The sequence below is a fragment of the Caretta caretta genome, chromosome 7 (assembly GCF_965140235.1).
Source record: "Caretta caretta isolate rCarCar2 chromosome 7, rCarCar1.hap1, whole genome shotgun sequence".
NCBI lineage: Eukaryota > Metazoa > Chordata > Testudines > Cheloniidae > Caretta > Caretta caretta.
The window spans coordinates 39579227-39651315 of record NC_134212.1 but is presented as its reverse complement, the minus strand read 5'-3'; positions in this window follow the sequence as shown (position 1 = coordinate 39651315).

Sequence of the window (72089 nt, the reverse complement as noted above, 5' to 3'; positions counted from 1 at the left end):
CGGATACATAAGACGGGCACTATTTATGGGGTTACCTCCTCCTGAGCTCACAGTAACAGCATTTCATAAAAGGTGGCAGTGGTGGGGTATATTTGGTTACCCTCTTTCTGGTCAAAGTCCGTTAGCAGATTTTTCAGTTCTTGATCAGTGGCTTTCTTCTTAAAGGATAAAGTCCTTTGTGAGCACAAATCTTCCCGGGCTTGCAGCTGTGATTGTGGATCACTCATTCTGACTAACTTTAACCTTTAACACTCTCCGTATCAAATTTCAAATTTGGAAAAGCGTGGGGTTCTGATCCAAAAGCCAAATGATCTTGTTCTAGGATATAGAGATTCAGGCCTTTCTGTAAAGGCCTATACTCTAAGAATGTAGGTTTATGTTTATCATTTAGCTAGTAATAGAGGTATACAAGAAAGAATCCGGGTAAGGGCCTTCTCTCACTGTGACAGTCTGAGGCCCTGTTCTTAGGCCAATGCCTTTGGCTAAGCAGCAGAGGCAGCCATAAGCTGGGAAGCGTACGGTCACATCCTCACATTCCAAACTAGACAATCTGGGGCTGTTAGGAAGGTGATCTGATCTATCACCTCCAGAGAAAGGGAAGAGCCTAGAAGATGTAAAAGGAAATTTAGGTTGGTAGTTTTCTCTCAGGTAAGAACTCACTTATCAATAGACACAGTCTTTATAGATGTTGTTGTGAAATCCTCACTTCTGTATTGTTTTGTCATTATAGTTCCCACTTCGCTATTGTTTATTGGCACCGTCTCTCTCTCTCTGGTTCTGTGATTGTTTCTGTCTGCTGTATAATTAATTTTGCTGGGCGTAAACTGATTAAGGTGGTGGGATATAATTGGTTAGGTAATCATGTTACAGTATGTTCGGATCGGTTAGTTAAATTTCAGAAGACTGATTGGTTAAGCTATAGCTAAGAATATTACTATATAAACTAGGGGCAAACAGGAAGTGAGTTGGGATTCAAAAATAAGGAAAAAGGAACTTGGATTTAAGCTTGCTGGAAGTTCACCCCAATAAACATTGAATTGTTTGCACCTTCGGACTTTGGGTATTGTTGCTCCCTGTTCATGTGAGAAGGACCAGGGAAGTGAGAGAGTGAAGGAATAAGCTCTCGGAACATTGTGGATCCTGCTGACTGCACCAGTATGACCCAGTTTGCCTAGGGCATCCCGCACTGGAAATGCCCAGGGCAAGGCAGGCTGCAAAAGGGAGAGAAGATACTTCCAAGACTGGTGGGTAACATTGACGTTAAACTCCCCAACCACTCACAAACAGTTCTTCTCATCTCCCACACTGGTTATCAAGAAGCAGAAAAGAAATCACACAGCCCCCTTTTTTGCATTCCAGTTCTCTGGCTCCCAATCAGCACCTAGGTCCAGGACAGAGAAAACATAAGAACAGCCAGACTGGGTCAGACCAAAGGTCCATCTAGCCCAGTATCCTGTAACCTATTTTCTAGCCCAGTATCCTGTAACCTGTAACAAAATGTCCTAAGCAGGTGCTTTACTGAAAAAGACAAAGTAGATAATTGAAAAATCATCTGTGCTCTGTCCCTGGGGCACAGGGCACCGATGTTAAGTCATTTCAACGAGTCCCACTCAGTCGAAGCAGAACCATAAAAAGAACCCAGCTCTCCTGATTCTCCTGTTCTATCCTCCTCTCTAGAGCTACCTCTCATCCCTTATGGGATGAACTACTTCTACTGAGAAAAAGGGCTGACTGCAGACACACACCAGAGATGCCAGCTGTTAGCCAAGCAGGGGAAGCAGAACTCTGGATCTTCAGCTCCAAAAATAGGCCCCTGTCCCTTGAGCAAAAAGAGAATTACCACCAGTTCTCCCTAAAATTGGAGCTTTGATTTATCTTTTGGGGCTAGTCTCTAGAGAGGGCATATCATCACAAACAAATGGGCAGGGCAGGCAGGGATGCACACATACATAACAGCCACTACCTCACCCCCTTTTGGGGAGTTAACACCTGGTTGTCATAGCAATTGCGCCACAGCCTTCATTGTGACTTCCTCCAGCCCAAGCAAAGCTATTGAGGCAATGAACAAAAGTCAGTGCTCAACTTGGCCTCAGAAAGAGACAGTTGGTGCTGTGCTGTACTGCAGCAATTCTGACCATTTCTATTACTTTGGATTCAAGATTTGGCACTCAGACCTCAGAAGTAAGTGCATTTGTTCATGTACCCAACATAATAGAACTGTGTGAGTTTTTTATGACTGGAGTTGTGGGGCCACAGGGGTTTCAGCCTAGTTCTTCTTCGTGGGCATTAGAGAGATTATTCCTGTACCTTTGAACCGAGATGATTCCAAACAAAAACAAAGCTAACAAAGGAAAGCCTGGAAAGACTCTTAACCGAGTATGGCAGGAATTATAGATAGAATGTCAACTGAGATGCTGAATCAAACAGCAGCTTTGACTTTCCAGACATTTCAGGCATACCTGAACATTACTTGGGGTCTAACTTACACCTGTGATTTCAACTCCTTCCGTCATGGGGGTTTTAACATGGATCATTTGTTTTTTGGGTGGCTATTTTCATTGTAGTTAGTGCTGGGGCTTGAGAGCCAGACGTCTGAGATCTCGTCCCCACCTTTGCCACTGGCCTGCTTTCAATACTGATCTGGCCAATATAAAGAGCAGTGTTCTCGGGATCAATCCCCTAATCCACTCAGTTCCCTCAGTGCAGAGTACTCCACCGTCACATTAGCTCACTGGGTTTGTTTGCCGGGAAGAACCTTAAACATGACTTAATCAGTCCCTTAAACCACAGGGATATTGTAGGAGATACGGGAACAGTTTTCAGGCCATGGTCAGCTGCAGAGATCACCTCATGCCTCAAATGAATTCCTTTGCCCTGTCACTAATTAGATGAGTACCAACCTGAAAAACAGCCCTATCTTCAAAAGACAATACTAATCCTCTGTCTAGCCAGTGATCCTAAATATATATATATATAGCACCAATCACCACAACATCTCTCTAGCCATCTATCAAACTAGGGAAGTATTATATTCCTCTTCACATAACACAAGAAAAAGGAGTCACCCAATTAAATTAATAGGCAGTAGATCTAAAACAAAATGAAGTACTTCTTCAGACAATGCATAGTCAACCTGTGGAACTCATTGCGAAGGGATGTTGTGAAGGCCAACAGGACAACTGCGTTCAAAAAAAGAATTATATAAATTCATGGAGGATAAGTCCATCAATGGCTATTAGCCAAGATGGTCAGGGACTCAATCCCCATGCTCCGGGTATCCTAAACGTCAGGCTGCTTGCTAGAAGCTGGGACTGTAAACACTTGAAATTGCCCAGTAATGTGCATTCCTTCTGAAGCATCTGGCACTGGTCACTTTCAGAAGACAAGATACTCCCATTGTCAGATCATCTCTCTTTAACCGCATGGAAGATTTCCCTAACGTCTAATGTAAATGTCTCTATTTTTATTCAGTTAAGGTCTGAGGACCCATTAGTGGACGATGGACTACCTGAAGTCAATGCTGGATTCTTGGTAAGAAGATAAGAGAAGTTTTACATTGTACACGCTGTACAGCGTGACAGAGTGTATGCGGGGGTGGTGACGGTGGAAAAGGTCAGAGTTTGGGCCTCTTAGTGTAGCCAGAAAGCCTCCGAATATCATGTAGACCACTGACAGCTTCACACACAATCCTGCAGGCAACTTTGCTTAGTGTATAGTGTCGCATGTCTCCTACTGAACCCCGTTAACGGTTGAGTGGTTAAATGTCTGGGTTCCTCTCAGAGATCCCTTCCTCAAAGAATATTTGTAGGTGCCTCAAAAACTCATTAAGCCACTCTTTTAAATTACGTTTCCTGCTCAATGCTGGAGTCAGCAATTCTTTAGCTCCTCTACGGTTCACAGCATTCCTTAAACCCACTGTCCATAAATTGCCTTGGTTACGGGTAAAATACTCTTATTAGGAACTCCTTGGGATATTCTCTGTCATTTTACACAGAGGAACAGAATAATCAATATACTGTGTATTCCAACCCTAAACCGAGAGACAGTGCACGACCCATTTCTAACATTTTGTTCTTTCCCTTTCATTTAGGACGAAGGTTCCATCGGGGGCCAGACCACGTGTCCACACCCAATTTGCCGCTACTCTTTGGCCCCTCACATACTTTTTCTTCCCACTTGAAGCCTCCTCCCCTCTCATTAAGTCCCATCAATCCTCATTCATCAGGTAATTCTGGCAATGAGCATACTCCTTGCCCTAGGTGAGAGTACTTTGGGGACTGCAGGGTTTCAGGTACATGTGTGGAACAGGGCCCCCATCTTTCTGAAAATAAGATGGATGGATGCAGCGCTGTTCAAAAAACTCTTCCTTAGCCAGAGGTCTGTGTCCTGCCTGGACCCCTGCAAAGTCTGGGTCTAAGATACTCTGCGAATGTCCACGTCTGGAGCTTGGGACCCATTTTTCTAAGTTATGATGCTCTCAAGAGTGAGAAAATAAGGGAATTAGGAACAGAAAATGCAGCAGTCACATGTCTAGTGTGATCTCAACTTTGCTCTCTGTATTTCATTTGGACTGTTGGGTAGGCAGTGGGTGAGGAATAGCTCTACTAAGAGGACAAAGTACTTATCAAGGTATTTCTACAGTGCAGTGTGGGGAAGGGGCTCCTGAGAGCTTCACTTCTTTATCTGTGTGATTGTCATATTCTCCCGCATCACTGCACTTCAGTGGAAAGGAAAAGTCTTAACATATTTGCAGAGTGAGTCAAAGAGTCAGTTATTGCTTTGGCAAAGGAGTTTACTACTATTCCTATAGTGGGAACTCAGAACTGCCCAGTTACAGATTATCCTGAATTCCTTGGCCTACCATCTGCCATTCTGACAATTCTGCAGTTCCGAGTATGATATTTGAATTCCGCTACTTGTAGGAGAGATCGTGTTATCTCTGTAATACAGTAATAGTAACACTTGTTTGGGTAAAGCAGCTTTGCTTGGTCCCCTTCCCACAATTATTTAGCTGTGCATTAACAGGAGCCACTGTGGCATATTTAGGACAAGTAGGACATTGTTCAGCTGCTAATAATATTTTGCATCTATTTCTCTTATTTTAGGACACAGTATACATTAGCCGAGGGTTCAGACTCTCACATTCAGTGATCGGCCCCAAGAAGCTTGGGCGGGCCATGTAATTCCAGTCCCCTCTTCCCTCTTCAGTGAGTATTCAAGTTCTCCTTAATTCTAGCTTGTGCGTACATTAAGGGTGGTGTGGGAGGGGGTCCGTAAGGGCTCAGAGGCATGTAAGGAATAGTGCTGCCACCTTCCTGAAAATGCAGGACAGTTCTCTCCGTCTGGGCATTGTAAGAAAGCTCGACATTCTCTCTCTCACCTTGGGCATTGTCTAACCCCTGAACAGTCCCGGCCATGACTCCACCCCTTAACATCCATAACACTCCACACCCTAACATCCATAATTAGAGCTATTTGTCCCACCCTTTCCTTATTTATATCGTTCCAACACTGCTTTACAGAGAAGGATGAAGGCAAGGTCCCTGCTTGGAGACCCTACAGTCTCTCTTGACAAGGGAAAGGGAAAGACGTAAAACCCATTATTCCCCTTCCTTTAGTGTTTGGCTGTTGCTTCTTCATCCTCACCCAGAAGAAAGATGCTCGTATTGCCTCCTTTAAAGCAATACCCATTTTATTCGCGAAGGGAGGAGAATTGATACAGATATGAGTTAAATACAGATTAGCAGAGCGGAAAAAGGAGTTTGCTACACAGCAGCTGATCCTTCAACTCATTTCCTTTAAGGTTGAGCTCTCTACATCAGCCATTAAAGCATCACTGGCAACTGAAGACCCTTATTTTACCCCAGATCAACCTCATATTCTGGACTGGGGCTTTCCAGACAACTGAACTTCATTGTCTTCCCCGCAGTGAGTATTCAGAGTCTCAGCCATTCTTCCCTGAGTGTACCTTAGAAATGCTATTTACCTATTTGTACAGGGCTGAAAATGAAAATTTAGAACTACAGCCTACAACCATTCAGCCTACACCAAACTCTGACTCACTCAGAGCACTGTCTGATCTTTGGCCAGATCCTACCATTCTTGGAACTTGTCTTTTGCCAGCTTGCTAGCACTGACTTATTTATATGTATGCCGTGTTCATGCAGAGTTCCTTATTCCTTGACTATGGCAGGAGGAAGTACCTCCTTTCCTTTATTGTACACTTTGGAAATACTATACATGCTTTGGGGGTTGAGATTAGTATTGTTTTCCGCAATTCGCTACAACTATCTGCTCCAACTGCCCCAGAAGGAAGGACATGCATGACAGTCGCATTTGCCCCTCTCTGCCCTCCAATAATGCAAGTTCTCCGTAATATACTGGAGTTTGCTGGTGTCTACCGCAATCCTTTACTTGCTTCTTCTGCCCTCCATGGGCAGAGAAGCTTTGCATGTTCTCTTTGAAAACATGATGGAATTGATGAGTAGTCTGCGGGAAGGAGAGTGGATTCCTACCGCTGTGATGTGCATGTCAAATTTCAGGTCTATACAGGGTATGCAATGCGATTTCTCAGCTTTGGATGAACATTTAGTTTTCTAGTTCTGTCCTTTTAGGATGTGGACTCCAGCATCTGGCCATTGAACAGATCACAGTGTGTTCATCGCCCTGGGAGGCTTCAGTCCAACCATTCGACCCAGAAGGAGGTTTGCTTTAATTTAGAGCAGACCCTCTTCCATTCAGTGAGTACAGGAGATCTACTGTGCAGGTACATCTTTCTTTCTTTTGTGAGGAGAGGGGTCCATAAAGGCTCAGGTTAAAGCATGGAATAGAGTTGCCATCTACCCGAAAACGTAAATAGAAGATGATTATGTTGCTCCAGGCATTCTAAGGAGGCACCAAATTCCAGATTCCTCAGGACACTCATCAGATATTTTGTCCCTCCCAGAGGACAGGGACTCAGATTCCCCATCACAGTTACATCCAGTAACTCAGAGCTGAAAATGAAAGTTAAGTGAATTCAGGGTTTAGCAGGGAAGAGGATAAAAAGACAGAGGGATTAGTCCAGTTCCTTATTCTATGTATGGAGGGTGTTGCAACTGCACAACATACTGCATCAAGTGAAGGTGAAAATACATGAAAAAGACAAGTTACGTTTCTGGAGATTTATTCTCTCTCGATAAAGAGAGGTGTTTCTACCCCCATACGCAACAGATCATTCAAGGGAGGTTTATTCTCCCCCAGTGAACGCTGGGCAGAGGTTTAGACTCCCCAGCAAGGCACTGATCAGATATTTTGTCCCTCCCAGAGGACAGGGAATCAGATTCCCCATCACACAGATATGGCCACCACTGTTGAAGTTCCCACAATGTCTAGCAATGCAGCGTATGAGTTGCAAGAAAGCTTCAGTGCAGTTACGACTTTGAAGTCAGGACAGTCAGGACCCCAAGACCTCATCTATTGCGACAGCGTTACTTCAGAAGGGACAAAGGGAGAGCCTGGAAGTAGAAACACATCAAACAGACTGACCCTGGGCTTATTGTCCCCTGCAGGTGTGTGCACCAAAGAGAGACTTCAGGTGCTCCAAATGCATATCTGTGCTCTCTCTCTCAAGGAGCGACACTGCTGGCCATAATGAGGAGGAGAGAAAGACTCAGCAACTACCTGAGGCAATTCCAACAAAAACATTAGTATCAATGCAACATCTGTTCAGTCTGAACCTCTCAACTAATATCTCAGGTATCTCTGCTGGGGGAAATTACAGCATTGTCTGTGAACTTCTGCCCAAAGATCAGGGAGCGTGGAGGGGAACTGTGAACCCACTGAACTCACACGGGGACTATGGGTATCCCCAAAGGAAGATGAGGCAAGAGAGATCAGGAGGAGGAGGAGGAGAGAAGTGAAAAGTAAAAACACGTCAACTCTTAAATGAGTTTGGATTTTCGTTGTGGTTCTCAATAACCACACTGCAGTAAGTAGACAATCCTCTGGCACGCGCAGCTTATTGCGCTCCACTCTTATATAATAACCACCTGTGCAGCTTGCCCTGTGATCGTTACAAGTCTTGTAGTGGAGGTAAGCTATCTGGTCAAACTGTACACAGACACACACACTGCCGCATTGTCAGCTTAGGGCGTCCTATCTGATAGAAAAGGAGTACTTGTGGCACCTTACACGGCTGCTACTCTGAAACCTATCTGATAGAGATGTCAGCTGGCAGCCAGGCTCAGGGTACAGGCTGGCTAAACCTTGCAAATGGTTATTGAGCACCCAAGGTATGTTGTATCTTTTCCTCACGTTACCCCTTGTATTCCGTAATTGCAAAGAAATATTAAACAGTGCCTAGTTGCAAGAGTTCCACCAAACAGAGTTCTAGAATATTGTACATTCCTTTCCTTTTTTGCTTTGTACAGAACCACTGAGAAAGGCTGAATTTCCTCATCACCAGATGTATTGATCTAGGAAAAAACACCCGTGCTGATGTTAGAACAGCTGCTTCCCAGCTCACAGGTAAGAGTAAGATGGGTTTCAAAAACCTCTCTTTTTTGCTCACCACCTTCTGTTTTCTTCTATTTTAGCGATTAACCTCTCAGCCTCCATCACACAGACAACATCTCCCACATCCTCCCTGCACATTCTCCCCAGTCCCAGGGATGATCGTATGAGCATAATGATGTCCTTGATATTTTAAATGATATGTCAATATGAAAGAAATATGTCTTTAATATGAAAGAAATGAAATGAGAGCATATAAAGTGTCAAAGAGAAGATGGAAAAATAACTGGAAGTTTTGGGTTGCTTTCTAGGTTCCATGTTTGTCCAAAATAGAATATTTCTCAGGCTGGAAACAAACGTCTGGAAATGCATCCACGAGACCACATGCCATCAGGGTCCAGCGTCATCATTAGGAAACAACTCCTACGAGACCTCCTATTTGGCAAATATCCATGGGAAACATCTCCTATAAGACCACATACAATCAGCCGTAGCTGATAGATGTTTCATCTATTGGAAACATCTCCTGTGAGATCTTGCACCACTGGGCTATATTTCCATCAGGAGAAAGCTCTCCTGTGAGCCTCCATATCATCGACTGCAATATCATCCACTGAAAAGTTATATACGTTTCTTCTACTGTCAACTTCCTGGGATTAAGAACTGTCTCCTGTTTCGTACTGCACTGAGCACATCATTGAACAAAATAAAATAATCATTTTACTTCTTTCTTTGGTTTCTGTCTCTCTCTACTACGGGAGAATCAGCCTTCTCCATTATTTGCTCTCTCTCAGCATGATGGTGCGGAACCTGTAAGAATGCATGAGCGGACCCACCTTCTGCTCCTCCTCTTTCCGGTACGTCATACCAGCTCTAAATATCTTCCTGGTATAACGGACTGGACCATGCTGCCCTACTTGCGCTGCTGGACTGGAGGTACTTTCTCCTTCAGCAGGCCTGCTGCTATTTTTAAACAGGCAAACAATTTCAGATTTCCTTTCCCTTGTCCCATCACACATGGCTGTTCCCAGACAACTGCTTGCAGATTGGGGCAGCTCCCTCCCTGGGCAAGTCATTACTCCTAACAGACACAGGAACATTTCCTTTACTGCCACAATTGTCCACACTCGTTAACAGGTAAGGTAGAGGGATACTCGTGGTCAACTAAGCTTGCCTTCCCAAACTCCTGATCAGACAAAGCCATCAGCTCACAAGGCTGCCTAGGCTCATCTGAACTTTATTAGCCTTTCTCTTCCTTATCCCAGCACTCCTGGCTCTTTACAGACAAATAGTGGGAGACTGGGGCAGCCTCCTTAACAGGCACGTTGCCACTCCCAACAGACAAACAACTGGAGACATTTTCTCCCCCGGATAAACTGCTCTTTTTCGCAAACAGGGGCTCATCCTACTGGGCTACTTCAAGCAAATTACTTTTACCTTCTTCAGGTTCGCTTTTACAAACTTTACTTGCCAACAATCCATCACCCACCAAAAATCTACTCTTTCCTTCCTAAGTTAGGTCTTCGACCTGGTCATACACACACATACCCCTTCACAAAGCTCCCTGATACATACAGATAATACAGAGGATTCACATTCATACTTTTTCTGGGGCTGCGTTTTGACATTACCCTGATAAAACCTAGCTTTAATATCATTCCCAATCAAAGGATCTCTTGGCAATAACTTCCTTACACCTACTACAACTTCATGTTTCATACCATTCCATTCAGGGTGGATTTTGGTTAAAGGCACACTCACAGTAAACTCATAAAGGATTACAATATTCACACTCTTATCTGCTAAGTAATCTTCTTCTCTGACAAGATCTGCTTTAACTAGAGTGATGTTAGAAGCTGTAACTTGCCCATTGATTTTTACATTCTTTAGGAATTTCCTATTACCACACGGATACATAAGACGGGCACTATTTATGGGGTTACCTCCTCCTGAGCTCACAGTAACAGCATTTCATAAAAGGTGGCAGTGGTGGGGTATATTTGGTTACCCTCTTTCTGGTCAAAGTCCGTTAGCAGATTTTTCAGTTCTTGATCAGTGGCTTTCTTCTTAAAGGATAAAGTCCTTTGTGAGCACAAATCTTCCCGGGCTTGCAGCTGTGATTGTGGATCACTCATTCTGACTAACTTTAACCTTTAACACTCTCCGTATCAAATTTCAAATTTGGAAAAGCGTGGGGTTCTGATCCAAAAGCCAAATGATCTTGTTCTAGGATATAGAGATTCAGGCCTTTCTGTAAAGGCCTATACTCTAAGAATGTAGGTTTATGTTTATCATTTAGCTAGTAATAGAGGTATACAAGAAAGAATCCGGGTAAGGGCCTTCTCTCACTGTGACAGTCTGAGGCCCTGTTCTTAGGCCAATGCCTTTGGCTAAGCAGCAGAGGCAGCCATAAGCTGGGAAGCGTACGGTCACATCCTCACATTCCAAACTAGACAATCTGGGGCTGTTAGGAAGGTGATCTGATCTATCACCTCCAGAGAAAGGGAAGAGCCTAGAAGATGTAAAAGGAAATTTAGGTTGGTAGTTTTCTCTCAGGTAAGAACTCACTTATCAATAGACACAGTCTTTATAGATGTTGTTGTGAAATCCTCACTTCTGTATTGTTTTGTCATTATAGTTCCCACTTCGCTATTGTTTATTGGCACCGTCTCTCTCTCTCTGGTTCTGTGATTGTTTCTGTCTGCTGTATAATTAATTTTGCTGGGCGTAAACTGATTAAGGTGGTGGGATATAATTGGTTAGGTAATCATGTTACAGTATGTTCGGATCGGTTAGTTAAATTTCAGAAGACTGATTGGTTAAGCTATAGCTAAGAATATTACTATATAAACTAGGGGCAAACAGGAAGTGAGTTGGGATTCAAAAATAAGGAAAAAGGAACTTGGATTTAAGCTTGCTGGAAGTTCACCCCAATAAACATTGAATTGTTTGCACCTTCGGACTTTGGGTATTGTTGCTCCCTGTTCATGTGAGAAGGACCAGGGAAGTGAGAGAGTGAAGGAATAAGCTCTCGGAACATTGTGGATCCTGCTGACTGCACCAGTATGACCCAGTTTGCCTAGGGCATCCCGCACTGGAAATGCCCAGGGCAAGGCAGGCTGCAAAAGGGAGAGAAGATACTTCCAAGACTGGTGGGTAACATTGACGTTAAACTCCCCAACCACTCACAAACAGTTCTTCTCATCTCCCACACTGGTTATCAAGAAGCAGAAAAGAAATCACACAGCCCCCTTTTTTGCATTCCAGTTCTCTGGCTCCCAATCAGCACCTAGGTCCAGGACAGAGAAAACATAAGAACAGCCAGACTGGGTCAGACCAAAGGTCCATCTAGCCCAGTATCCTGTAACCTATTTTCTAGCCCAGTATCCTGTAACCTGTAACAAAATGTCCTAAGTAGGTGCTTTACTGAAAAAGACAAAGTAGATAATTGAAAAATCATCTGTGGTCTGTCCCTGGGGCACAGGGCACCGATGTTAAGTCATTTCAACGAGTCCCACTCAGTCGAAGCAGAACCATAAAAAGAACCCAGCTCTCCTGATTCTCCTGTTCTATCCTCCTCTCTAGAGCTACCTCTCATCCCTTATGGGATGAACTACTTCTACTGAGAAAAAGGGCTGACTGCAGACACACACCAGAGATGCCAGCTGTTAGCCAAGCAGGGGAAGCAGAACTCTGGATCTTCAGCTCCAAAAATAGGCCCCTGTCCCTTGAGCAAAAAGAGAATTACCACCAGTTCTCCCTAAAATTGGAGCTTTGATTTATCTTTTGGGGCTAGTCTCTAGAGAGGGCATATCATCACAAACAAATGGGCAGGGCAGGCAGGGATGCACACATACATAACAGCCACTACCTCACCCCCTTTTGGGGAGTTAACACCTGGTTGTCATAGCAATTGCGCCACAGCCTTCATTGTGACTTCCTCCAGCCCAAGCAAAGCTATTGAGGCAATGAACAAAAGTCAGTGCTCAACTTGGCCTCAGAGAGAGACAGTTGGTGCTGTGCTGTACTGCAGCAATTCTGACCATTTCTATTACTTTGGATTCAAGATTTGGCACTCAGACCTCAGAAGTAAGTGCATTTGTTCATGTACCCAACATAATAGAACTGTGTGAGTTTTTTATGACTGGAGTTGTGGGGCCACAGGGGTTTCAGCCTAGTTCTTCTTCGTGGGCATTAGAGAGATTATTCCTGTACCTTTGAACCGAGATGATTCCAAACAAAAACAAAGCTAACAAAGGAAAGCCTGGAAAGACTCTTAACCGAGTATGGCAGGAATTATAGATAGAATGTCAACTGAGATGCTGAATCAAACAGCAGCTTTGACTTTCCAGACATTTCAGGCATACCTGAACATTACTTGGGGTCTAACTTACACCTGTGATTTCAACTCCTTCCGTCATGGGGGTTTTAACATGGATCATTTGTTTTTTGGGTGGCTATTTTCATTGTAGTTAGTGCTGGGGCTTGAGAGCCAGACGTCTGAGATCTCGTCCCCACCTTTGCCACTGGCCTGCTTTCAATACTGATCTGGCCAATATAAAGAGCAGTGTTCTCGGGATCAATCCCCTAATCCACTCAGTTCCCTCAGTGCAGAGTACTCCACCGTCACATTAGCTCACTGGGTTTGTTTGCCGGGAAGAACCTTAAACATGACTTAATCAGTCCCTTAAACCACAGGGATATTGTAGGAGATACGGGAACAGTTTTCAGGCCATGGTCAGCTGCAGAGATCACCTCATGCCTCAAATGAATTCCTTTGCCCTGTCACTAATTAGATGAGTACCAACCTGAAAAACAGCCCTATCTTCAAAAGACAATACTAATCCTCTGTCTAGCCAGTGATCCTAAATATATATATATATAGCACCAATCACCACAACATCTCTCTAGCCATCTATCAAACTAGGGAAGTATTATATTCCTCTTCACATAACACAAGAAAAAGGAGTCACCCAATTAAATTAATAGGCAGTAGATCTAAAACAAAATGAAGTACTTCTTCAGACAATGCATAGTCAACCTGTGGAACTCATTGCGAAGGGATGTTGTGAAGGCCAACAGGACAACTGCGTTCAAAAAAAGAATTATATAAATTCATGGAGGATAAGTCCATCAATGGCTATTAGCCAAGATGGTCAGGGACTCAATCCCCATGCTCCGGGTATCCTAAACGTCAGGCTGCTTGCTAGAAGCTGGGACTGTAAACACTTGAAATTGCCCAGTAATGTGCATTCCTTCTGAAGCATCTGGCACTGGTCACTTTCAGAAGACAAGATACTCCCATTGTCAGATCATCTCTCTTTAACCGCATGGAAGATTTCCCTAACGTCTAATGTAAATGTCTCTATTTTTATTCAGTTAAGGTCTGAGGACCCATTAGTGGACGATGGACTACCTGAAGTCAATGCTGGATTCTTGGTAAGAAGATAAGAGAAGTTTTACATTGTACACGCTGTACAGCGTGACAGAGTGTATGCGGGGGTGGTGACGGTGGAAAAGGTCAGAGTTTGGGCCTCTTAGTGTAGCCAGAAAGCCTCCGAATATCATGTAGACCACTGACAGCTTCACACACAATCCTGCAGGCAACTTTGCTTAGTGTATAGTGTCGCATGTCTCCTACTGAACCCCGTTAACGGTTGAGTGGTTAAATGTCTGGGTTCCTCTCAGAGATCCCTTCCTCAAAGAATATTTGTAGGTGCCTCAAAAACTCATTAAGCCACTCTTTTAAATTACGTTTCCTGCTCAATGCTGGAGTCAGCAATTCTTTAGCTCCTCTACGGTTCACAGCATTCCTTAAACCCACTGTCCATAAATTGCCTTGGTTACGGGTAAAATACTCTTATTAGGAACTCCTTGGGATATTCTCTGTCATTTTACACAGAGGAACAGAATAATCAATATACTGTGTATTCCAACCCTAAACCGAGAGACAGTGCACGACCCATTTCTAACATTTTGTTCTTTCCCTTTCATTTAGGACAAAGGTTCCATCGGGGGCCAGACCACGTGTCCACACCCAATTTGCCGCTACTCTTTGGCCCCTCACATACTTTTTCTTCCCACTTGAAGCCTCCTCCCCTCTCATTAAGTCCCATCAATCCTCATTCATCAGGTAATTCTGGCAATGAGCATACTCCTTGCCCTAGGTGAGAGTACTTTGGGGACTGCAGGGTTTCAGGTACATGTGTGGAACAGGGCCCCCATCTTTCTGAAAATAAGATGGATGGATGCAGCGCTGTTCAAAAAACTCTTCCTTAGCCAGAGGTCTGTGTCCTGCCTGGACCCCTGCAAAGTCTGGGTCTAAGATACTCTGCGAATGTCCACGTCTGGAGCTTGGGACCCATTTTTCTAAGTTATGATGCTCTCAAGAGTGAGAAAATAAGGGAATTAGGAACAGAAAATGCAGCAGTCACATGTCTAGTGTGATCTCAACTTTGCTCTCTGTATTTCATTTGGACTGTTGGGTAGGCAGTGGGTGAGGAATAGCTCTACTAAGAGGACAAAGTACTTATCAAGGTATTTCTACAGTGCAGTGTGGGGAAGGGGCTCCTGAGAGCTTCACTTCTTTATCTGTGTGATTGTCATATTCTCCCGCATCACTGCACTTCAGTGGAAAGGAAAAGTCTTAACATATTTGCAGAGTGAGTCAAAGAGTCAGTTATTGCTTTGGCAAAGGAGTTTACTACTATTCCTATAGTGGGAACTCAGAACTGCCCAGTTACAGATTATCCTGAATTCCTTGGCCTACCATCTGCCATTCTGACAATTCTGCAGTTCCGAGTATGATATTTGAATTCCGCTACTTGTAGGAGAGATCGTGTTATCTCTGTAATACAGTAATAGTAACACTTGTTTGGGTAAAGCAGCTTTGCTTGGTCCCCTTCCCACAATTATTTAGCTGTGCATTAACAGGAGCCACTGTGGCATATTTAGGACAAGTAGGACATTGTTCAGCTGCTAATAATATTTTGCATCTATTTCTCTTATTTTAGGACACAGTATACATTAGCCGAGGGTTCAGACTCTCACATTCAGTGATCGGCCCCAAGAAGCTTGGGCGGGCCATGTAATTCCAGTCCCCTCTTCCCTCTTCAGTGAGTATTCAAGTTCTCCTTAATTCTAGCTTGTGCGTACATTAAGGGTGGTGTGGGAGGGGGTCCGTAAGGGCTCAGAGGCATGTAAGGAATAGTGCTGCCACCTTCCTGAAAATGCAGGACAGTTCTCTCCGTCTGGGCATTGTAAGAAAGCTCGACATTCTCTCTCTCACCTTGGGCATTGTCTAACCCCTGAACAGTCCCGGCCATGACTCCACCCCTTAACATCCATAACACTCCACACCCTAACATCCATAATTAGAGCTATTTGTCCCACCCTTTCCTTATTTATATCGTTCCAACACTGCTTTACAGAGAAGGATGAAGGCAAGGTCCCTGCTTGGAGACCCTACAGTCTCTCTTGACAAGGGAAAGGGAAAGACGTAAAACCCATTATTCCCCTTCCTTTAGTGTTTGGCTGTTGCTTCTTCATCCTCACCCAGAAGAAAGATGCTCGTATTGCCTCCTTTAAAGCAATACCCATTTTATTCGCGAAGGGAGGAGAATTGATACAGATATGAGTTAAATACAGATTAGCAGAGCGGAAAAAGGAGTTTGCTACACAGCAGCTGATCCTTCAACTCATTTCCTTTAAGGTTGAGCTCTCTACATCAGCCATTAAAGCATCACTGGCAACTGAAGACCCTTATTTTACCCCAGATCAACCTCATATTCTGGACTGGGGCTTTCCAGACAACTGAACTTCATTGTCTTCCCCGCAGTGAGTATTCAGAGTCTCAGCCATTCTTCCCTGAGTGTACCTTAGAAATGCTATTTACCTATTTGTACAGGGCTGAAAATGAAAATTTAGAACTACAGCCTACAACCATTCAGCCTACACCAAACTCTGACTCACTCAGAGCACTGTCTGATCTTTGGCCAGATCCTACCATTCTTGGAACTTGTCTTTTGCCAGCTTGCTAGCACTGACTTATTTATATGTATGCCGTGTTCATGCAGAGTTCCTTATTCCTTGACTATGGCAGGAGGAAGTACCTCCTTTCCTTTATTGTACACTTTGGAAATACTATACATGCTTTGGGGGTTGAGATTAGTATTGTTTTCCGCAATTCGCTACAACTATCTGCTCCAACTGCCCCAGAAGGAAGGACATGCATGACAGTCGCATTTGCCCCTCTCTGCCCTCCAATAATGCAAGTTCTCCGTAATATACTGGAGTTTGCTGGTGTCTACCGCAATCCTTTACTTGCTTCTTCTGCCCTCCATGGGCAGAGAAGCTTTGCATGTTCTCTTTGAAAACATGATGGAATTGATGAGTAGTCTGCGGGAAGGAGAGTGGATTCCTACCGCTGTGATGTGCATGTCAAATTTCAGGTCTATACAGGGTATGCAATGCGATTTCTCAGCTTTGGATGAACATTTAGTTTTCTAGTTCTGTCCTTTTAGGATGTGGACTCCAGCATCTGGCCATTGAACAGATCACAGTGTGTTCATCGCCCTGGGAGGCTTCAGTCCAACCATTCGACCCAGAAGGAGGTTTGCTTTAATTTAGAGCAGACCCTCTTCCATTCAGTGAGTACAGGAGATCTACTGTGCAGGTACATCTTTCTTTCTTTTGTGAGGAGAGGGGTCCATAAAGGCTCAGGTTAAAGCATGGAATAGAGTTGCCATCTACCCGAAAACGTAAATAGAAGATGATTATGTTGCTCCAGGCATTCTAAGGAGGCACCAAATTCCAGATTCCTCAGGACACTCATCAGATATTTTGTCCCTCCCAGAGGACAGGGACTCAGATTCCCCATCACAGTTACATCCAGTAACTCAGAGCTGAAAATGAAAGTTAAGTGAATTCAGGGTTTAGCAGGGAAGAGGATAAAAAGACAGAGGGATTAGTCCAGTTCCTTATTCTATGTATGGAGGGTGTTGCAACTGCACAACATACTGCATCAAGTGAAGGTGAAAATACATGAAAAAGACAAGTTACGTTTCTGGAGATTTATTCTCTCTCGATAAAGAGAGGTGTTTCTACCCCCATACGCAACAGATCATTCAAGGGAGGTTTATTCTCCCCCAGTGAACGCTGGGCAGAGGTTTAGACTCCCCAGCAAGGCACTGATCAGATATTTTGTCCCTCCCAGAGGACAGGGAATCAGATTCCCCATCACACAGATATGGCCACCACTGTTGAAGTTCCCACAATGTCTAGCAATGCAGCGTATGAGTTGCAAGAAAGCTTCAGTGCAGTTACGACTTTGAAGTCAGGACAGTCAGGACCCCAAGACCTCATCTATTGCGACAGCGTTACTTCAGAAGGGACAAAGGGAGAGCCTGGAAGTAGAAACACATCAAACAGACTGACCCTGGGCTTATTGTCCCCTGCAGGTGTGTGCACCAAAGAGAGACTTCAGGTGCTCCAAATGCATATCTGTGCTCTCTCTCTCAAGGAGCGACACTGCTGGCCATAATGAGGAGGAGAGAAAGACTCAGCAACTACCTGAGGCAATTCCAACAAAAACATTAGTATCAATGCAACATCTGTTCAGTCTGAACCTCTCAACTAATATCTCAGGTATCTCTGCTGGGGGAAATTACAGCATTGTCTGTGAACTTCTGCCCAAAGATCAGGGAGCGTGGAGGGGAACTGTGAACCCACTGAACTCACACGGGGACTATGGGTATCCCCAAAGGAAGATGAGGCAAGAGAGATCAGGAGGAGGAGGAGGAGAGAAGTGAAAAGTAAAAACACGTCAACTCTTAAATGAGTTTGGATTTTCGTTGTGGTTCTCAATAACCACACTGCAGTAAGTAGACAATCCTCTGGCACGCGCAGCTTATTGCGCTCCACTCTTATATAATAACCACCTGTGCAGCTTGCCCTGTGATCGTTACAAGTCTTGTAGTGGAGGTAAGCTATCTGGTCAAACTGTACACAGACACACACACTGCCGCATTGTCAGCTTAGGGCGTCCTATCTGATAGAAAAGGAGTACTTGTGGCACCTTACACGGCTGCTACTCTGAAACCTATCTGATAGAGATGTCAGCTGGCAGCCAGGCTCAGGGTACAGGCTGGCTAAACCTTGCAAATGGTTATTGAGCACCCAAGGTATGTTGTATCTTTTCCTCACGTTACCCCTTGTATTCCGTAATTGCAAAGAAATATTAAACAGTGCCTAGTTGCAAGAGTTCCACCAAACAGAGTTCTAGAATATTGTACATTCCTTTCCTTTTTTGCTTTGTACAGAACCACTGAGAAAGGCTGAATTTCCTCATCACCAGATGTATTGATCTAGGAAAAAACACCCGTGCTGATGTTAGAACAGCTGCTTCCCAGCTCACAGGTAAGAGTAAGATGGGTTTCAAAAACCTCTCTTTTTTGCTCACCACCTTCTGTTTTCTTCTATTTTAGCGATTAACCTCTCAGCCTCCATCACACAGACAACATCTCCCACATCCTCCCTGCACATTCTCCCCAGTCCCAGGGATGATCGTATGAGCATAATGATGTCCTTGATATTTTAAATGATATGTCAATATGAAAGAAATATGTCTTTAATATGAAAGAAATGAAATGAGAGCATATAAAGTGTCAAAGAGAAGATGGAAAAATAACTGGAAGTTTTGGGTTGCTTTCTAGGTTCCATGTTTGTCCAAAATAGAATATTTCTCAGGCTGGAAACAAACGTCTGGAAATGCATCCACGAGACCACATGCCATCAGGGTCCAGCGTCATCATTAGGAAACAACTCCTACGAGACCTCCTATTTGGCAAATATCCATGGGAAACATCTCCTATAAGACCACATACAATCAGCCGTAGCTGATAGATGTTTCATCTATTGGAAACATCTCCTGTGAGATCTTGCACCACTGGGCTATATTTCCATCAGGAGAAAGCTCTCCTGTGAGCCTCCATATCATCGACTGCAATATCATCCACTGAAAAGTTATATACGTTTCTTCTACTGTCAACTTCCTGGGATTAAGAACTGTCTCCTGTTTCGTACTGCACTGAGCACATCATTGAACAAAATAAAATAATCATTTTACTTCTTTCTTTGGTTTCTGTCTCTCTCTACTACGGGAGAATCAGCCTTCTCCATTATTTGCTCTCTCTCAGCATGATGGTGCGGAATCTGTAAGAATGCATGAGCGGACCCACCTTCTGCTCCTCCTCTTTCCGGTACGTCATACCAGCTCTAAATATCTTCCTGGTATAACGGACTGGACCATGCTGCCCTACTTGCGCTGCTGGACTGGAGGTACTTTCTCCTTCAGCAGGCCTGCTGCTATTTTTAAACAGGCAAACAATTTCAGATTTCCTTTCCCTTGTCCCATCACACATGGCTGTTCCCAGACAACTGCTTGCAGATTGGGGCAGCTCCCTCCCTGGGCAAGTCATTACTCCTAACAGACACAGGAACATTTCCTTTACTGCCACAATTGTCCACACTCGTTAACAGGTAAGGTAGAGGGATACTCGTGGTCTACTAAGCTTGCCTTCCCAAACTCCTGATCAGACAAAGCCATCAGCTCACAAGGCTGCCTAGGCTCATCTGAACTTTATTAGCCTTTCTCTTCCTTATCCCAGCACTCCTGGCTCTTTACAGACAAATAGTGGGAGACTGGGGCAGCCTCCTTAACAGGCACGTTGCCACTCCCAACAGACAAACAACTGGAGACATTTTCTCCCCCGGATAAACTGCTCTTTTTCGCAAACAGGGGCTCATCCTACTGGGCTACTTCAAGCAAATTACTTTTACCTTCTTCAGGTTCGCTTTTACAAACTTTACTTGCCAACAATCCATCACCCACCAAAAATCTACTCTTTCCTTCCTAAGTTAGGTCTTCGACCTGGTCATACACACACATACCCCTTCACAAAGCTCCCTGATACATACAGATAATACAGAGGATTCACATTCATACTTTTTCTGGGGCTGCGTTTTGACATTACCCTGATAAAACCTAGCTTTAATATCATTCCCAATCAAAGGATCTCTTGGCAATAACTTCCTTACACCTACTACAACTTCATGTTTCATACCATTCCATTCAGGGTGGATTTTGGTTAAAGGCACACTCACAGTAAACTCATAAAGGATTACAATATTCACACTCTTATCTGCTAAGTAATCTTCTTCTCTGACAAGATCTGCTTTAACTAGAGTGATGTTAGAAGCTGTAACTTGCCCATTGATTTTTACATTCTTTAGGAATTTCCTATTACCACACGGATACATAAGACGGGCACTATTTATGGGGTTACCTCCTCCTGAGCTCACAGTAACAGCATTTCATAAAAGGTGGCAGTGGTGGGGTATATTTGGTTACCCTCTTTCTGGTCAAAGTCCGTTAGCAGATTTTTCAGTTCTTGATCAGTGGCTTTCTTCTTAAAGGATAAAGTCCTTTGTGAGCACAAATCTTCCCGGGCTTGCAGCTGTGATTGTGGATCACTCATTCTGACTAACTTTAACCTTTAACACTCTCCGTATCAAATTTCAAATTTGGAAAAGCGTGGGGTTCTGATCCAAAAGCCAAATGATCTTGTTCTAGGATATAGAGATTCAGGCCTTTCTGTAAAGGCCTATACTCTAAGAATGTAGGTTTATGTTTATCATTTAGCTAGTAATAGAGGTATACAAGAAAGAATCCGGGTAAGGGCCTTCTCTCACTGTGACAGTCTGAGGCCCTGTTCTTAGGCCAATGCCTTTGGCTAAGCAGCAGAGGCAGCCATAAGCTGGGAAGCGTACGGTCACATCCTCACATTCCAAACTAGACAATCTGGGGCTGTTAGGAAGGTGATCTGATCTATCACCTCCAGAGAAAGGGAAGAGCCTAGAAGATGTAAAAGGAAATTTAGGTTGGTAGTTTTCTCTCAGGTAAGAACTCACTTATCAATAGACACAGTCTTTATAGATGTTGTTGTGAAATCCTCACTTCTGTATTGTTTTGTCATTATAGTTCCCACTTCGCTATTGTTTATTGGCACCGTCTCTCTCTCTCTGGTTCTGTGATTGTTTCTGTCTGCTGTATAATTAATTTTGCTGGGCGTAAACTGATTAAGGTGGTGGGATATAATTGGTTAGGTAATCATGTTACAGTATGTTCGGATCGGTTAGTTAAATTTCAGAAGACTGATTGGTTAAGCTATAGCTAAGAATATTACTATATAAACTAGGGGCAAACAGGAAGTGAGTTGGGATTCAAAAATAAGGAAAAAGGAACTTGGATTTAAGCTTGCTGGAAGTTCACCCCAATAAACATTGAATTGTTTGCACCTTCGGACTTTGGGTATTGTTGCTCCCTGTTCATGTGAGAAGGACCAGGGAAGTGAGAGAGTGAAGGAATAAGCTCTCGGAACATTGTGGATCCTGCTGACTGCACCAGTATGACCCAGTTTGCCTAGGGCATCCCGCACTGGAAATGCCCAGGGCAAGGCAGGCTGCAAAAGGGAGAGAAGATACTTCCAAGACTGGTGGGTAACATTGACGTTAAACTCCCCAACCACTCACAAACAGTTCTTCTCATCTCCCACACTGGTTATCAAGAAGCAGAAAAGAAATCACACAGCCCCCTTTTTTGCATTCCAGTTCTCTGGCTCCCAATCAGCACCTAGGTCCAGGACAGAGAAAACATAAGAACAGCCAGACTGGGTCAGACCAAAGGTCCATCTAGCCCAGTATCCTGTAACCTATTTTCTAGCCCAGTATCCTGTAACCTGTAACAAAATGTCCTAAGCAGGTGCTTTACTGAAAAAGACAAAGTAGATAATTGAAAAATCATCTGTGCTCTGTCCCTGGGGCACAGGGCACCGATGTTAAGTCATTTCAACGAGTCCCACTCAGTCGAAGCAGAACCATAAAAAGAACCCAGCTCTCCTGATTCTCCTGTTCTATCCTCCTCTCTAGAGCTACCTCTCATCCCTTATGGGATGAACTACTTCTACTGAGAAAAAGGGCTGACTGCAGACACACACCAGAGATGCCAGCTGTTAGCCAAGCAGGGGAAGCAGAACTCTGGATCTTCAGCTCCAAAAATAGGCCCCTGTCCCTTGAGCAAAAAGAGAATTACCACCAGTTCTCCCTAAAATTGGAGCTTTGATTTATCTTTTGGGGCTAGTCTCTAGAGAGGGCATATCATCACAAACAAATGGGCAGGGCAGGCAGGGATGCACACATACATAACAGCCACTACCTCACCCCCTTTTGGGGAGTTAACACCTGGTTGTCATAGCAATTGCGCCACAGCCTTCATTGTGACTTCCTCCAGCCCAAGCAAAGCTATTGAGGCAATGAACAAAAGTCAGTGCTCAACTTGGCCTCAGAAAGAGACAGTTGGTGCTGTGCTGTACTGCAGCAATTCTGACCATTTCTATTACTTTGGATTCAAGATTTGGCACTCAGACCTCAGAAGTAAGTGCATTTGTTCATGTACCCAACATAATAGAACTGTGTGAGTTTTTTATGACTGGAGTTGTGGGGCCACAGGGGTTTCAGCCTAGTTCTTCTTCGTGGGCATTAGAGAGATTATTCCTGTACCTTTGAACCGAGATGATTCCAAACAAAAACAAAGCTAACAAAGGAAAGCCTGGAAAGACTCTTAACCGAGTATGGCAGGAATTATAGATAGAATGTCAACTGAGATGCTGAATCAAACAGCAGCTTTGACTTTCCAGACATTTCAGGCATACCTGAACATTACTTGGGGTCTAACTTACACCTGTGATTTCAACTCCTTCCGTCATGGGGGTTTTAACATGGATCATTTGTTTTTTGGGTGGCTATTTTCATTGTAGTTAGTGCTGGGGCTTGAGAGCCAGACGTCTGAGATCTCGTCCCCACCTTTGCCACTGGCCTGCTTTCAATACTGATCTGGCCAATATAAAGAGCAGTGTTCTCGGGATCAATCCCCTAATCCACTCAGTTCCCTCAGTGCAGAGTACTCCACCGTCACATTAGCTCACTGGGTGTTTGTTTGCCGGGAAGAACCTTAAACATGACTTAATCAGTCCCTTAAACCACAGGGATATTGTAGGAGATACGGGAACAGTTTTCAGGCCATGGTCAGCTGCAGAGATCACCTCATGCCTCAAATGAATTCCTTTGCCCTGTCACTAATTAGATGAGTACCAACCTGAAAAACAGCCCTATCTTCAAAAGACAATACTAATCCTCTGTCTAGCCAGTGATCCTAAATATATATATATATAGCACCAATCACCACAACATCTCTCTAGCCATCTATCAAACTAGGGAAGTATTATATTCCTCTTCACATAACACAAGAAAAAGGAGTCACCCAATTAAATTAATAGGCAGTAGATCTAAAACAAAATGAAGTACTTCTTCAGACAATGCATAGTCAACCTGTGGAACTCATTGCGAAGGGATGTTGTGAAGGCCAACAGGACAACTGCGTTCAAAAAAAGAATTATATAAATTCATGGAGGATAAGTCCATCAATGGCTATTAGCCAAGATGGTCAGGGACTCAATCCCCATGCTCCGGGTATCCTAAACGTCAGGCTGCTTGCTAGAAGCTGGGACTGTAAACACTTGAAATTGCCCAGTAATGTGCATTCCTTCTGAAGCATCTGGCACTGGTCACTTTCAGAAGACAAGATACTCCCATTGTCAGATCATCTCTCTTTAACCGCATGGAAGATTTCCCTAACGTCTAATGTAAATGTCTCTATTTTTATTCAGTTAAGGTCTGAGGACCCATTAGTGGACGATGGACTACCTGAAGTCAATGCTGGATTCTTGGTAAGAAGATAAGAGAAGTTTTACATTGTACACGCTGTACAGCGTGACAGAGTGTATGCGGGGGTGGTGACGGTGGAAAAGGTCAGAGTTTGGGCCTCTTAGTGTAGCCAGAAAGCCTCCGAATATCATGTAGACCACTGACAGCTTCACACACAATCCTGCAGGCAACTTTGCTTAGTGTATAGTGTCGCATGTCTCCTACTGAACCCCGTTAACGGTTGAGTGGTTAAATGTCTGGGTTCCTCTCAGAGATCCCTTCCTCAAAGAATATTTGTAGGTGCCTCAAAAACTCATTAAGCCACTCTTTTAAATTACGTTTCCTGCTCAATGCTGGAGTCAGCAATTCTTTAGCTCCTCTACGGTTCACAGCATTCCTTAAACCCACTGTCCATAAATTGCCTTGGTTACGGGTAAAATACTCTTATTAGGAACTCCTTGGGATATTCTCTGTCATTTTACACAGAGGAACAGAATAATCAATATACTGTGTATTCCAACCCTAAACCGAGAGACAGTGCACGACCCATTTCTAACATTTTGTTCTTTCCCTTTCATTTAGGACGAAGGTTCCATCGGGGGCCAGACCACGTGTCCACACCCAATTTGCCGCTACTCTTTGGCCCCTCACATACTTTTTCTTCCCACTTGAAGCCTCCTCCCCTCTCATTAAGTCCCATCAATCCTCATTCATCAGGTAATTCTGGCAATGAGCATACTCCTTGCCCTAGGTGAGAGTACTTTGGGGACTGCAGGGTTTCAGGTACATGTGTGGAACAGGGCCCCCATCTTTCTGAAAATAAGATGGATGGATGCAGCGCTGTTCAAAAAACTCTTCCTTAGCCAGAGGTCTGTGTCCTGCCTGGACCCCTGCAAAGTCTGGGTCTAAGATACTCTGCGAATGTCCACGTCTGGAGCTTGGGACCCATTTTTCTAAGTTATGATGCTCTCAAGAGTGAGAAAATAAGGGAATTAGGAACAGAAAATGCAGCAGTCACATGTCTAGTGTGATCTCAACTTTGCTCTCTGTATTTCATTTGGACTGTTGGGTAGGCAGTGGGTGAGGAATAGCTCTACTAAGAGGACAAAGTACTTATCAAGGTATTTCTACAGTGCAGTGTGGGGAAGGGGCTCCTGAGAGCTTCACTTCTTTATCTGTGTGATTGTCATATTCTCCCGCATCACTGCACTTCAGTGGAAAGGAAAAGTCTTAACATATTTGCAGAGTGAGTCAAAGAGTCAGTTATTGCTTTGGCAAAGGAGTTTACTACTATTCCTATAGTGGGAACTCAGAACTGCCCAGTTACAGATTATCCTGAATTCCTTGGCCTACCATCTGCCATTCTGACAATTCTGCAGTTCCGAGTATGATATTTGAATTCCGCTACTTGTAGGAGAGATCGTGTTATCTCTGTAATACAGTAATAGTAACACTTGTTTGGGTAAAGCAGCTTTGCTTGGTCCCCTTCCCACAATTATTTAGCTGTGCATTAACAGGAGCCACTGTGGCATATTTAGGACAAGTAGGACATTGTTCAGCTGCTAATAATATTTTGCATCTATTTCTCTTATTTTAGGACACAGTATACATTAGCCGAGGGTTCAGACTCTCACATTCAGTGATCGGCCCCAAGAAGCTTGGGCGGGCCATGTAATTCCAGTCCCCTCTTCCCTCTTCAGTGAGTATTCAAGTTCTCCTTAATTCTAGCTTGTGCGTACATTAAGGGTGGTGTGGGAGGGGGTCCGTAAGGGCTCAGAGGCATGTAAGGAATAGTGCTGCCACCTTCCTGAAAATGCAGGACAGTTCTCTCCGTCTGGGCATTGTAAGAAAGCTCGACATTCTCTCTCTCACCTTGGGCATTGTCTAACCCCTGAACAGTCCCGGCCATGACTCCACCCCTTAACATCCATAACACTCCACACCCTAACATCCATAATTAGAGCTATTTGTCCCACCCTTTCCTTATTTATATCGTTCCAACACTGCTTTACAGAGAAGGATGAAGGCAAGGTCCCTGCTTGGAGACCCTACAGTCTCTCTTGACAAGGGAAAGGGAAAGACGTAAAACCCATTATTCCCCTTCCTTTAGTGTTTGGCTGTTGCTTCTTCATCCTCACCCAGAAGAAAGATGCTCGTATTGCCTCCTTTAAAGCAATACCCATTTTATTCGCGAAGGGAGGAGAATTGATACAGATATGAGTTAAATACAGATTAGCAGAGCGGAAAAAGGAGTTTGCTACACAGCAGCTGATCCTTCAACTCATTTCCTTTAAGGTTGAGCTCTCTACATCAGCCATTAAAGCATCACTGGCAACTGAAGACCCTTATTTTACCCCAGATCAACCTCATATTCTGGACTGGGGCTTTCCAGACAACTGAACTTCATTGTCTTCCCCGCAGTGAGTATTCAGAGTCTCAGCCATTCTTCCCTGAGTGTACCTTAGAAATGCTATTTACCTATTTGTACAGGGCTGAAAATGAAAATTTAGAACTACAGCCTACAACCATTCAGCCTACACCAAACTCTGACTCACTCAGAGCACTGTCTGATCTTTGGCCAGATCCTACCATTCTTGGAACTTGTCTTTTGCCAGCTTGCTAGCACTGACTTATTTATATGTATGCCGTGTTCATGCAGAGTTCCTTATTCCTTGACTATGGCAGGAGGAAGTACCTCCTTTCCTTTATTGTACACTTTGGAAATACTATACATGCTTTGGGGGTTGAGATTAGTATTGTTTTCCGCAATTCGCTACAACTATCTGCTCCAACTGCCCCAGAAGGAAGGACATGCATGACAGTCGCATTTGCCCCTCTCTGCCCTCCAATAATGCAAGTTCTCCGTAATATACTGGAGTTTGCTGGTGTCTACCGCAATCCTTTACTTGCTTCTTCTGCCCTCCATGGGCAGAGAAGCTTTGCATGTTCTCTTTGAAAACATGATGGAATTGATGAGTAGTCTGCGGGAAGGAGAGTGGATTCCTACCGCTGTGATGTGCATGTCAAATTTCAGGTCTATACAGGGTATGCAATGCGATTTCTCAGCTTTGGATGAACATTTAGTTTTCTAGTTCTGTCCTTTTAGGATGTGGACTCCAGCATCTGGCCATTGAACAGATCACAGTGTGTTCATCGCCCTGGGAGGCTTCAGTCCAACCATTCGACCCAGAAGGAGGTTTGCTTTAATTTAGAGCAGACCCTCTTCCATTCAGTGAGTACAGGAGATCTACTGTGCAGGTACATCTTTCTTTCTTTTGTGAGGAGAGGGGTCCATAAAGGCTCAGGTTAAAGCATGGAATAGAGTTGCCATCTACCCGAAAACGTAAATAGAAGATGATTATGTTGCTCCAGGCATTCTAAGGAGGCACCAAATTCCAGATTCCTCAGGACACTCATCAGATATTTTGTCCCTCCCAGAGGACAGGGACTCAGATTCCCCATCACAGTTACATCCAGTAACTCAGAGCTGAAAATGAAAGTTAAGTGAATTCAGGGTTTAGCAGGGAAGAGGATAAAAAGACAGAGGGATTAGTCCAGTTCCTTATTCTATGTATGGAGGGTGTTGCAACTGCACAACATACTGCATCAAGTGAAGGTGAAAATACATGAAAAAGATAAGTTACGTTTCTGGAGATTTATTCTCTCTCGATAAAGAGAGGTGTTTCTACCCCCATACGCAACAGATCATTCAAGGGAGGTTTATTCTCCCCCAGTGAACGCTGGGCAGAGGTTTAGACTCCCCAGCAAGGCACTGATCAGATATTTTGTCCCTCCCAGAGGACAGGGAATCAGATTCCCCATCACACAGATATGGCCACCACTGTTGAAGTTCCCACAATGTCTAGCAATGCAGCGTATGAGTTGCAAGAAAGCTTCAGTGCAGTTACGACTTTGAAGTCAGGACAGTCAGGACCCCAAGACCTCATCTATTGCGACAGCGTTACTTCAGAAGGGACAAAGGGAGAGCCTGGAAGTAGAAACACATCAAACAGACTGACCCTGGGCTTATTGTCCCCTGCAGGTGTGTGCACCAAAGAGAGACTTCAGGTGCTCCAAATGCATATCTGTGCTCTCTCTCTCAAGGAGCGACACTGCTGGCCATAATGAGGAGGAGAGAAAGACTCAGCAACTACCTGAGGCAATTCCAACAAAAACATTAGTATCAATGCAACATCTGTTCAGTCTGAACCTCTCAACTAATATCTCAGGTATCTCTGCTGGGGGAAATTACAGCATTGTCTGTGAACTTCTGCCCAAAGATCAGGGAGCGTGGAGGGGAACTGTGAACCCACTGAACTCACACGGGGACTATGGGTATCCCCAAAGGAAGATGAGGCAAGAGAGATCAGGAGGAGGAGGAGGAGAGAAGTGAAAAGTAAAAACACGTCAACTCTTAAATGAGTTTGGATTTTCGTTGTGGTTCTCAATAACCACACTGCAGTAAGTAGACAATCCTCTGGCACGCGCAGCTTATTGCGCTCCACTCTTATATAATAACCACCTGTGCAGCTTGCCCTGTGATCGTTACAAGTCTTGTAGTGGAGGTAAGCTATCTGGTCAAACTGTACACAGACACACACACTGCCGCATTGTCAGCTTAGGGCGTCCTATCTGATAGAAAAGGAGTACTTGTGGCACCTTACACGGCTGCTACTCTGAAACCTATCTGATAGAGATGTCAGCTGGCAGCCAGGCTCAGGGTACAGGCTGGCTAAACCTTGCAAATGGTTATTGAGCACCCAAGGTATGTTGTATCTTTTCCTCACGTTACCCCTTGTATTCCGTAATTGCAAAGAAATATTAAACAGTGCCTAGTTGCAAGAGTTCCACCAAACAGAGTTCTAGAATATTGTACATTCCTTTCCTTTTTTGCTTTGTACAGAACCACTGAGAAAGGCTGAATTTCCTCATCACCAGATGTATTGATCTAGGAAAAAACACCCGTGCTGATGTTAGAACAGCTGCTTCCCAGCTCACAGGTAAGAGTAAGATGGGTTTCAAAAACCTCTCTTTTTTGCTCACCACCTTCTGTTTTCTTCTATTTTAGCGATTAACCTCTCAGCCTCCATCACACAGACAACATCTCCCACATCCTCCCTGCACATTCTCCCCAGTCCCAGGGATGATCGTATGAGCATAATGATGTCCTTGATATTTTAAATGATATGTCAATATGAAAGAAATATGTCTTTAATATGAAAGAAATGAAATGAGAGCATATAAAGTGTCAAAGAGAAGATGGAAAAATAACTGGAAGTTTTGGGTTGCTTTCTAGGTTCCATGTTTGTCCAAAATAGAATATTTATCAGGCTGGAAACAAACGTCTGGAAATGCATCCACGAGACCACATGCCATCAGGGTCCAGCGTCATCATTAGGAAACAACTCCTACGAGACCTCCTATTTGGCAAATATCCATGGGAAACATCTCCTATAAGACCACATACAATCAGCCGTAGCTGATAGATGTTTCATCTATTGGAAACATCTCCTGTGAGATCTTGCACCACTGGGCTATATTTCCATCAGGAGAAAGCTCTCCTGTGAGCCTCCATATCATCGACTGCAATATCATCCACTGAAAAGTTATATACGTTTCTTCTACTGTCAACTTCCTGGGATTAAGAACTGTCTCCTGTTTCGTACTGCACTGAGCACATCATTGAACAAAATAAAATAATCATTTTACTTCTTTCTTTGGTTTCTGTCTCTCTCTACTACGGGAGAATCAGCCTTCTCCATTATTTGCTCTCTCTCAGCATGATGGTGCGGAACCTGTAAGAATGCATGAGCGGACCCACCTTCTGCTCCTCCTCTTTCCGGTACGTCATACCAGCTCTAAATATCTTCCTGGTATAACGGACTGGACCATGCTGCCCTACTTGCGCTGCTGGACTGGAGGTACTTTCTCCTTCAGCAGGCCTGCTGCTATTTTTAAACAGGCAAACAATTTCAGATTTCCTTTCCCTTGTCCCATCACACATGGCTGTTCCCAGACAACTGCTTGCAGATTGGGGCAGCTCCCTCCCTGGGCAAGTCATTACTCCTAACAGACACAGGAACATTTCCTTTACTGCCACAATTGTCCACACTCGTTAACAGGTAAGGTAGAGGGATACTCGTGGTCAACTAAGCTTGCCTTCCCAAACTCCTGATCAGACAAAGCCATCAGCTCACAAGGCTGCCTAGGCTCATCTGAACTTTATTAGCCTTTCTCTTCCTTATCCCAGCACTCCTGGCTCTTTACAGACAAATAGTGGGAGACTGGGGCAGCCTCCTTAACAGGCACGTTGCCACTCCCAACAGACAAACAACTGGAGACATTTTCTCCCCCGGATAAACTGCTCTTTTTCGCAAACAGGGGCTCATCCTACTGGGCTACTTCAAGCAAATTACTTTTACCTTCTTCAGGTTCGCTTTTACAAACTTTACTTGCCAACAATCCATCACCCACCAAAAATCTACTCTTTCCTTCCTAAGTTAGGTCTTCGACCTGGTCATACACACACATACCCCTTCACAAAGCTCCCTGATACATACAGATAATACAGAGGATTCACATTCATACTTTTTCTGGGGCTGCGTTTTGACATTACCCTGATAAAACCTAGCTTTAATATCATTCCCAATCAAAGGATCTCTTGGCAATAACTTCCTTACACCTACTACAACTTCATGTTTCATACCATTCCATTCAGGGTGGATTTTGGTTAAAGGCACACTCACAGTAAACTCATAAAGGATTACAATATTCACACTCTTATCTGCTAAGTAATCTTCTTCTCTGACAAGATCTGCTTTAACTAGAGTGATGTTAGAAGCTGTAACTTGCCCATTGATTTTTACATTCTTTAGGAATTTCCTATTACCACACGGATACATAAGACGGGCACTATTTATGGGGTTACCTCCTCCTGAGCTCACAGTAACAGCATTTCATAAAAGGTGGCAGTGGTGGGGTATATTTGGTTACCCTCTTTCTGGTCAAAGTCCGTTAGCAGATTTTTCAGTTCTTGATCAGTGGCTTTCTTCTTAAAGGATAAAGTCCTTTGTGAGCACAAATCTTCCCGGGCTTGCAGCTGTGATTGTGGATCACTCATTCTGACTAACTTTAACCTTTAACACTCTCCGTATCAAATTTCAAATTTGGAAAAGCGTGGGGTTCTGATCCAAAAGCCAAATGATCTTGTTCTAGGATATAGAGATTCAGGCCTTTCTGTAAAGGCCTATACTCTAAGAATGTAGGTTTATGTTTATCATTTAGCTAGTAATAGAGGTATACAAGAAAGAATCCGGGTAAGGGCCTTCTCTCACTGTGACAGTCTGAGGCCCTGTTCTTAGGCCAATGCCTTTGGCTAAGCAGCAGAGGCAGCCATAAGCTGGGAAGCGTACGGTCACATCCTCACATTCCAAACTAGACAATCTGGGGCTGTTAGGAAGGTGATCTGATCTATCACCTCCAGAGAAAGGGAAGAGCCTAGAAGATGTAAAAGGAAATTTAGGTTGGTAGTTTTCTCTCAGGTAAGAACTCACTTATCAATAGACACAGTCTTTATAGATGTTGTTGTGAAATCCTCACTTCTGTATTGTTTTGTCATTATAGTTCCCACTTCGCTATTGTTTATTGGCACCGTCTCTCTCTCTCTGGTTCTGTGATTGTTTCTGTCTGCTGTATAATTAATTTTGCTGGGCGTAAACTGATTAAGGTGGTGGGATATAATTGGTTAGGTAATCATGTTACAGTATGTTCGGATCGGTTAGTTAAATTTCAGAAGACTGATTGGTTAAGCTATAGCTAAGAATATTACTATATAAACTAGGGGCAAACAGGAAGTGAGTTGGGATTCAAAAATAAGGAAAAAGGAACTTGGATTTAAGCTTGCTGGAAGTTCACCCCAATAAACATTGAATTGTTTGCACCTTCGGACTTTGGGTATTGTTGCTCCCTGTTCATGTGAGAAGGACCAGGGAAGTGAGAGAGTGAAGGAATAAGCTCTCGGAACATTGTGGATCCTGCTGACTGCACCAGTATGACCCAGTTTGCCTAGGGCATCCCGCACTGGAAATGCCCAGGGCAAGGCAGGCTGCAAAAGGGAGAGAAGATACTTCCAAGACTGGTGGGTAACATTGACGTTAAACTCCCCAACCACTCACAAACAGTTCTTCTCATCTCCCACACTGGTTATCAAGAAGCAGAAAAGAAATCACACAGCCCCCTTTTTTGCATTCCAGTTCTCTGGCTCCCAATCAGCACCTAGGTCCAGGACAGAGAAAACATAAGAACAGCCAGACTGGGTCAGACCAAAGGTCCATCTAGCCCAGTATCCTGTAACCTATTTTCTAGCCCAGTATCCTGTAACCTGTAACAAAATGTCCTAAGCAGGTGCTTTACTGAAAAAGACAAAGTAGATAATTGAAAAATCATCTGTGCTCTGTCCCTGGGGCACAGGGCACCGATGTTAAGTCATTTCAACGAGTCCCACTCAGTCGAAGCAGAACCATAAAAAGAACCCAGCTCTCCTGATTCTCCTGTTCTATCCTCCTCTCTAGAGCTACCTCTCATCCCTTATGGGATGAACTACTTCTACTGAGAAAAAGGGCTGACTGCAGACACACACCAGAGATGCCAGCTGTTAGCCAAGCAGGGGAAGCAGAACTCTGGATCTTCAGCTCCAAAAATAGGCCCCTGTCCCTTGAGCAAAAAGAGAATTACCACCAGTTCTCCCTAAAATTGGAGCTTTGATTTATCTTTTGGGGCTAGTCTCTAGAGAGGGCATATCATCACAAACAAATGGGCAGGGCAGGCAGGGATGCACACATACATAACAGCCACTACCTCACCCCCTTTTGGGGAGTTAACACCTGGTTGTCATAGCAATTGCGCCACAGCCTTCATTGTGACTTCCTCCAGCCCAAGCAAAGCTATTGAGGCAATGAACAAAAGTCAGTGCTCAACTTGGCCTCAGAAAGAGACAGTTGGTGCTGTGCTGTACTGCAGCAATTCTGACCATTTCTATTACTTTGGATTCAAGATTTGGCACTCAGACCTCAGAAGTAAGTGCATTTGTTCATGTACCCAACATAATAGAACTGTGTGAGTTTTTTATGACTGGAGTTGTGGGGCCACAGGGGTTTCAGCCTAGTTCTTCTTCGTGGGCATTAGAGAGATTATTCCTGTACCTTTGAACCGAGATGATTCCAAACAAAAACAAAGCTAACAAAGGAAAGCCTGGAAAGACTCTTAACCGAGTATGGCAGGAATTATAGATAGAATGTCAACTGAGATGCTGAATCAAACAGCAGCTTTGACTTTCCAGACATTTCAGGCATACCTGAACATTACTTGGGGTCTAACTTACACCTGTGATTTCAACTCCTTCCGTCATGGGGGTTTTAACATGGATCATTTGTTTTTTGGGTGGCTATTTTCATTGTAGTTAGTGCTGGGGCTTGAGAGCCAGACGTCTGAGATCTCGTCCCCACCTTTGCCACTGGCCTGCTTTCAATACTGATCTGGCCAATATAAAGAGCAGTGTTCTCGGGATCAATCCCCTAATCCACTCAGTTCCCTCAGTGCAGAGTACTCCACCGTCACATTAGCTCACTGGGTGTTTGTTTGCCGGGAAGAACCTTAAACATGACTTAATCAGTCCCTTAAACCACAGGGATATTGTAGGAGATACGGGAACAGTTTTCAGGCCATGGTCAGCTGCAGAGATCACCTCATGCCTCAAATGAATTCCTTTGCCCTGTCACTAATTAGATGAGTACCAACCTGAAAAACAGCCCTATCTTCAAAAGACAATACTAATCCTCTGTCTAGCCAGTGATCCTAAATATATATATATATAGCACCAATCACCACAACATCTCTCTAGCCATCTATCAAACTAGGGAAGTATTATATTCCTCTTCACATAACACAAGAAAAAGGAGTCACCCAATTAAATTAATAGGCAGTAGATCTAAAACAAAATGAAGTACTTCTTCAGACAATGCATAGTCAACCTGTGGAACTCATTGCGAAGGGATGTTGTGAAGGCCAACAGGACAACTGCGTTCAAAAAAAGAATTATATAAATTCATGGAGGATAAGTCCATCAATGGCTATTAGCCAAGATGGTCAGGGACTCAATCCCCATGCTCCGGGTATCCTAAACGTCAGGCTGCTTGCTAGAAGCTGGGACTGTAAACACTTGAAATTGCCCAGTAATGTGCATTCCTTCTGAAGCATCTGGCACTGGTCACTTTCAGAAGACAAGATACTCCCATTGTCAGATCATCTCTCTTTAACCGCATGGAAGATTTCCCTAACGTCTAATGTAAATGTCTCTATTTTTATTCAGTTAAGGTCTGAGGACCCATTAGTGGACGATGGACTACCTGAAGTCAATGCTGGATTCTTGGTAAGAAGATAAGAGAAGTTTTACATTGTACACGCTGTACAGCGTGACAGAGTGTATGCGGGGGTGGTGACGGTGGAAAAGGTCAGAGTTTGGGCCTCTTAGTGTAGCCAGAAAGCCTCCGAATATCATGTAGACCACTGACAGCTTCACACACAATCCTGCAGGCAACTTTGCTTAGTGTATAGTGTCGCATGTCTCCTACTGAACCCCGTTAACGGTTGAGTGGTTAAATGTCTGGGTTCCTCTCAGAGATCCCTTCCTCAAAGAATATTTGTAGGTGCCTCAAAAACTCATTAAGCCACTCTTTTAAATTACGTTTCCTGCTCAATGCTGGAGTCAGCAATTCTTTAGCTCCTCTACGGTTCACAGCATTCCTTAAACCCACTGTCCATAAATTGCCTTGGTTACGGGTAAAATACTCTTATTAGGAACTCCTTGGGATATTCTCTGTCATTTTACACAGAGGAACAGAATAATCAATATACTGTGTATTCCAACCCTAAACCGAGAGACAGTGCACGACCCATTTCTAACATTTTGTTCTTTCCCTTTCATTTAGGACGAAGGTTCCATCGGGGGCCAGACCACGTGTCCACACCCAATTTGCCGCTACTCTTTGGCCCCTCACATACTTTTTCTTCCCACTTGAAGCCTCCTCCCCTCTCATTAAGTCCCATCAATCCTCATTCATCAGGTAATTCTGGCAATGAGCATACTCCTTGCCCTAGGTGAGAGTACTTTGGGGACTGCAGGGTTTCAGGTACATGTGTGGAACAGGGCCCCCATCTTTCTGAAAATAAGATGGATGGATGCAGCGCTGTTCAAAAAACTCTTCCTTAGCCAGAGGTCTGTGTCCTGCCTGGACCCCTGCAAAGTCTGGGTCTAAGATACTCTGCGAATGTCCACGTCTGGAGCTTGGGACCCATTTTTCTAAGTTATGATGCTCTCAAGAGTGAGAAAATAAGGGAATTAGGAACAGAAAATGCAGCAGTCACATGTCTAGTGTGATCTCAACTTTGCTCTCTGTATTTCATTTGGACTGTTGGGTAGGCAGTGGGTGAGGAATAGCTCTACTAAGAGGACAAAGTACTTATCAAGGTATTTCTACAGTGCAGTGTGGGGAAGGGGCTCCTGAGAGCTTCACTTCTTTATCTGTGTGATTGTCATATTCTCCCGCATCACTGCACTTCAGTGGAAAGGAAAAGTCTTAACATATTTGCAGAGTGAGTCAAAGAGTCAGTTATTGCTTTGGCAAAGGAGTTTACTACTATTCCTATAGTGGGAACTCAGAACTGCCCAGTTACAGATTATCCTGAATTCCTTGGCCTACCATCTGCCATTCTGACAATTCTGCAGTTCCGAGTATGATATTTGAATTCCGCTACTTGTAGGAGAGATCGTGTTATCTCTGTAATACAGTAATAGTAACACTTGTTTGGGTAAAGCAGCTTTGCTTGGTCCCCTTCCCACAATTATTTAGCTGTGCATTAACAGGAGCCACTGTGGCATATTTAGGACAAGTAGGACATTGTTCAGCTGCTAATAATATTTTGCATCTATTTCTCTTATTTTAGGACACAGTATACATTAGCCGAGGGTTCAGACTCTCACATTCAGTGATCGGCCCCAAGAAGCTTGGGCGGGCCATGTAATTCCAGTCCCCTCTTCCCTCTTCAGTGAGTATTCAAGTTCTCCTTAATTCTAGCTTGTGCGTACATTAAGGGTGGTGTGGGAGGGGGTCCGTAAGGGCTCAGAGGCATGTAAGGAATAGTGCTGCCACCTTCCTGAAAATGCAGGACAGTTCTCTCCGTCTGGGCATTGTAAGAAAGCTCGACATTCTCTCTCTCACCTTGGGCATTGTCTAACCCCTGAACAGTCCCGGCCATGACTCCACCCCTTAACATCCATAACACTCCACACCCTAACATCCATAATTAGAGCTATTTGTCCCACCCTTTCCTTATTTATATCGTTCCAACACTGCTTTACAGAGAAGGATGAAGGCAAGGTCCCTGCTTGGAGACCCTACAGTCTCTCTTGACAAGGGAAAGGGAAAGACGTAAAACCCATTATTCCCCTTCCTTTAGTGTTTGGCTGTTGCTTCTTCATCCTCACCCAGAAGAAAGATGCTCGTATTGCCTCCTTTAAAGCAATACCCATTTTATTCGCGAAGGGAGGAGAATTGATACAGATATGAGTTAAATACAGATTAGCAGAGCGGAAAAAGGAGTTTGCTACACAGCAGCTGATCCTTCAACTCATTTCCTTTAAGGTTGAGCTCTCTACATCAGCCATTAAAGCATCACTGGCAACTGAAGACCCTTATTTTACCCCAGATCAACCTCATATTCTGGACTGGGGCTTTCCAGACAACTGAACTTCATTGTCTTCCCCGCAGTGAGTATTCAGAGTCTCAGCCATTCTTCCCTGAGTGTACCTTAGAAATGCTATTTACCTATTTGTACAGGGCTGAAAATGAAAATTTAGAACTACAGCCTACAACCATTCAGCCTACACCAAACTCTGACTCACTCAGAGCACTGTCTGATCTTTGGCCAGATCCTACCATTCTTGGAACTTGTCTTTTGCCAGCTTGCTAGCACTGACTTATTTATATGTATGCCGTGTTCATGCAGAGTTCCTTATTCCTTGACTATGGCAGGAGGAAGTACCTCCTTTCCTTTATTGTACACTTTGGAAATACTATACATGCTTTGGGGGTTGAGATTAGTATTGTTTTCCGCAATTCGCTACAACTATCTGCTCCAACTGCCCCAGAAGGAAGGACATGCATGACAGTCGCATTTGCCCCTCTCTGCCCTCCAATAATGCAAGTTCTCCGTAATATACTGGAGTTTGCTGGTGTCTACCGCAATCCTTTACTTGCTTCTTCTGCCCTCCATGGGCAGAGAAGCTTTGCATGTTCTCTTTGAAAACATGATGGAATTGATGAGTAGTCTGCGGGAAGGAGAGTGGATTCCTACCGCTGTGATGTGCATGTCAAATTTCAGGTCTATACAGGGTATGCAATGCGATTTCTCAGCTTTGGATGAACATTTAGTTTTCTAGTTCTGTCCTTTTAGGATGTGGACTCCAGCATCTGGCCATTGAACAGATCACAGTGTGTTCATCGCCCTGGGAGGCTTCAGTCCAACCATTCGACCCAGAAGGAGGTTTGCTTTAATTTAGAGCAGACCCTCTTCCATTCAGTGAGTACAGGAGATCTACTGTGCAGGTACATCTTTCTTTCTTTTGTGAGGAGAGGGGTCCATAAAGGCTCAGGTTAAAGCATGGAATAGAGTTGCCATCTACCCGAAAACGTAAATAGAAGATGATTATGTTGCTCCAGGCATTCTAAGGAGGCACCAAATTCCAGATTCCTCAGGACACTCATCAGATATTTTGTCCCTCCCAGAGGACAGGGACTCAGATTCCCCATCACAGTTACATCCAGTAACTCAGAGCTGAAAATGAAAGTTAAGTGAATTCAGGGTTTAGCAGGGAAGAGGATAAAAAGACAGAGGGATTAGTCCAGTTCCTTATTCTATGTATGGAGGGTGTTGCAACTGCACAACATACTGCATCAAGTGAAGGTGAAAATACATGAAAAAGACAAGTTACGTTTCTGGAGATTTATTCTCTCTCGATAAAGAGAGGTGTTTCTACCCCCATACGCAACAGATCATTCAAGGGAGGTTTATTCTCCCCCAGTGAACGCTGGGCAGAGGTTTAGACTCCCCAGCAAGGCACTGATCAGATATTTTGTCCCTCCCAGAGGACAGGGAATCAGATTCCCCATCACACAGATATGGCCACCACTGTTGAAGTTCCCACAATGTCTAGCAATGCAGCGTATGAGTTGCAAGAAAGCTTCAGTGCAGTTACGACTTTGAAGTCAGGACAGTCAGGACCCCAAGACCTCATCTATTGCGACAGCGTTACTTCAGAAGGGACAAAGGGAGAGCCTGGAAGTAGAAACACATCAAACAGACTGACCCTGGGCTTATTGTCCCCTGCAGGTGTGTGCACCAAAGAGAGACTTCAGGTGCTCCAAATGCATATCTGTGCTCTCTCTCTCAAGGAGCGACACTGCTGGCCATAATGAGGAGGAGAGAAAGACTCAGCAACTACCTGAGGCAATTCCAACAAAAACATTAGTATCAATGCAACATCTGTTCAGTCTGAACCTCTCAACTAATATCTCAGGTATCTCTGCTGGGGGAAATTACAGCATTGTCTGTGAACTTCTGCCCAAAGATCAGGGAGCGTGGAGGGGAACTGTGAACCCACTGAACTCACACGGGGACTATGGGTATCCCCAAAGGAAGATGAGGCAAGAGAGATCAGGAGGAGGAGGAGGAGAGAAGTGAAAAGTAAAAACACGTCAACTCTTAAATGAGTTTGGATTTTCGTTGTGGTTCTCAATAACCACACTGCAGTAAGTAGACAATCCTCTGGCACGCGCAGCTTATTGCGCTCCACTCTTATATAATAACCACCTGTGCAGCTTGCCCTGTGATCGTTACAAGTCTTGTAGTGGAGGTAAGCTATCTGGTCAAACTGTACACAGACACACACACTGCCGCATTGTCAGCTTAGGGCGTCCTATCTGATAGAAAAGGAGTACTTGTGGCACCTTACACGGCTGCTACTCTGAAACCTATCTGATAGAGATGTCAGCTGGCAGCCAGGCTCAGGGTACAGGCTGGCTAAACCTTGCAAATGGTTATTGAGCACCCAAGGTATGTTGTATCTTTTCCTCACGTTACCCCTTGTATTCCGTAATTGCAAAGAAATATTAAACAGTGCCTAGTTGCAAGAGTTCCACCAAACAGAGTTCTAGAATATTGTACATTCCTTTCCTTTTTTGCTTTGTACAGAACCACTGAGAAAGGCTGAATTTCCTCATCACCAGATGTATTGATCTAGGAAAAAACACCCGTGCTGATGTTAGAACAGCTGCTTCCCAGCTCACAGGTAAGAGTAAGATGGGTTTCAAAAACCTCTCTTTTTTGCTCACCACCTTCTGTTTTCTTCTATTTTAGCGATTAACCTCTCAGCCTCCATCACACAGACAACATCTCCCACATCCTCCCTGCACATTCTCCCCAGTCCCAGGGATGATCGTATGAGCATAATGATGTCCTTGATATTTTAAATGATATGTCAATATGAAAGAAATATGTCTTTAATATGAAAGAAATGAAATGAGAGCATATAAAGTGTCAAAGAGAAGATGGAAAAATAACTGGAAGTTTTGGGTTGCTTTCTAGGTTCCATGTTTGTCCAAAATAGAATATTTCTCAGGCTGGAAACAAACGTCTGGAAATGCATCCACGAGACCACATGCCATCAGGGTCCAGCGTCATCATTAGGAAACAACTCCTACGAGACCTCCTATTTGGCAAATATCCATGGGAAACATCTCCTATAAGACCACATACAATCAGCCGTAGCTGATAGATGTTTCATCTATTGGAAACATCTCCTGTGAGATCTTGCACCACTGGGCTATATTTCCATCAGGAGAAAGCTCTCCTGTGAGCCTCCATATCATCGACTGCAATATCATCCACTGAAAAGTTATATACGTTTCTTCTACTGTCAACTTCCTGGGATTAAGAACTGTCTCCTGTTTCGTACTGCACTGAGCACATCATTGAACAAAATAAAATAATCATTTTACTTCTTTCTTTGGTTTCTGTCTCTCTCTACTACGGGAGAATCAGCCTTCTCCATTATTTGCTCTCTCTCAGCATGATGGTGCGGAACCTGTAAGAATGCATGAGCGGACCCACCTTCTGCTCCTCCTCTTTCCGGTACGTCATACCAGCTCTAAATATCTTCCTGGTATAACGGACTGGACCATGCTGCCCTACTTGCGCTGCTGGACTGGAGGTACTTTCTCCTTCAGCAGGCCTGCTGCTATTTTTAAACAGGCAAACAATTTCAGATTTCCTTTCCCTTGTCCCATCACACATGGCTGTTCCCAGACAACTGCTTGCAGATTGGGGCAGCTCCCTCCCTGGGCAAGTCATTACTCCTAACAGACACAGGAACATTTCCTTTACTGCCACAATTGTCCACACTCGTTAACAGGTAAGGTAGAGGGATACTCGTGGTCTACTAAGCTTGCCTTCCCAAACTCCTGATCAGACAAAGCCATCAGCTCACAAGGCTGCCTAGGCTCATCTGAACTTTATTAGCCTTTCTCTTCCTTATCCCAGCACTCCTGGCTCTTTACAGACAAATAGTGGGAGACTGGGGCAGCCTCCTTAACAGGCACGTTGCCACTCCCAACAGACAAACAACTGGAGACATTTTCTCCCCCGGATAAACTGCTCTTTTTCGCAAACAGGGGCTCATCCTACTGGGCTACTTCAAGCAAATTACTTTTACCTTCTTCAGGTTCGCTTTTACAAACTTTACTTGCCAACAATCCATCACCCACCAAAAATCTACTCTTTCCTTCCTAAGTTAGGTCTTCGACCTGGTCATACACACACATACCCCTTCACAAAGCTCCCTGATACATACAGATAATACAGAGGATTCACATTCATACTTTTTCTGGGGCTGCGTTTTGACATTACCCTGATAAAACCTAGCTTTAATATCATTCCCAATCAAAGGATCTCTTGGCAATAACTTCCTTACACCTACTACAACTTCATGTTTCATACCATTCCATTCAGGGTGGATTTTGGTTAAAGGCACACTCACAGTAAACTCATAAAGGATTACAATATTCACACTCTTATCTGCTAAGTAATCTTCTTCTCTGACAAGATCTGCTTTAACTAGAGTGATGTTAGAAGCTGTAACTTGCCCATTGATTTTTACATTCTTTAGGAATTTCCTATTACCACACGGATACATAAGACGGGCACTATTTATGGGGTTACCTCCTCCTGAGCTCACAGTAACAGCATTTCATAAAAGGTGGCAGTGGTGGGGTATATTTGGTTACCCTCTTTCTGGTCAAAGTCCGTTAGCAGATTTTTCAGTTCTTGATCAGTGGCTTTCTTCTTAAAGGATAAAGTCCTTTGTGAGCACAAATCTTCCCGGGCTTGCAGCTGTGATTGTGGATCACTCATTCTGACTAACTTTAACCTTTAACACTCTCCGTATCAAATTTCAAATTTGGAAAAGCGTGGGGTTCTGATCCAAAAGCCAAATGATCTTGTTCTAGGATATAGAGATTCAGGCCTTTCTGTAAAGGCCTATACTCTAAGAATGTAGGTTTATGTTTATCATTTAGCTAGTAATAGAGGTATACAAGAAAGAATCCGGGTAAGGGCCTTCTCTCACTGTGACAGTCTGAGGCCCTGTTCTTAGGCCAATGCCTTTGGCTAAGCAGCAGAGGCAGCCATAAGCTGGGAAGCGTACGGTCACATCCTCACATTCCAAACTAGACAATCTGGGGCTGTTAGGAAGGTGATCTGATCTATCACCTCCAGAGAAAGGGAAGAGCCTAGAAGATGTAAAAGGAAATTTAGGTTGGTAGTTTTCTCTCAGGTAAGAACTCACTTATCAATAGACACAGTCTTTATAGATGTTGTTGTGAAATCCTCACTTCTGTATTGTTTTGTCATTATAGTTCCCACTTCGCTATTGTTTATTGGCACCGTCTCTCTCTCTCTGGTTCTGTGATTGTTTCTGTCTGCTGTATAATTAATTTTGCTGGGCGTAAACTGATTAAGGTGGTGGGATATAATTGGTTAGGTAATCATGTTACAGTATGTTCGGATCGGTTAGTTAAATTTCAGAAGACTGATTGGTTAAGCTATAGCTAAGAATATTACTATATAAACTAGGGGCAAACAGGAAGTGAGTTGGGATTCAAAAATAAGGAAAAAGGAACTTGGATTTAAGCTTGCTGGAAGTTCACCCCAATAAACATTGAATTGTTTGCACCTTCGGACTTTGGGTATTGTTGCTCCCTGTTCATGTGAGAAGGACCAGGGAAGTGAGAGAGTGAAGGAATAAGCTCTCGGAACATTGTGGATCCTGCTGACTGCACCAGTATGACCCAGTTTGCCTAGGGCATCCCGCACTGGAAATGCCCAGGGCAAGGCAGGCTGCAAAAGGGAGAGAAGATACTTCCAAGACTGGTGGGTAACATTGACGTTAAACTCCCCAACCACTCACAAACAGTTCTTCTCATCTCCCACACTGGTTATCAAGAAGCAGAAAAGAAATCACACAGCCCCCTTTTTTGCATTCCAGTTCTCTGGCTCCCAATCAGCACCTAGGTCCAGGACAGAGAAAACATAAGAACAGCCAGACTGGGTCAGACCAAAGGTCCATCTAGCCCAGTATCCTGTAACCTATTTTCTAGCCCAGTATCCTGTAACCTGTAACAAAATGTCCTAAGCAGGTGCTTTACTGAAAAAGACAAAGTAGATAATTGAAAAATCATCTGTGCTCTGTCCCTGGGGCACAGGGCACCGATGTTAAGTCATTTCAACGAGTCCCACTCAGTCGAAGCAGAACCATAAAAAGAACCCAGCTCTCCTGATTCTCCTGTTCTATCCTCCTCTCTAGAGCTACCTCTCATCCCTTATGGGATGAACTACTTCTACTGAGAAAAAGGGCTGACTGCAGACACACACCAGAGATGCCAGCTGTTAGCCAAGCAGGGGAAGCAGAACTCTGGATCTTCAGCTCCAAAAATAGGCCCCTGTCCCTTGAGCAAAAAGAGAATTACCACCAGTTCTCCCTAAAATTGGAGCTTTGATTTATCTTTTGGGGCTAGTCTCTAGAGAGGGCATATCATCACAAACAAATGGGCAGGGCAGGCAGGGATGCACACATACATAACAGCCACTACCTCACCCCCTTTTGGGGAGTTAACACCTGGTTGTCATAGCAATTGCGCCACAGCCTTCATTGTGACTTCCTCCAGCCCAAGCAAAGCTATTGAGGCAATGAACAAAAGTCAGTGCTCAACTTGGCCTCAGAGAGAGACAGTTGGTGCTGTGCTGTACTGCAGCAATTCTGACCATTTCTATTACTTTGGATTCAAGATTTGGCACTCAGACCTCAGAAGTAAGTGCATTTGTTCATGTACCCAACATAATAGAACTGTGTGAGTTTTTTATGACTGGAGTTGTGGGGCCACAGGGGTTTCAGCCTAGTTCTTCTTCGTGGGCATTAGAGAGATTATTCCTGTACCTTTGAACCGAGATGATTCCAAACAAAAACAAAGCTAACAAAGGAAAGCCTGGAAAGACTCTTAACCGAGTATGGCAGGAATTATAGATAGAATGTCAACTGAGATGCTGAATCAAACAGCAGCTTTGACTTTCCAGACATTTCAGGCATACCTGAACATTACTTGGGGTCTAACTTACACCTGTGATTTCAACTCCTTCCGTCATGGGGGTTTTAACATGGATCATTTGTTTTTTGGGTGGCTATTTTCATTGTAGTTAGTGCTGGGGCTTGAGAGCCAGACGTCTGAGATCTCGTCCCCACCTTTGCCACTGGCCTGCTTTCAATACTGATCTGGCCAATATAAAGAGCAGTGTTCTCGGGATCAATCCCCTAATCCACTCAGTTCCCTCAGTGCAGAGTACTCCACCGTCACATTAGCTCACTGGGTGTTTGTTTGCCGGGAAGAACCTTAAACATGACTTAATCAGTCCCTTAAACCACAGGGATATTGTAGGAGATACGGGAACAGTTTTCAGGCCATGGTCAGCTGCAGAGATCACCTCATGCCTCAAATGAATTCCTTTGCCCTGTCACTAATTAGATGAGTACCAACCTGAAAAACAGCCCTATCTTCAAAAGACAATACTAATCCTCTGTCTAGCCAGTGATCCTAAATATATATATATATAGCACCAATCACCACAACATCTCTCTAGCCATCTATCAAACTAGGGAAGTATTATATTCCTCTTCACATAACACAAGAAAAAGGAGTCACCCAATTAAATTAATAGGCAGTAGATCTAAAACAAAATGAAGTACTTCTTCAGACAATGCATAGTCAACCTGTGGAACTCATTGCGAAGGGATGTTGTGAAGGCCAACAGGACAACTGCGTTCAAAAAAAGAATTATATAAATTCATGGAGGATAAGTCCATCAATGGCTATTAGCCAAGATGGTCAGGGACTCAATCCCCATGCTCCGGGTATCCTAAACGTCAGGCTGCTTGCTAGAAGCTGGGACTGTAAACACTTGAAATTGCCCAGTAATGTGCATTCCTTCTGAAGCATCTGGCACTGGTCACTTTCAGAAGACAAGATACTCCCATTGTCAGATCATCTCTCTTTAACCGCATGGAAGATTTCCCTAACGTCTAATGTAAATGTCTCTATTTTTATTCAGTTAAGGTCTGAGGACCCATTAGTGGACGATGGACTACCTGAAGTCAATGCTGGATTCTTGGTAAGAAGATAAGAGAAGTTTTACATTGTACACGCTGTACAGCGTGACAGAGTGTATGCGGGGGTGGTGACGGTGGAAAAGGTCAGAGTTTGGGCCTCTTAGTGTAGCCAGAAAGCCTCCGAATATCATGTAGACCACTGACAGCTTCACACACAATCCTGCAGGCAACTTTGCTTAGTGTATAGTGTCGCATGTCTCCTACTGAACCCCGTTAACGGTTGAGTGGTTAAATGTCTGGGTTCCTCTCAGAGATCCCTTCCTCAAAGAATATTTGTAGGTGCCTCAAAAACTCATTAAGCCACTCTTTTAAATTACGTTTCCTGCTCAATGCTGGAGTCAGCAATTCTTTAGCTCCTCTACGGTTCACAGCATTCCTTAAACCCACTGTCCATAAATTGCCTTGGTTACGGGTAAAATACTCTTATTAGGAACTCCTTGGGATATTCTCTGTCATTTTACACAGAGGAACAGAATAATCAATATACTGTGTATTCCAACCCTAAACCGAGAGACAGTGCACGACCCATTTCTAACATTTTGTTCTTTCCCTTTCATTTAGGACGAAGGTTCCATCGGGGGCCAGACCACGTGTCCACACCCAATTTGCCGCTACTCTTTGGCCCCTCACATACTTTTTCTTCCCACTTGAAGCCTCCTCCCCTCTCATTAAGTCCCATCAATCCTCATTCATCAGGTAATTCTGGCAATGAGCATACTCCTTGCCCTAGGTGAGAGTACTTTGGGGACTGCAGGGTTTCAGGTACATGTGTGGAACAGGGCCCCCATCTTTCTGAAAATAAGATGGATGGATGCAGCGCTGTTCAAAAAACTCTTCCTTAGCCAGAGGTCTGTGTCCTGCCTGGACCCCTGCAAAGTCTGGGTCTAAGATACTCTGCGAATGTCCACGTCTGGAGCTTGGGACCCATTTTTCTAAGTTATGATGCTCTCAAGAGTGAGAAAATAAGGGAATTAGGAACAGAAAATGCAGCAGTCACATGTCTAGTGTGATCTCAACTTTGCTCTCTGTATTTCATTTGGACTGTTGGGTAGGCAGTGGGTGAGGAATAGCTCTACTAAGAGGACAAAGTACTTATCAAGGTATTTCTACAGTGCAGTGTGGGGAAGGGGCTCCTGAGAGCTTCACTTCTTTATCTGTGTGATTGTCATATTCTCCCGCATCACTGCACTTCAGTGGAAAGGAAAAGTCTTAACATATTTGCAGAGTGAGTCAAAGAGTCAGTTATTGCTTTGGCAAAGGAGTTTACTACTATTCCTATAGTGGGAACTCAGAACTGCCCAGTTACAGATTATCCTGAATTCCTTGGCCTACCATCTGCCATTCTGACAATTCTGCAGTTCCGAGTATGATATTTGAATTCCGCTACTTGTAGGAGAGATCGTGTTATCTCTGTAATACAGTAATAGTAACACTTGTTTGGGTAAAGCAGCTTTGCTTGGTCCCCTTCCCACAATTATTTAGCTGTGCATTAACAGGAGCCACTGTGGCATATTTAGGACAAGTAGGACATTGTTCAGCTGCTAATAATATTTTGCATCTATTTCTCTTATTTTAGGACACAGTATACATTAGCCGAGGGTTCAGACTCTCACATTCAGTGATCGGCCCCAAGAAGCTTGGGCGGGCCATGTAATTCCAGTCCCCTCTTCCCTCTTCAGTGAGTATTCAAGTTCTCCTTAATTCTAGCTTGTGCGTACATTAAGGGTGGTGTGGGAGGGGGTCCGTAAGGGCTCAGAGGCATGTAAGGAATAGTGCTGCCACCTTCCTGAAAATGCAGGACAGTTCTCTCCGTCTGGGCATTGTAAGAAAGCTCGACATTCTCTCTCTCACCTTGGGCATTGTCTAACCCCTGAACAGTCCCGGCCATGACTCCACCCCTTAACATCCATAACACTCCACACCCTAACATCCATAATTAGAGCTATTTGTCCCACCCTTTCCTTATTTATATCGTTCCAACACTGCTTTACAGAGAAGGATGAAGGCAAGGTCCCTGCTTGGAGACCCTACAGTCTCTCTTGACAAGGGAAAGGGAAAGACGTAAAACCCATTATTCCCCTTCCTTTAGTGTTTGGCTGTTGCTTCTTCATCCTCACCCAGAAGAAAGATGCTCGTATTGCCTCCTTTAAAGCAATACCCATTTTATTCGCGAAGGGAGGAGAATTGATACAGATATGAGTTAAATACAGATTAGCAGAGCGGAAAAAGGAGTTTGCTACACAGCAGCTGATCCTTCAACTCATTTCCTTTAAGGTTGAGCTCTCTACATCAGCCATTAAAGCATCACTGGCAACTGAAGACCCTTATTTTACCCCAGATCAACCTCATATTCTGGACTGGGGCTTTCCAGACAACTGAACTTCATTGTCTTCCCCGCAGTGAGTATTCAGAGTCTCAGCCATTCTTCCCTGAGTGTACCTTAGAAATGCTATTTACCTATTTGTACAGGGCTGAAAATGAAAATTTAGAACTACAGCCTACAACCATTCAGCCTACACCAAACTCTGACTCACTCAGAGCACTGTCTGATCTTTGGCCAGATCCTACCATTCTTGGAACTTGTCTTTTGCCAGCTTGCTAGCACTGACTTATTTATATGTATGCCGTGTTCATGCAGAGTTCCTTATTCCTTGACTATGGCAGGAGGAAGTACCTCCTTTCCTTTATTGTACACTTTGGAAATACTATACATGCTTTGGGGGTTGAGATTAGTATTGTTTTCCGCAATTCGCTACAACTATCTGCTCCAACTGCCCCAGAAGGAAGGACATGCATGACAGTCGCATTTGCCCCTCTCTGCCCTCCAATAATGCAAGTTCTCCGTAATATACTGGAGTTTGCTGGTGTCTACCGCAATCCTTTACTTGCTTCTTCTGCCCTCCATGGGCAGAGAAGCTTTGCATGTTCTCTTTGAAAACATGATGGAATTGATGAGTAGTCTGCGGGAAGGAGAGTGGATTCCTACCGCTGTGATGTGCATGTCAAATTTCAGGTCTATACAGGGTATGCAATGCGATTTCTCAGCTTTGGATGAACATTTAGTTTTCTAGTTCTGTCCTTTTAGGATGTGGACTCCAGCATCTGGCCATTGAACAGATCACAGTGTGTTCATCGCCCTGGGAGGCTTCAGTCCAACCATTCGACCCAGAAGGAGGTTTGCTTTAATTTAGAGCAGACCCTCTTCCATTCAGTGAGTACAGGAGATCTACTGTGCAGGTACATCTTTCTTTCTTTTGTGAGGAGAGGGGTCCATAAAGGCTCAGGTTAAAGCATGGAATAGAGTTGCCATCTACCCGAAAACGTAAATAGAAGATGATTATGTTGCTCCAGGCATTCTAAGGAGGCACCAAATTCCAGATTCCTCAGGACACTCATCAGATATTTTGTCCCTCCCAGAGGACAGGGACTCAGATTCCCCATCACAGTTACATCCAGTAACTCAGAGCTGAAAATGAAAGTTAAGTGAATTCAGGGTTTAGCAGGGAAGAGGATAAAAAGACAGAGGGATTAGTCCAGTTCCTTATTCTATGTATGGAGGGTGTTGCAACTGCACAACATACTGCATCAAGTGAAGGTGAAAATACATGAAAAAGACAAGTTACGTTTCTGGAGATTTATTCTCTCTCGATAAAGAGAGGTGTTTCTACCCCCATACGCAACAGATCATTCAAGGGAGGTTTATTCTCCCCCAGTGAACGCTGGGCAGAGGTTTAGACTCCCCAGCAAGGCACTGATCAGATATTTTGTCCCTCCCAGAGGACAGGGAATCAGATTCCCCATCACACAGATATGGCCACCACTGTTGAAGTTCCCACAATGTCTAGCAATGCAGCGTATGAGTTGCAAGAAAGCTTCAGTGCAGTTACGACTTTGAAGTCAGGACAGTCAGGACCCCAAGACCTCATCTATTGCGACAGCGTTACTTCAGAAGGGACAAAGGGAGAGCCTGGAAGTAGAAACACATCAAACAGACTGACCCTGGGCTTATTGTCCCCTGCAGGTGTGTGCACCAAAGAGAGACTTCAGGTGCTCCAAATGCATATCTGTGCTCTCTCTCTCAAGGAGCGACACTGCTGGCCATAATGAGGAGGAGAGAAAGACTCAGCAACTACCTGAGGCAATTCCAACAAAAACATTAGTATCAATGCAACATCTGTTCAGTCTGAACCTCTCAACTAATATCTCAGGTATCTCTGCTGGGGGAAATTACAGCATTGTCTGTGAACTTCTGCCCAAAGATCAGGGAGCGTGGAGGGGAACTGTGAACCCACTGAACTCACACGGGGACTATGGGTATCCCCAAAGGAAGATGAGGCAAGAGAGATCAGGAGGAGGAGGAGGAGAGAAGTGAAAAGTAAAAACACGTCAACTCTTAAATGAGTTTGGATTTTCGTTGTGGTTCTCAATAACCACACTGCAGTAAGTAGACAATCCTCTGGCACGCGCAGCTTATTGCGCTCCACTCTTATATAATAACCACCTGTGCAGCTTGCCCTGTGATCGTTACAAGTCTTGTAGTGGAGGTAAGCTATCTGGTCAAACTGTACACAGACACACACACTGCCGCATTGTCAGCTTAGGGCGTCCTATCTGATAGAAAAGGAGTACTTGTGGCACCTTACACGGCTGCTACTCTGAAACCTATCTGATAGAGATGTCAGCTGGCAGCCAGGCTCAGGGTACAGGCTGGCTAAACCTTGCAAATGGTTATTGAGCACCCAAGGTATGTTGTATCTTTTCCTCACGTTACCCCTTGTATTCCGTAATTGCAAAGAAATATTAAACAGTGCCTAGTTGCAAGAGTTCCACCAAACAGAGTTCTAGAATATTGTACATTCCTTTCCTTTTTTGCTTTGTACAGAACCACTGAGAAAGGCTGAATTTCCTCATCACCAGATGTATTGATCTAGGAAAAAACACCCGTGCTGATGTTAGAACAGCTGCTTCCCAGCTCACAGGTAAGAGTAAGATGGGTTTCAAAAACCTCTCTTTTTTGCTCACCACCTTCTGTTTTCTTCTATTTTAGCGATTAACCTCTCAGCCTCCATCACACAGACAACATCTCCCACATCCTCCCTGCACATTCTCCCCAGTCCCAGGGATGATCGTATGAGCATAATGATGTCCTTGATATTTTAAATGATATGTCAATATGAAAGAAATATGTCTTTAATATGAAAGAAATGAAATGAGAGCATATAAAGTGTCAAAGAGAAGATGGAAAAATAACTGGAAGTTTTGGGTTGCTTTCTAGGTTCCATGTTTGTCCAAAATAGAATATTTATCAGGCTGGAAACAAACGTCTGGAAATGCATCCACGAGACCACATGCCATCAGGGTCCAGCGTCATCATTAGGAAACAACTCCTACGAGACCTCCTATTTGGCAAATATCCATGGGAAACATCTCCTATAAGACCACATACAATCAGCCGTAGCTGATAGATGTTTCATCTATTGGAAACATCTCCTGTGAGATCTTGCACCACTGGGCTATATTTCCATCAGGAGAAAGCTCTCCTGTGAGCCTCCATATCATCGACTGCAATATCATCCACTGAAAAGTTATATACGTTTCTTCTACTGTCAACTTCCTGGGATTAAGAACTGTCTCCTGTTTCGTACTGCACTGAGCACATCACTGAACAAAATAAAATAATCATTTTACTTCTTTCTTTGGTTTCTGTCTCTCTCTACTACGGGAGAATCAGCCTTCTCCATTATTTGCTCTCTCTCAGCATGATGGTGCGGAACCTGTAAGAATGCATGAGCGGACCCACCTTCTGCTCCTCCTCTTTCCGGTACGTCATACCAGCTCTAAATATCTTCCTGGTATAACGGACTGGACCATGCTGCCCTACTTGCGCTGCTGGACTGGAGGTACTTTCTCCTTCAGCAGGCCTGCTGCTATTTTTAAACAGGCAAACAATTTCAGATTTCCTTTCCCTTGTCCCATCACACATGGCTGTTCCCAGACAACTGCTTGCAGATTGGGGCAGCTCCCTCCCTGGGCAAGTCATTACTCCTAACAGACACAGGAACATTTCCTTTACTGCCACAATTGTCCACACTCGTTAACAGGTAAGGTAGAGGGATACTCGTGGTCTACTAAGCTTGCCTTCCCAAACTCCTGATCAGACAAAGCCATCAGCTCACAAGGCTGCCTAGGCTCATCTGAACTTTATTAGCCTTTCTCTTCCTTATCCCAGCACTCCTGGCTCTTTACAGACAAATAGTGGGAGACTGGGGCAGCCTCCTTAACAGGCACGTTGCCACTCCCAACAGACAAACAACTGGAGACATTTTCTCCCCCGGATAAACTGCTCTTTTTCGCAAACAGGGGCTCATCCTACTGGGCTACTTCAAGCAAATTACTTTTACCTTCTTCAGGTTCGCTTTTACAAACTTTACTTGCCAACAATCCATCACCCACCAAAAATCTACTCTTTCCTTCCTAAGTTAGGTCTTCGACCTGGTCATACACACACATACCCCTTCACAAAGCTCCCTGATACATACAGATAATACAGAGGATTCACATTCATACTTTTTCTGGGGCTGCGTTTTGACATTACCCTGATAAAACCTAGCTTTAATATCATTCCCAATCAAAGGATCTCTTGGCAATAACTTCCTTACACCTACTACAACTTCATGTTTCATACCATTCCATTCAGGGTGGATTTTGGTTAAAGGCACACTCACAGTAAACTCATAAAGGATTACAATATTCACACTCTTATCTGCTAAGTAATCTTCTTCTCTGACAAAATCTGCTTTAACTAGAGTGATGTTAGAAGCTGTAACTTGCCCATTGATTTTTATATTCTTTAGGAATTTCCTATTACCACACGGATACATAAGACGGGCACTATTTATGGGGTTACCTCCTCCTGAGCTCACAGTAACAGCATTTCATAAAAGGTGGCAGTGGTGGGGTATATTTGGTTACCCTCTTTCTGGTTAAAGTCCATTAGCAGATTTTTCAGTTCTTGATCAGTGGCTTTCTTCTTAAAGGATAAAGTCCTTTGTGAGAACAAATCTTCCCGGGCTTGCAGTTGTGATTGTGGATCACTCATTCTGACTAACTTTAAAGTTAAATTTCAGAAGACTGATTGGTTAAGCTATAGCTAAGAATATTACTATATAAACTAGGGGCAAACAGGAAGTGAGTTGGGATTCAAAAATAAGGAAAAAGGAACTTGGATTTAAGCTTGCTGGAAGTTCACCCCAATAAACATTGAATTGTTTGCACCTTCGGACTTTGGGTATTGTTGCTCCCTGTTCATGTGAGAAGGACCAGGGAAGTGAGAGAGTGAAGGAATAAGCTCTCGGAACATTGTGGATCCTGCTGACTGCACCAGTATGACCCAGTTTGCCTAGGGCATCCCGCACTGGAAATGCCCAGGGCAAGGCAGGCTGCAAAAGGGAGAGAAGATACTTCCAAGACTGGTGGGTAACATTGACGTTAAACTCCCCAACCACTCACAAACAGTTCTTCTCATCTCCCACACTGGTTATCAAGAAGCAGAAAAGAAATCACACAGCCCCCTTTTTTGCATTCCAGTTCTCTGGCTCCCAATCAGCACCTAGGTCCAGGACAGAGAAAACATAAGAACAGCCAGACTGGGTCAGACCAAAGGTCCATCTAGCCCAGTATCCTGTAACCTATTTTCTAGCCCAGTATCCTGTAACCTGCAACAAAATGTCCTAAGCAGGTGCTTTACTGAAAAAGACAAAGTAGATAATTGAAAAATCATCTGTGGTCTGTCCCTGGGGCACAGGGCACCGATGTTAAGTCATTTCAACGAGTCCCACTCAGTCGAAGCAGAACCATAAAAAGAACCCAGCTCTCCTGATTCTCCTGTTCTATCCTCCTCTCTAGAGCTACCTCTCATCCCTTATGGGATGAACTACTTCTACTGAGAAAAAGGGCTGACTGCAGACACACACCAGAGATGCCAGCTGTTAGCCAAGCAGGGGAAGCAGAACTCTGGATCTTCAGCTCCAAAAATAGGCCCCTGTCACTTGAGCAAAAAGAGAATTACCACCAGTTCTCCCTAAAATTGGAGCTTTGATTTATCTTTTGGGGCTAGTCTCTAGAGAGGGCATATCATCACAAACAAATGGGCAGGGCAGGCAGGGATGCACACATACATAACAGCCACTACCTCACCCCCTTTTGGGGAGTTAACACCTGGTTGTCATAGCAATTGCGCCACAGCCTTCATTGTGACTTCCTCCAGCCCAAGCAAAGCTATTGAGACAATGAACAAAAGTCAGTGCTCAACTTGGCCTCAGAGAGAGACAGTTGGTGCTGTGCTGTACTGCAGCAATTCTGACCATTTCTATTACTTTGGATTCAAGATTTGGCACTCAGACCTCAGAAGTAAGTGCATTTTTTCATGTACCCAACATAATAGAACTGTGTGAGTTTTTTATGACTGGAGTTGTGGGGCCACAGAGGTTTCAGCCTAGTTCTTCTTCGTGGGCATTAGAGAGATTATTCCTGTACCTTTGAACCGAGATGATTCCAAACAAAAACAAAGCTAACAAAGGAAAGCCTGGAAAGACTCTTAACCGAGTATGGCAGGAATTATAGATAGAATGTCAACTGAGATGCTGAATCAAACAGCAGCTTTGACTTTCCAGACATTTCAGGCATACCTGAACATTACTTGGGGTCTAACTTACACCTGTGATTTCAACTCCTTCCGTCATGGGGGTTTTAACATGGATCATTTGTTTTTTGGGTGGCTATTTTCATTGTAGTTAGTGCTGGGGCTTGAGAGCCAGACGTCTGAGATCTCGTCCCCACCTTTGCCACTGGCCTGCTTTCAATACTGATCTGGCCAATATAAAGAGCAGTGTTCTCGGGATCAATCCCCTAATCCACTCAGTTCCCTCAGTGCAGAGTACTCCACCGTCACATTAGCTCACTGGGTTTGTTTGCCGGGAAGAACCTTAAACATGACTTAATCAGTCCCTTAAACCACAGGGATATTGTAGGAGATACGGGAACAGTTTTCAGGCCATGGTCAGCTGCAGAGATCACCTCATGCCTCAAATGAATTCCTTTGCCCTGTCACTAATTAGATGAGTACCAACCTGAAAAACAGCCCTATCTTCAAAAGACAATACTAATCCTCTGTCTAGCCAGTGATCCTAAATATATATATATATAGCACCAATCACCACAACATCTCTCTAGCCATCTATCAAACTAGGGAAGTATTATATACCTCTTCACATAACACAAGAAAAAGGAGTCACCCAATTAAATTAATAGGCAGTAGATCTAAAACAAAATGAAGTACTTCTTCACACAATGCATAGTCAACCTGTGGAACTCATTGCGAAGGGATGTTGTGAAGGCCAACAGGACAACTGCGTTCAAAAAAAGAATTATATAAATTCATGGAGGATAAGTCCATCAATGGCTATTAGCCAAGATGGTCAGGGACTCAATCCCCATGCTCCGGGTATCCTAAACGTCAGGCTGCTTGCTAGAAGCTGGGACTGTAAACACTTGAAATTGCCCAGTAATGTGCATTCCTTCTGAAGCATCTGGCACTGGTCACTTTCAGAAGACAAGATACTCCCATTGTCAGATCATCTCTCTTTAACCGCATGGAAGATTTCCCTAACGTCTAATGTAAATGTCTCTATTTTTATTCAGTTAAGGTCTGAGGACCCATTAGTGGACGATGGACTACCTGAAGTCAATGCTGGATTCTTGGTAAGAAGATAAGAGAAGTTTTACATTGTACACGCTGTACAGCGTGACAGAGTGTATGCGGGGGTGGTGACGGTGGAAAAGGTCAGAGTTTGGGCCTCTTAGTGTAGCCAGAAAGCCTCCGAATATCATGTAGACCACTGACAGCTTCACACACAATCCTGCAGGCAACTTTGCTTAGTGTATAGTGTCGCATGTCTCCTACTGAACCCCGTTAACGGTTGAGTGGTTAAATGTCTGGGTTCCTCTCAGAGATCCCTTCCTCAAAGAATATTTGTAGGTGCCTCAAAAACTCATTAAGCCACTCTTTTAAATTACATTTCCTGCTCAATGCTGGAGTCAGCAATTCTTTAGCTCCTCTACGGTTCACAGCATTCCTTAAACCCACTGTCCATAAATTGCCTTGGTTACGGGTAAAATACTCTTATTAGGAACTCCTTGGGATATTCTCTGTCATTTTACACAGAGGAACAGAATAATCAATATACTGTGTATTCCAACCCTAAACCGAGAGACAGTACACGACCCATTTCTAACATTTTGTTCTTTCCCTTTCATTTAGGACGAAGGTTCCATCGGGGGCCAGACCACGTGTCCACACCCAATTTGCCGCTACTCTTTGGCCCCTCACATACTTTTTCTTCCCACTTGAAGCCTCCTCCCCTCTCATTAAGTCCCATCAATCCTCATTCATCAGGTAATTCTGGCAATGAGCATACTCCTTGCCCTAGGTGAGAGTACTTTGGGGACTGCAGGGTTTCAGGTACATGTGTGGAACAGGGCCCCCATCTTTCTGAAAATAAGATGGATGGATGCAGCGCTGTTCAAAAAACTCTTCCTTAGCCAGAGGTCTGTGTCCTGCCTGGACCCCTGCAAAGTCTGGGTCTAAGATACTCTGCGAATGTCCACGTCTGGAGCTTGGGACCCATTTTTCTAAGTTATGATGCTCTCAAGAGTGAGAAAATAAGGGAATTAGGAACAGAAAATGCAGCAGTCACATGTCTAGTGTGATCTCAACTTTGCTCTCTGTATTTCATTTGGACTGTTGGGTAGGCAGTGGGTGAGGAATAGCTCTACTAAGAGGACAAAGTACTTATCAAGGTATTTCTACAGTGCAGTGTGGGGAAGGGGCTCCTGAGAGCTTCACTTCTTTATCTGTGTGATTGTCATATTCTCCCGCATCACTGCACTTCAGTGGAAAGGAAAAGTCTTAACATATTTGCAGAGTGAGTCAAAGAGTCAGTTATTGCTTTGGCAAAGGAGTTTACTACTATTCCTATAGTGGGAACTCAGAACTGCCCAGTTACAGATTATCCTGAATTCCTTGGCCTACCATCTGCCATTCTGACAATTCTGCAGTTCCGAGTATGATATTTGAATTCCGCTACTTGTAGGAGAGATCGTGTTATCTCTGTAATACAGTAATAGTAACACTTGTTTGGGTAAAGCAGCTTTGCTTGGTCCCCTTCCCACAATTATTTAGCTGTGCATTAACAGGAGCCACTGTGGCATATTTAGGACAAGTAGGACATTGTTCAGCTGCTAATAATATTTTGCATCTATTTCTCTTATTTTAGGACACAGTATACATTAGCCGAGGGTTCAGACTCTCACATTCAGTGATCGGCCCCAAGAAGCTTGGGCGGGCCATGTAATTCCAGTCCCCTCTTCCCTCTTCAGTGAGTATTCAAGTTCTCCTTAATTCTAGCTTGTGCGTACATTAAGGGTGGTGTGGGAGGGGGTCCGTAAGGGCTCAGAGGCATGTAAGGAATAGTGCTGCCACCTTCCTGAAAATGCAGGACAGTTCTCTCCGTCTGGGCATTGTAAGAAAGCTCGACATTCTCTCTCTCACCTTGGGCATTGTCTAACCCCTGAACAGTCCCGGCCATGACTCCACCCCTTAACATCCATAACACTCCACACCCTAACATCCATAATTAGAGCTATTTGTCCCACCCTTTCCTTATTTATATCGTTCCAACACTGCTTTACAGAGAAGGATGAAGGCAAGGTCCCTGCTTGGAGACCCTACAGTCTCTCTTGACAAGGGAAAGGGAAAGACGTAAAACCCATTATTCCCCTTCCTTTAGTGTTTGGCTGTTGCTTCTTCATCCTCACCCAGAAGAAAGATGCTCGTATTGCCTCCTTTAAAGCAATACCCATTTTATTCGCGAAGGGAGGAGAATTGATACAGATATGAGTTAAATACAGATTAGCAGAGCGGAAAAAGGAGTTTGCTACACAGCAGCTGATCCTTCAACTCATTTCCTTTAAGGTTGAGCTCTCTACATCAGCCATTAAAGCATCACTGGCAACTGAAGACCCTTATTTTACCCCAGATCAACCTCATATTCTGGACTGGGGCTTTCCAGACAACTGAACTTCATTGTCTTCCCCGCAGTGAGTATTCAGAGTCTCAGCCATTCTTCCCTGAGTGTACCTTAGAAATGCTATTTACCTATTTGTACAGGGCTGAAAATGAAAATTTAGAACTACAGCCTACAACCATTCAGCCTACACCAAACTCTGACTCACTCAGAGCACTGTCTGATCTTTGGCCAGATCCTACCATTCTTGGAACTTGTCTTTTGCCAGCTTGCTAGCACTGACTTATTTATATGTATGCCGTGTTCATGCAGAGTTCCTTATTCCTTGACTATGGCAGGAGGAAGTACCTCCTTTCCTTTATTGTACACTTTGGAAATACTATACATGCTTTGGGGGTTGAGATTAGTATTGTTTTCCGCAATTCGCTACAACTATCTGCTCCAACTGCCCCAGAAGGAAGGACATGCATGACAGTCGCATTTGCCCCTCTCTGCCCTCCAATAATGCAAGTTCTCCGTAATATACTGGAGTTTGCTGGTGTCTACCGCAATCCTTTACTTGCTTCTTCTGCCCTCCATGGGCAGAGAAGCTTTGCATGTTCTCTTTGAAAACATGATGGAATTGATGAGTAGTCTGCGGGAAGGAGAGTGGATTCCTACCGCTGTGATGTGCATGTCAAATTTCAGGTCTATACAGGGTATGCAATGCGATTTCTCAGCTTTGGATGAACATTTAGTTTTCTAGTTCTGTCCTTTTAGGATGTGGACTCCAGCATCTGGCCATTGAACAGATCACAGTGTGTTCATCGCCCTGGGAGGCTTCAGTCCAACCATTCGACCCAGAAGGAGGTTTGCTTTAATTTAGAGCAGACCCTCTTCCATTCAGTGAGTACAGGAGATCTACTGTGCAGGTACATCTTTCTTTCTTTTGTGAGGAGAGGGGTCCATAAAGGCTCAGGTTAAAGCATGGAATAGAGTTGCCATCTACCCGAAAACGTAAATAGAAGATGATTATGTTGCTCCAGGCATTCTAAGGAGGCACCAAATTCCAGATTCCTCAGGACACTCATCAGATATTTTGTCCCTCCCAGAGGACAGGGACTCAGATTCCCCATCACAGTTACATCCAGTAACTCAGAGCTGAAAATGAAAGTTAAGTGAATTCAGGGTTTAGCAGGGAAGAGGATAAAAAGACAGAGGGATTAGTCCAGTTCCTTATTCTATGTATGGAGGGTGTTGCAACTGCACAACATACTGCATCAAGTGAAGGTGAAAATACATGAAAAAGACAAGTTACGTTTCTGGAGATTTATTCTCTCTCGATAAAGAGAGGTGTTTCTACCCCCATACGCAACAGATCATTCAAGGGAGGTTTATTCTCCCCCAGTGAACGCTGGGCAGAGGTTTAGACTCCCCAGCAAGGCACTGATCAGATATTTTGTCCCTCCCAGAGGACAGGGAATCAGATTCCCCATCACACAGATATGGCCACCACTGTTGAAGTTCCCACAATGTCTAGCAATGCAGCGTATGAGTTGCAAGAAAGCTTCAGTGCAGTTACGACTTTGAAGTCAGGACAGTCAGGACCCCAAGACCTCATCTATTGCGACAGCGTTACTTCAGAAGGGACAAAGGGAGAGCCTGGAAGTAGAAACACATCAAACAGACTGACCCTGGGCTTATTGTCCCCTGCAGGTGTGTGCACCAAAGAGAGACTTCAGGTGCTCCAAATGCATATCTGTGCTCTCTCTCTCAAGGAGCGACACTGCTGGCCATAATGAGGAGGAGAGAAAGACTCAGCAACTACCTGAGGCAATTCCAACAAAAACATTAGTATCAATGCAACATCTGTTCAGTCTGAACCTCTCAACTAATATCTCAGGTATCTCTGCTGGGGAAAATTACAGCATTGTCTGTGAACTTCTGCCCAAAGATCAGGGAGCGTGGAGGGGAACTGTGAACCCACTGAACTCACACGGGGACTATGGGTATCCCCAAAGGAAGATGAGGCAAGAGAGATCAGGAGGAGGAGGAGGAGAGAAGTGAAAAGTAAAAACACGTCAACTCTTAAATGAGTTTGGATTTTCGTTGTGGTTCTCAATAACCACACTGCAGTAAGTAGACAATCCTCTGGCACGCGCAGCTTATTGCGCTCCACTCTTATATAATAACCACCTGTGCAGCTTGCCCTGTGATCGTTACAAGTCTTGTAGTGGAGGTAAGCTATCTGGTCAAACTGTACACAGACACACACACTGCCGCATTGTCAGCTTAGGGCATCCTATCTGATAGAAAAGGAGTACTTGTGGCACCTTACACGGCTGCTACTCTGAAACCTATCTGATAGAGATGTCAGCTGGCAGCCAGGCTCAGGGTACAGGCTGGCTAAACCTTGCAAATGGTTATTGAGCACCCAAGGTATGTTGTATCTTTTCCTCACGTTACCCCTTGTATTCCGTAATTGCAAAGAAATATTAAACAGTGCCTAGTTGCAAGAGTTCCACCAAACAGAGTTCTAGAATATTGTACATTCCTTTCCTTTTTTGCTTTGTACAGAACCACTGAGAAAGGCTGAATTTCCTCATCACCAGATGTATTGATCTAGGAAAAAACACCCGTGCTGATGTTAGAACAGCTGCTTCCCAGCTCACAGGTAAGAGTAAGATGGGTTTCAAAAACCTCTCTTTTTTGCTCACCACCTTCTGTTTTCTTCTATTTTAGCGATTAACCTCTCAGCCTCCATCACACAGACAACATCTCCCACATCCTCCCTGCACATTCTCCCCAGTCCCAGGGATGATCGTATGAGCATAATGATGTCCTTGATATTTTAAATGATATGTCAATATGAAAGAAATATGTCTTTAATATGAAAGAAATGAAATGAGAGCATATAAAGTGTCAAAGAGAAGATGGAAAAATAACTGGAAGTTTTGGGTTGCTTTCTAGGTTCCATGTTTGTCCAAAATAGAATATTTCTCAGGCTGGAAACAAACGTCTGGAAATGCATCCACGAGACCACATGCCATCAGGGTCCAGCGTCATCATTAGGAAACAACTCCTACGAGACCTCCTATTTGGCAAATATCCATGGGAAACATCTCCTATAAGACCACATACAATCAGCCGTAGCTGATAGATGTTTCATCTATTGGAAACATCTCCTGTGAGATCTTGCACCACTGGGCTATATTTCCATCAGGAGAAAGCTCTCCTGTGAGCCTCCATATCATCGACTGCAATATCATCCACTGAAAAGTTATATACGTTTCTTCTACTGTCAACCTCCTGGGATTAAGAACTGTCTCCTGTTTCGTACTGCACTGAGCACATCATTGAACAAAATAAAATAATCATTTTACTTCTTTCTTTGGTTTCTGTCTCTCTCTACTACGGGAGAATCAGCCTTCTCCATTATTTGCTCTCTCTCAGCATGATGGTGCGGAACCTGTAAGAATGCATGAGCGGACCCACCTTCTGCTCCTCCTCTTTCCGGTACGTCATACCAGCTCTAAATATCTTCCTGGTATAACGGACTGGACCATGCTGCCCTACTTGCGCTGCTGGACTGGAGGTACTTTCTCCTTCAGCAGGCCTGCTGCTATTTTTAAACAGGCAAACAATTTCAGATTTCCTTTCCCTTGTCCCATCACACATGGCTGTTCCCAGACAACTGCTTGCAGATTGGGGCAGCTCCCTCCCTGGGCAAGTCATTACTCCTAACAGACACAGGAACATTTCCTTTACTGCCACAATTGTCCACACTCGTTAACAGGTAAGGTAGAGGGATACTCGTGGTCAACTAAGCTTGCCTTCCCAAACTCCTGATCAGACAAAGCCATCAGCTCACAAGGCTGCCTAGGCTCATCTGAACTTTATTAGCCTTTCTCTTCCTTATCCCAGCACTCCTGGCTCTTTACAGACAAATAGTGGGAGACTGGGGCAGCCTCCTTAACAGGCACGTTGCCACTCCCAACAGACAAACAACTGGAGACATTTTCTCCCCCGGATAAACTGCTCTTTTTCGCAAACAGGGGCTCATCCTACTGGGCTACTTCAAGCAAATTACTTTTACCTTCTTCAGGTTCGCTTTTACAAACTTTACTTGCCAACAATCCATCACCCACCAAAAATCTACTCTTTCCTTCCTAAGTTAGGTCTTCGACCTGGTCATACACACACATACCCCTTCACAAAGCTCCCTGATACATACAGATAATACAGAGGATTCACATTCATACTTTTTCTGGGGCTGCGTTTTGACATTACCCTGATAAAACCTAGCTTTAATATCATTCCCAATCAAAGGATCTCTTGGCAATAACTTCCTTACACCTACTACAACTTCATGTTTCATACCATTCCATTCAGGGTGGATTTTGGTTAAAGGCACACTCACAGTAAACTCATAAAGGATTACAATATTCACACTCTTATCTGCTAAGTAATCTTCTTCTCTGACAAGATCTGCTTTAACTAGAGTGATGTTAGAAGCTGTAACTTGCCCATTGATTTTTACATTCTTTAGGAATTTCCTATTACCACACGGATACATAAGACGGGCACTATTTATGGGGTTACCTCCTCCTGAGCTCACAGTAACAGCATTTCATAAAAGGTGGCAGTGGTGGGGTATATTTGGTTACCCTCTTTCTGGTCAAAGTCCGTTAGCAGATTTTTCAGTTCTTGATCAGTGGCTTTCTTCTTAAAGGATAAAGTCCTTTGTGAGCACAAATCTTCCCGGGCTTGCAGCTGTGATTGTGGATCACTCATTCTGACTAACTTTAACCTTTAACACTCTCCGTATCAAATTTCAAATTTGGAAAAGCGTGGGGTTCTGATCCAAAAGCCAAATGATCTTGTTCTAGGATATAGAGATTCAGGCCTTTCTGTAAAGGCCTATACTCTAAGAATGTAGGTTTATGTTTATCATTTAGCTAGTAATAGAGGTATACAAGAAAGAATCCGGGTAAGGGCCTTCTCTCACTGTGACAGTCTGAGGCCCTGTTCTTAGGCCAATGCCTTTGGCTAAGCAGCAGAGGCAGCCATAAGCTGGGAAGCGTACGGTCACATCCTCACATTCCAAACTAGACAATCTGGGGCTGTTAGGAAGGTGATCTGATCTATCACCTCCAGAGAAAGGGAAGAGCCTAGAAGATGTAAAAGGAAATTTAGGTTGGTAGTTTTCTCTCTGGTAAGAACTCACTTATCAATAGACACAGTCTTTATAGATGTTGTTGTGAAATCCTCACTTCTGTATTGTTTTGTCATTATAGTTCCCACTTCGCTATTGTTTATTGGCACCGTCTCTCTCTCTCTGGTTCTGTGATTGTTTCTGTCTGCTGTATAATTAATTTTGCTGGGCGTAAACTGATTAAGGTGGTGGGATATAATTGGTTAGGTAATCATGTTACAGTATGTTCGGATCGGTTAGTTAAATTTCAGAAGACTGATTGGTTAAGCTATAGCTAAGAATATTACTATATAAACTAGGGGCAAACAGGAAGTGAGTTGGGATTCAAAAATAAGGAAAAAGGAACTTGGATTTAAGCTTGCTGGAAGTTCACCCCAATAAACATTGAATTGTTTGCACCTTCGGACTTTGGGTATTGTTGCTCCCTGTTCATGTGAGAAGGACCAGGGAAGTGAGAGAGTGAAGGAATAAGCTCTCGGAACATTGTGGATCCTGCTGACTGCACCAGTATGACCCAGTTTGCCTAGGGCATCCCGCACTGGAAATGCCCAGGGCAAGGCAGGCTGCAAAAGGGAGAGAAGATACTTCCAAGACTGGTGGGTAACATTGACGTTAAACTCCCCAACCACTCACAAACAGTTCTTCTCATCTCCCACACTGGTTATCAAGAAGCAGAAAAGAAATCACACAGCCCCCTTTTTTGCATTCCAGTTCTCTGGCTCCCAATCAGCACCTAGGTCCAGGACAGAGAAAACATAAGAACAGCCAGACTGGGTCAGACCAAAGGTCCATCTAGCCCAGTATCCTGTAACCTATTTTCTAGCCCAGTATCCTGTAACCTGTAACAAAATGTCCTAAGCAGGTGCTTTACTGAAAAAGACAAAGTAGATAATTGAAAAATCATCTGTGCTCTGTCCCTGGGGCACAGGGCACCGATGTTAAGTCATTTCAACGAGTCCCACTCAGTCGAAGTAGAACCATAAAAAGAACCCAGCTCTCCTGATTCTCCTGTTCTATCCTCCTCTCTAGAGCTACCTCTCATCCCTTATGGGATGAACTACTTCTACTGAGAAAAAGGGCTGACTGCAGACACACACCAGAGATGCCAGCTGTTAGCCAAGCAGGGGAAGCAGAACTCTGGATCTTCAGCTCCAAAAATAGGCCCCTGTCCCTTGAGCAAAAAGAGAATTACCACCAGTTCTCCCTAAAATTGGAGCTTTGATTTATCTTTTGGGGCTAGTCTCTAGAGAGGGCATATCATCACAAACAAATGGGCAGGGCAGGCAGGGATGCACACATACATAACAGCCACTACCTCACCCCCTTTTGGGGAGTTAACACCTGGTTGTCATAGCAATTGCGCCACAGCCTTCATTGTGACTTCCTCCAGCCCAAGCAAAGCTATTGAGGCAATGAACAAAAGTCAGTGCTCAACTTGGCCTCAGAAAGAGACAGTTGGTGCTGTGCTGTACTGCAGCAATTCTGACCATTTCTATTACTTTGGATTCAAGATTTGGCACTCAGACCTCAGAAGTAAGTGCATTTGTTCATGTACCCAACATAATAGAACTGTGTGAGTTTTTTATGACTGGAGTTGTGGGGCCACAGGGGTTTCAGCCTAGTTCTTCTTCGTGGGCATTAGAGAGATTATTCCTGTACCTTTGAACCGAGATGATTCCAAACAAAAACAAAGCTAACAAAGGAAAGCCTGGAAAGACTCTTAACCGAGTATGGCAGGAATTATAGATAGAATGTCAACTGAGATGCTGAATCAAACAGCAGCTTTGACTTTCCAGACATTTCAGGCATACCTGAACATTACTTGGGGTCTAACTTACACCTGTGATTTCAACTCCTTCCGTCATGGGGGTTTTAACATGGATCATTTGTTTTTTGGGTGGCTATTTTCATTGTAGTTAGTGCTGGGGCTTGAGAGCCAGACGTCTGAGATCTCGTCCCCACCTTTGCCACTGGCCTGCTTTCAATACTGATCTGGCCAATATAAAGAGCAGTGTTCTCGGGATCAATCCCCTAATCCACTCAGTTCCCTCAGTGCAGAGTACTCCACCGTCACATTAGCTCACTGGGTTTGTTTGCCGGGAAGAACCTTAAACATGACTTAATCAGTCCCTTAAACCACAGGGATATTGTAGGAGATACGGGAACAGTTTTCAGGCCATGGTCAGCTGCAGAGATCACCTCATGCCTCAAATGAATTCCTTTGCCCTGTCACTAATTAGATGAGTACCAACCTGAAAAACAGCCCTATCTTCAAAAGACAATACTAATCCTCTGTCTAGCCAGTGATCCTAAATATATATATATATAGCACCAATCACCACAACATCTCTCTAGCCATCTATCAAACTAGGGAAGTATTATATTCCTCTTCACATAACACAAGAAAAAGGAGTCACCCAATTAAATTAATAGGCAGTAGATCTAAAACAAAATGAAGTACTTCTTCACACAATGCATAGTCAACCTGTGGAACTCATTGCGAAGGGATGTTGTGAAGGCCAACAGGACAACTGCGTTCAAAAAAAGAATTATATAAATTCATGGAGGATAAGTCCATCAATGGCTATTAGCCAAGATGGTCAGGGACTCAATCCCCATGCTCCGGGTATCCTAAACGTCAGGCTGCTTGCTAGAAGCTGGGACTGTAAACACTTGAAATTGCCCAGTAATGTGCATTCCTTCTGAAGCATCTGGCACTGGTCACTTTCAGAAGACAAGATACTCCCATTGTCAGATCATCTCTCTTTAACCGCATGGAAGATTTCCCTAACGTCTAATGTAAATGTCTCTATTTTTATTCAGTTAAGGTCTGAGGACCCATTAGTGGACGATGGACTACCTGAAGTCAATGCTGGATTCTTGGTAAGAAGATAAGAGAAGTTTTACATTGTACACGCTGTACAGCGTGACAGAGTGTATGCGGGGGTGGTGACGGTGGAAAAGGTCAGAGTTTGGGCCTCTTAGTGTAGCCAGAAAGCCTCCGAATATCATGTAGACCACTGACAGCTTCACACACAATCCTGCAGGCAACTTTGCTTAGTGTATAGTGTCGCATGTCTCCTACTGAACCCCGTTAACGGTTGAGTGGTTAAATGTCTGGGTTCCTCTCAGAGATCCCTTCCGCAAAGAATATTTGTAGGTGCCTCAAAAACTCATTAAGCCACTCTTTTAAATTACGTTTCCTGCTCAATGCTGGAGTCAGCAATTCTTTAGCTCCTCTACGGTTCACAGCATTCCTTAAACCCACTGTCCATAAATTGCCTTGGTTACGGGTAAAATACTCTTATTAGGAACTCCTTGGGATATTCTCTGTCATTTTACACAGAGGAACAGAATAATCAATATACTGTGTATTCCAACCCTAAACCGAGAGACAGTGCACGACCCATTTCTAACATTTTGTTCTTTCCCTTTCATTTAGGACGAAGGTTCCATCGGGGGCCAGACCACGTGTCCACACCCAATTTGCCGCTACTCTTTGGCCCCTCACATACTTTTTCTTCCCACTTGAAGGCTCCTCCCCTCTCATTAAGTCCCATCAATCCTCATTCATCAGGTAATTCTGGCAATGAGCATACTCCTTGCCCTAGGTGAGAGTACTTTGGGGACTGCAGGGTTTCAGGTACATGTGTGGAACAGGGCCCCCATCTTTCTGAAAATAAGATGGATGGATGCAGCGCTGTTCAAAAAACTCTTCCTTAGCCAGAGGTCTGTGTCCTGCCTGGACCCCTGCAAAGTCTGGGTCTAAGATACTCTGCGAATGTCCACGTCTGGAGCTTGGGACCCATTTTTCTAAGTTATGATGCTCTCAAGAGTGAGAAAATAAGGGAATTAGGAACAGAAAATGCAGCAGTCACATGTCTAGTGTGATCTCAACTTTGCTCTCTGTATTTCATTTGGACTGTTGGGTAGGCAGTGGGTGAGGAATAGCTCTACTAAGAGGACAAAGTACTTATCAAGGTATTTCTACAGTGCAGTGTGGGGAAGGGGCTCCTGAGAGCTTCACTTCTTTATCTGTGTGATTGTCATATTCTCCCGCATCACTGCACTTCAGTGGAAAGGAAAAGTCTTAACATATTTGCAGAGTGAGTCAAAGAGTCAGTTATTGCTTTGGCAAAGGAGTTTACTACTATTCCTATAGTGGGAACTCAGAACTGCCCAGTTACAGATTATCCTGAATTCCTTGGCCTACCATCTGCCATTCTGACAATTCTGCAGTTCCGAGTATGATATTTGAATTCCGCTACTTGTAGGAGAGATCGTGTTATCTCTGTAATACAGTAATAGTAACACTTGTTTGGGTAAAGCAGCTTTGCTTGGTCCCCTTCCCACAATTATTTAGCTGTGCATTAACAGGAGCCACTGTGGCATATTTAGGACAAGTAGGACATTGTTCAGCTGCTAATAATATTTTGCATCTATTTCTCTTATTTTAGGACACAGTATACATTAGCCGAGGGTTCAGACTCTCACATTCAGTGATCGGCCCCAAGAAGCTTGGGCGGGCCATGTAATTCCAGTCCCCTCTTCCCTCTTCAGTGAGTATTCAAGTTCTCCTTAATTCTAGCTTGTGCGTACATTAAGGGTGGTGTGGGAGGGGGTCCGTAAGGGCTCAGAGGCATGTAAGGAATAGTGCTGCCACCTTCCTGAAAATGCAGGACAGTTCTCTCCGTCTGGGCATTGTAAGAAAGCTCGACATTCTCTCTCTCACCTTGGGCATTGTCTAACCCCTGAATAGTCCCGGCCATGACTCCACCCCTTAACATCCATAACACTCCACACCCTAACATCCATAATTAGAGCTATTTGTCCCACCCTTTCCTTATTTATATCGTTCCAACACTGCTTTACAGAGAAGGATGAAGGCAAGGTCCCTGCTTGGAGACCCTACAGTCTCTCTTGACAAGGGAAAGGGAAAGACGTAAAACCCATTATTCCCCTTCCTTTAGTGTTTGGCTGTTGCTTCTTCATCCTCACCCAGAAGAAAGATGCTCGTATTGCCTCCTTTAAAGCAATACCCATTTTATTCGCGAAGGGAGGAGAATTGATACAGATATGAGTTAAATACAGATTAGCAGAGCGGAAAAAGGAGTTTGCTACACAGCAGCTGATCCTTCAACTCATTTCCTTTAAGGTTGAGCTCTCTACATCAGCCATTAAAGCATCACTGGCAACTGAAGACCCTTATTTTACCCCAGATCAACCTCATATTCTGGACTGGGGCTTTCCAGACAACTGAACTTCATTGTCTTCCCCGCAGTGAGTATTCAGAGTCTCAGCCATTCTTCCCTGAGTGTACCTTAGAAATGCTATTTACCTATTTGTACAGGGCTGAAAATGAAAATTTAGAACTACAGCCTACAACCATTCAGCCTACACCAAACTCTGACTCACTCAGAGCACTGTCTGATCTTTGGCCAGATCCTACCATTCTTGGAACTTGTCTTTTGCCAGCTTGCTAGCACTGACTTATTTATATGTATGCCGTGTTCATGCAGAGTTCCTTATTCCTTGACTATGGCAGGAGGAAGTACCTCCTTTCCTTTATTGTACACTTTGGAAATACTATACATGCTTTGGGGGTTGAGATTAGTATTGTTTTCCGCAATTCGCTACAACTATCTGCTCCAACTGCCCCAGAAGGAAGGACATGCATGACAGTCGCATTTGCCCCTCTCTGCCCTCCAATAATGCAAGTTCTCCGTAATATACTGGAGTTTGCTGGTGTCTACCGCAATCCTTTACTTGCTTCTTCTGCCCTCCATGGGCAGAGAAGCTTTGCATGTTCTCTTTGAAAACATGATGGAATTGATGAGTAGTCTGCGGGAAGGAGAGTGGATTCCTACCGCTGTGATGTGCATGTCAAATTTCAGGTCTATACAGGGTATGCAATGCGATTTCTCAGCTTTGGATGAACATTTAGTTTTCTAGTTCTGTCCTTTTAGGATGTGGACTCCAGCATCTGGCCATTGAACAGATCACAGTGTGTTCATCGCCCTGGGAGGCTTCAGTCCAACCATTCGACCCAGAAGGAGGTTTGCTTTAATTTAGAGCAGACCCTCTTCCATTCAGTGAGTACAGGAGATCTACTGTGCAGGTACATCTTTCTTTCTTTTGTGAGGAGAGGGGTCCATAAAGGCTCAGGTTAAAGCATGGAATAGAGTTGCCATCTACCCGAAAACGTAAATAGAAGATGATTATGTTGCTCCAGGCATTCTAAGGAGGCACCAAATTCCAGATTCCTCAGGACACTCATCAGATATTTTGTCCCTCCCAGAGGACAGGGACTCAGATTCCCCATCACAGTTACATCCAGTAACTCAGAGCTGAAAATGAAAGTTAAGTGAATTCAGGGTTTAGCAGGGAAGAGGATAAAAAGACAGAGGGATTAGTCCAGTTCCTTATTCTATGTATGGAGGGTGTTGCAACTGCACAACATACTGCATCAAGTGAAGGTGAAAATACATGAAAAAGACAAGTTACGTTTCTGGAGATTTATTCTCTCTCGATAAAGAGAGGTGTTTCTACCCCCATACGCAACAGATCATTCAAGGGAGGTTTATTCTCCCCCAGTGAACGCTGGGCAGAGGTTTAGACTCCCCAGCAAGGCACTGATCAGATATTTTGTCCCTCCCAGAGGACAGGGAATCAGATTCCCCATCACACAGATATGGCCACCACTGTTGAAGTTCCCACAATGTCTAGCAATGCAGCGTATGAGTTGCAAGAAAGCTTCAGTGCAGTTACGACTTTGAAGTCAGGACAGTCAGGACCCCAAGACCTCATCTATTGCGACAGCGTTACTTCAGAAGGGACAAAGGGAGAGCCTGGAAGTAGAAACACATCAAACAGACTGACCCTGGGCTTATTGTCCCCTGCAGGTGTGTGCACCAAAGAGAGACTTCAGGTGCTCCAAATGCATATCTGTGCTCTCTCTCTCAAGGAGCGACACTGCTGGCCATAATGAGGAGGAGAGAAAGACTCAGCAACTACCTGAGGCAATTCCAACAAAAACATTAGTATCAATGCAACATCTGTTCAGTCTGAACCTCTCAACTAATATCTCAGGTATCTCTGCTGGGGGAAATTACAGCATTGTCTGTGAACTTCTGCCCAAAGATCAGGGAGCGTGGAGGGGAACTGTGAACCCACTGAACTCACACGGGGACTATGGGTATCCCCAAAGGAAGATGAGGCAAGAGAGATCAGGAGGAGGAGGAGGAGAGAAGTGAAAAGTAAAAACACGTCAACTCTTAAATGAGTTTGGATTTTCGTTGTGGTTCTCAATAACCACACTGCAGTAAGTAGACAATCCTCTGGCACGCGCAGCTTATTGCGCTCCACTCTTATATAATAACCACCTGTGCAGCTTGCCCTGTGATCGTTACAAGTCTTGTAGTGGAGGTAAGCTATCTGGTCAAACTGTACACAGACACACACACTGCCGCATTGTCAGCTTAGGGCGTCCTATCTGATAGAAAAGGAGTACTTGTGGCACCTTACACGGCTGCTACTCTGAAACCTATCTGATAGAGATGTCAGCTGGCAGCCAGGCTCAGGGTACAGGCTGGCTAAACCTTGCAAATGGTTATTGAGCACCCAAGGTATGTTGTATCTTTTCCTCACGTTACCCCTTGTATTCCGTAATTGCAAAGAAATATTAAACAGTGCCTAGTTGCAAGAGTTCCACCAAACAGAGTTCTAGAATATTGTACATTCCTTTCCTTTTTTGCTTTGTACAGAACCACTGAGAAAGGCTGAATTTCCTCATCACCAGATGTATTGATCTAGGAAAAAACACCCGTGCTGATGTTAGAACAGCTGCTTCCCAGCTCACAGGTAAGAGTAAGATGGGTTTCAAAAACCTCTCTTTTTTGCTCACCACCTTCTGTTTTCTTCTATTTTAGCGATTAACCTCTCAGCCTCCATCACACAGACAACATCTCCCACATCCTCCCTGCACATTCTCCCCAGTCCCAGGGATGATCGTATGAGCATAATGATGTCCTTGATATTTTAAATGATATGTCAATATGAAAGAAATATGTCTTTAATATGAAAGAAATGAAATGAGAGCATATAAAGTGTCAAAGAGAAGATGGAAAAATAACTGGAAGTTTTGGGTTGCTTTCTAGGTTCCATGTTTGTCCAAAATAGAATATTTATCAGGCTGGAAACAAACGTCTGGAAATGCATCCACGAGACCACATGCCATCAGGGTCCAGCGTCATCATTAGGAAACAACTCCTACGAGACCTCCTATTTGGCAAATATCCATGGGAAACATCTCCTATAAGACCACATACAATCAGCCGTAGCTGATAGATGTTTCATCTATTGGAAACATCTCCTGTGAGATCTTGCACCACTGGGCTATATTTCCATCAGGAGAAAGCTCTCCTGTGAGCCTCCATATCATCGACTGCAATATCATCCACTGAAAAGTTATATACGTTTCTTCTACTGTCAACCTCCTGGGATTAAGAACTGTCTCCTGTTTCGTACTGCACTGAGCACATCATTGAACAAAATAAAATAATCATTTTACTTCTTTCTTTGGTTTCTGTCTCTCTCTACTACGGGAGAATCAGCCTTCTCCATTATTTGCTCTCTCTCAGCATGATGGTGCGGAACCTGTAAGAATGCATGAGCGGACCCACCTTCTGCTCCTCCTCTTTCCGGTACGTCATACCAGCTCTAAATATCTTCCTGGTATAACGGACTGGACCATGCTGCCCTACTTGCGCTGCTGGACTGGAGGTACTTTCTCCTTCAGCAGGCCTGCTGCTATTTTTAAACAGGCAAACAATTTCAGATTTCCTTTCCCTTGTCCCATCACACATGGCTGTTCCCAGACAACTGCTTGCAGATTGGGGCAGCTCCCTCCCTGGGCAAGTCATTACTCCTAACAGACACAGGAACATTTCCTTTACTGCCACAATTGTCCACACTCGTTAACAGGTAAGGTAGAGGGATACTCGTGGTCTACTAAGCTTGCCTTCCCAAACTCCTGATCAGACAAAGCCATCAGCTCACAAGGCTGCCTAGGCTCATCTGAACTTTATTAGCCTTTCTCTTCCTTATCCCAGCACTCCTGGCTCTTTACAGACAAATAGTGGGAGACTGGGGCAGCCTCCTTAACAGGCACGTTGCCACTCCCAACAGACAAACAACTGGAGACATTTTCTCCCCCGGATAAACTGCTCTTTTTCGCAAACAGGGGCTCATCCTACTGGGCTACTTCAAGCAAATTACTTTTACCTTCTTCAGGTTCGCTTTTACAAACTTTACTTGCCAACAATCCATCACCCACCAAAAATCTACTCTTTCCTTCCTAAGTTAGGTCTTCGACCTGGTCATACACACACATACCCCTTCACAAAGCTCCCTGATACATACAGATAATACAGAGGATTCACATTCATACTTTTTCTGGGGCTGCGTTTTGACATTACCCTGATAAAACCTAGCTTTAATATCATTCCCAATCAAAGGATCTCTTGGCAATAACTTCCTTACACCTACTACAACTTCATGTTTCATACCATTCCATTCAGGGTGGATTTTGGTTAAAGGCACACTCACAGTAAACTCATAAAGGATTACAATATTCACACTCTTATCTGCTAAGTAATCTTCTTCTCTGACAAGA